At 45.1% G+C, this 72,089-nt stretch overlaps 1 protein-coding gene across 2 annotated transcripts; it reads left to right on the forward strand.

Moving 5' to 3' along the window:
• Positions 1-37,454: 37,454 nt before the first annotated feature.
• Positions 37,455-41,841, forward strand: TSPYL5 (TSPY like 5). 2 transcript variants are annotated; one of them, XM_080800046.1, is made up of 2 exons: positions 37,455-39,716; positions 40,951-41,841. In XM_080800046.1, the coding sequence occupies exon 1, from the start codon at positions 37,525-37,527 to the stop codon at positions 38,770-38,772; it is 1,248 nt and encodes a 415-aa protein (XP_080656172.1). In that variant the 5' UTR covers positions 37,455-37,524; the 3' UTR covers positions 38,773-39,716; positions 40,951-41,841. The 2 variants fall into 2 exon arrangements, with proteins under 2 accessions (XP_080656172.1, XP_080656173.1); XM_080800047.1 differs by having other exon boundaries at positions 41,135-41,839.
• Positions 41,842-72,089: the final 30,248 nt, after the last annotated feature.

Genomic DNA, 72,089 nt, shown 5'->3' on the forward strand with positions numbered 1-72,089 from the left:
TTAGATAAAATTAAGAAATTCTAGAAAAATATAGAACACCAAAACTGATTCAAGAGGAAATGGAAAATATGAATAGTTCTATAATCAATAAAAATATTCAATCACTAACAAGAAATACCCCTACAAAAAATAATCCAGCTCCAGGCAGTTTTACTAAGTGATCTCAAACATTCACAGAGCAAACAATGTCAGTTTTATAAAAATTATTCCAGAACATATGAGTGCAGCCTAATCTTAATACCAAACTTGGCAAGTATGGTACAAGAAATGCAAATTAATCCGATGTCATTTATGAACATAGGTACATTCTTTTTTTTTTTTTTAAGATTTTATTTATTCATTTGACAGACAGATCACAAGTAGGCAGAGAGAGGCAGGCAGAGAGAGAAGGGAGGAAGCAGGCTCCCAGGTGAGCAGAGAGCCCGATGCGGGGCTCAATCCCAGGACGCTGGGATCATGACCTGAGCCGAAGGCAGCGGCTTTAACCCACTGAGCCACCCAGGCGCCCCGAACATAGGTACATTCTACACAAAAATATTAGCAAACTGAATTCAGCAACATATGAAATTTAATAATACATCATCTGTAAGTTGGAATTATCCCCAAAATGTAAAGTTAGTTTAACATTAGAAAGTTAATTAGTATGATTCACTACATTAATAAATTAAAAGGGAGAAAGATACAATTATCTCAATAGTTACAGAAAAATGGATTGCTAAAACTCAGTGTGTGTTCAGCGAGAAACTCCTAGCAACCAGGAAGAATTCTCAAAAGAAAATAACTTCATTAACTTCAGAAAATCTACAAAAGCACTCCAAATAACCAACATCATAAGTAATAGAGAAGAATTGAAAATATTCCCTTTAGTATCAAGAATAAGACTAAGAGGGCTTACCATCTTACTTCAATTTCATGTTGTAGTAGTGTCCTGACTAGTTCAGTAAGGGGAAGAAATAAGATCAGAATGGAAGGATCCTAAAAGTCATAACAGAATTTAAAATCGTCTCCATAGAGAATCCAAAGGAAACTACAGATAATTATTAGACTCAATAAAAAAGTTTAGCCAAGTGGCTGGATAAACAGCTAAAAAAAAAAATCAAGAAGAGCAAAACAATTGAATTTATATCTCCCAGAAATACATTCAAAAAATGAAATAAAAAAAATCTATCTAAGATCATTGAAAAGTTAGAAGTAACTAGTAATAACATCTCCCCACCTCAGTATACAAAACTTTCATGGGAAATAGAATAAAGATGTATTGAAGAGAGTTAGAAGCCCTAAAAACGGATGTGGATGTGGATGTGGATATGAAGACGCAGACACACATGCACCGGCTTGGGCCTGGTGTCATCCTGGCAATGGCAGGGGGAACAGAATACACAGGTAAGGCCACCGCATAGGTGGCAAGTTTGCAAATAATGCTGAAAACTGGCAGGAAGTCCCGGCAAGTCTCTTGATGTTTTTCCAGGGAGAGACCTGGACAGCAGAGAGACTCGATGACCTTTGGGGGAAAGCCTCAAGAAGTTAAACACCTCGTTTAAACTGTGTTGTTTCAGGCTCCCAACTGTGCTAATCCCAAGATCTTACAGAATATTAGGCAGCATCCAGGCTTTATATCTGGCTGGAGGAAAGTGACTCTCTTCTTTCTAATAGAGAAAGAATTGCGGAATCTTGGAAAACTACAAAATAATTTTGCAAGGGGCACGGTCATGGTAATAACATACCCTTTAGCTTTACGTCTTGCCATAACAAGGCTGAATTACTCAGAGCAAGATTCAAAAGTTGAAGGCTTCGTCTTTATCGTTAATTACTGTCAGAGGAGGCTGCATCAGGCCTCCACTGCTTTCCTTCAAGCCATCCGCTGAAAAGAAATCATACTGCAAATGGAAAGGGGGCTAGCACAAGTACTAACTTAGGGAAACGTGGCCGCTGTCACGGGCAAACACCAGTCTGGTTAAGGTGGGCGTGAAAGTCCTCTTGTGTCCTTGTGTCCCTTCCCTGTGTAGAATTTATCAGCGTGTTCTTACTGTCCATTGAAAATCAATGGGAAAGAAGCCAGGAGCCCAACGCCCATCCAGACTAATCGTCTCAGTGTATATAATCACAGGACTGTCAGCCTTGGTGTCATCACAGCCGGCATAGGTGGTCAATGGCATTTCAAAATGTTACTGTCAAGTCCTGTCTTTCCCCAGCCTCTGTGGCTTGCTTCCATCCACCTTTGAGATGATTTAACCCCCACCAGCATGTGTAGCCCCAAGTGGTTTCTAGGAAAAGAATTGCAGATATGCCTGCCACTACTTACTTCCTTTCCCAAGATAGACATCATCAATGGATCACCACCTTCTTTTCTGCTAAACCCAGGTGGCTGCAGCCTTAGAACCTTTTTCAACTCAGGGCTTCTAACAGCTATCTCCAATGGCCTAGGACTGGTATGCAGGCAGGAATGTATTTGGCTTCTCTACACTTGGACCAACTGGATATAGAAGACCCGAAAGATAGCCAGCCTGGGAATGGCTCCATATGGAGTCGTCCATGCTGCTTAGTCTGTTCTTGATTTTGTGTTCCTTTTCTTATAACTGGCTTTCCTGCATCCACCCATCCACCTCTATACCCATCCACCCACACACCTATCCACCCACCCATCCACCCATCTACCCATCCACCCACCCATCCATCCAACAAATATTGACTGGGTGCCTCCTATAAATCGGATGCTATTCTAAGCCCCAAAGATACAGTACTTACATTTATAATGGAACTTTTATCCTAGTGGTGGAGACAGTTTCTAAACAAATAAATGAAACAGTAATAAATGCCAAGAAGAAGATTAAAGCAGGACAAGCATATCTACATATGTCAAAATGATTAAATCCACAGTGTGAATATGTGCAGTTTACTCTATTTCAATTACGGCTCAATAAACTTGAGTTGGGAGGTAAATTTAGAAGAAAAACAATGGTGGCTGACATGAAAAGGGAGCAATATTTCAGACATTATGGCAATGACACTCCCTCTCAAGCAGCAGTACGTGAGCAGAGTCTGTGTGAAGTAAAGGAATGGCACAGGAAGTTATCCAGGAAGGAACATTCCAGGCTGTGAGGGACTGGTAGAAAATACTGGTAGGAAATAAGGGCTTGATAGGAAATCATTTGGTTAATATTCCTCTCATTTTTAGGGTCAGTTTTAGAGAGGTTATATGACTTGTCTAAGTAACGGATAAACCCCCCAAATGCCAGGGTTCTAACATGACAGAGATGCATTTATTGTGCATTGGAAAACCAAAGCAGGTGTTTCTGACTGGCCAGAACTTTCTTCCTAGCAGGGATCCAGAGGCCAAGCTCTGGCCTCTTAGACTTTTACCTCTCCATACCAAGGTCAGTTCAAAGGCACGGAAAAACGGGGGCGGGGCTGGGGGTGGGGAAGTTAATCTACCAGCTGGGCTCCCCTTCCGCTCATGCTCAGGGTGCATTAGCAGGAATACTGTCCTGTAGCACATAACTGTGATGGTGTGGAAGAAGAGAATTGGGGTGGAATCAGCCAGCGGTTTCCTCCACGGCTACTTAGTGGCCAGATTAGGATTCAAAGCCACATCTCCAGGCCTCCATAGTCCACACTCATTATCACTGCCCTCTTTTGTCTCCCCGTGTGAGCTGGTCCTTTGCCATCCTCTGAAGGCCTGGCTCCTGTCCCCGCAGCTTAGGTTGGATTCTGTCTGCCATAACTTTTGTCTGTTTCCGAGTGTTCTCTGCTCCCAGCCTTCTTTTCCCTGCGTTTTGGTCATGCTGACGCATGTGTGCTGCCTCCCCCATCGTCTGGGCTCAGTCCTCCACATGAGGTGTTCTGCCTGCTACATGGTGGGGCCTGCGCCCAGAGTCCCTCTGTCCAGCATTGGCTGCACCCCACTGGGCAGGCTTCTCCTAATAGAGCTTGGCTTTGTGGCAATTAAGGAGCTATTTTCAGTGTTAACTACAGACACTACGGCTGGAAAACCAATGGTTTTAGCATACATAACCAGCTGACTATTTCAGTTAAAGGAAAGATGCTTTAACTACTTTTTAGAGAATAAAAAAGAGACAACCTGAACACTGAAAAAAACCTGAAAGTCACCGGAACCACCACGTGTGGAGACTCAGGCCTCCATGAGTGAATGGAGTTTCAGAACACAAGCACATGTGTATCTAGGGCCAGAAGGGGCCTGGGGTGTGGGGTGAAGGGCTTAGATCGCCCAGGCCATGCCCAGAAAGCTGCTCCAGGTACATCTATCACCGATGGGAGGCTGAGAATCCCATCTTTTGTATAAAAGAGAAAACACATTAACACATAATAACACATTTATAGAGGGTTTAGAAGTTCAATGCCTTTTCTGCTAAATTCATATTTTATTTTTTTTAAGATTTTATTTATTTATTTGACAGAGAGAGGTCACAAGTAGGCAGAGGAAGGCAGAGAGAGAGGAGGAAGCAGGCTCCCCACTGAGCAGAGAGCCCGATGCGGGGCTCGATCCCAGGACCCTGAGACCATGACCTGAGCCGAAGGCAGAGGCTTAACCCACTGAGCCACCCAGGTGCCCCTAAATTCACATTTTATATCTAGTTATTTTATCTTCATAATCTTAGCAGAGCACATTTCTTAATACACATTTGTTAAATGAAGAATGACTTACGGATGAAGGAATAGGACAGAAAACAAGGTCTCCCCATTCTTAGCACGTGTGAGTAGCTGAATCTATGAGCAACAAATAAGAAGATAATATATCATCACGATATAACAAACCTCATAATAGGGTTGATTTGCTTTTGCTATGTATAGGTGGGATTAGGTGACTAATAAGGTATAAATGTTAAGCAATTCCAGAGGTGGGGTCCAGGGACCTAGCCCCCACCCCCCACGTCCTCTCTGCCTTATTGGGTCCGGGGACTCTGATCTTTCACACTCAGACTAGTTTCTGGGAAGACACTCCCATCCCTTCGCACAAGATCTTTTAGAGAATGTCCTAGAAAGGAACGGACCTGACAAAAGAAAGAGAAAGAGAAGAAAAGAAAGGTAAGGAAAGAAAAAGAAAAGAGAAACAAAAACACAAGGAAAACAGAGAGAAAAAACGAGTCTTGAAAAAGAAAAAAGAAAAGTGATTTCATTCTGGCCCATACAAACAAAAACAAAACCCCCCCAAATGAGTCTTTATTCTTTTAACTCTGGTTCACATGTGCACACGTGCACACACACGCAAGCGGACCTATTTCCGAGGCACTAGACTGCTTCCTGCCCTCGTCCTCCCTCCTTGGAACTTCCTCTTTCCCTGGCAGAGCTCTGGAATGATCTGCCTGTGGTTTATTACCACGTGAGGACTCTAGAAAGAGAGGCCAAATGGAGATGAGAACAAACCTCTCCCTCCCCAAGGTGACGCTCAGGTGGTCCCCTGCGTTTGTGACTCCGCAGGAGACTGCTCGACCTGAGACTGCAGGGACGATTACCCGGTGGTGACAAACGTGCAAATAAGACCCAGAGAGGCAGTGGACTCCTCCCGTCTCTCACACCCCACACCGACACGGGCATCTAGTTTGAAGGCCGTTGGGAGTCTGTCCTCTCCGCCTCACTGCGCTGCTTCCTGCCTTAGATCAGGCTCGCGTGGCCTCATCCTGGGGCGGTGGCCACGGCGGGTGTCCCCTGAGCTTGCCTTCCTGGCCCGTGGCCCGAGAGCGGTGGCCGCTCCTCCTCCCGGGCTCCAGCTCCTGCAGCTTGCACTTGGATCTGGGGTGGCTGCTGAGTTGAGTGAAGGAGACGCGAACCCGAGTAGCTCCAGGAGGGTCTCAGTGAGAGCATCCCGCTTTCCTTCTCTGTCCAGCACACCCTCCGCACTGTCGCCAAAGCAGTCCTCCTGAAATGCAAACCCAGTCGAGCTCTTCTCCTCCTGCCCAGCCTGCCCCGCTCTATACCGTAAAGACCAGACTCCTTATCGTGGTTTATAAGGCCTGTGGGACCTGGATCCCACTACCTCCCTGGTCTAATCTGCCATTCTGTGAGATATGACTTTGCTTCCTACCACTCAAAATTACACAGAACTCTCCCTGAAAGCCTTGTTTCCCGCAAACCCAGGCCTGGTGATGCACTGTGACTCCTGCCTGGAATTTCTTCCTTTCTTTTGTCCATTTGGTGACCATCTAGCCATTCTTGAAGACTCTGTTCAAACAGGCCGCATTGGCGTTTGCAAGCTGTGTCCTCAGGAAGCCCACCTGAGCGTGTGCATGGGTCTCCCGTAAAGCAAGGGCCGCCCTGCATTTTGTTAGCTCCCTCATCTCTCTCCCGGGGCTGGGAGCTCTCTAAGAGTCCTGCGTTGTCCTCCTCCTCCAGATACCCCCAGCACATGCGCAGTGCCGCTGTTTGCTGCCGAGTAAGTTTCGGTGGCTTAGAATCATACGGTGCAGGGTTAACGCGTAGTGAGGACAGTATCGCTTCCTTTCTCTTACGGTCTGATTGTGTTATCCAAAGAAGAGATATTGAAGTCCTGACTGCCAGGACTTCAGAATGTAATTTTTTTTTGCAAAGAAGATTGTCTCAGGGGTAATGAGTTAAGATGGGCCCCTAATCCCATATGACTGGTGTCCTTTCAGAGGAGCAAAGACACAGTGACGGACGCACACAGGACGGTTCAGCACTGGGGGCAGAGACGGCGGCGATGCGTTCATTGGCAGACCAAGCACACCGAGGAGTCTGGGAGCCAGCAGACGCTGGAAGAGGTGAGGAGGGAACTCTCTCTAAAGCTACTGGGGAGAACACGGTCCTGCTGACCCCCTGCTTTCAGATTTCTAGCCTCAGAACTGTGAGACAATGAATTTCTGTTCTTTTAAGACACTTAGTGTGTGATACTTAGGGGAGCCCAGCAAAGCAAGTACACTTTCCATCAGACCAGATGATCGGTCCCGTGCTTTGAAAGATAACTGCTGATTATCTCCCTGTGTCTGCACACGATGGCACAAAGGTCACCATGCAGAGGCACAAGGACCACAAAACTCATGAATCTTCAAGGGCCCCTCACTGATGAGGCTCATTCCAAGGGCATAGGAGGGTTGCCAGCTTTGTGTTCACATGACTGTAAGTTTTTGTAAAATTTTTTGCATGGTATTGTAGCCACAGTAAATGAAGAGCACTGTCTTTTTCCTCTGCTCTAGAGTCAGGCGACTTTGCCATGGCTGGGAACTTTTTGGCATCCTGCTAAGAGTATATAAATTACCTAGGAGATATGTGAGCTTGGTTTAGTGGGATAGATTGATGTGGTTTCCAGTCCCCTGAATGGAGAGGTAAGTTAGCATTAGCTCTCCCACCGTAATGGACTTTCTGCAGTTCTCCTCTCCCTCACTGTGCCGACTCAGCAAAGTCACATAGGGTGCGAGGCTAGAGGCTGTGTCCTGCTCTGCCTGTGTCCTTCTGCACCCAGTCTGAAATTAGGGGGAAGTGAAAAGACACAGTTTCCAAGTGGATCCAGATGCGAGTCTGTGAAGCATTCTTTAAATCACCAGACGTATAAAACTGTAATTGGAGAAATTCTGTGCTCATCTTCGTCTGAATGAAGTTCTCTTCTGTCAGCAATATACTTGAGTAATGTAGCCTGTACCTAGATAAACACGCCTTCCATTCTTTTGTATTATGATGGAAAGTACCACAAAATAGAATTTAGTCTGAATTCTTGTGTTTTAGGACACAGAGCTCTCCGATAGACAGGTCTATAGAGCTGAGCCCATTCTGAATGTGAAGTTGTACGTTTTCTACATGCACAACAGGTCATGTTTTTGTGACTCTAATATATCTTGTTCTGATGAAGTCTGATGCTTGGTGCAGATGAACCTTCATCTGACCCACAGCCTGATGAGACAAAAGACAAGACTTTTCCCTGAACAAAAGTCCTACCCATATTCATCTTTGAATCATTGTGTAGCATAAGAGTAATGTATTGTACAAATTAGGTAGCTCAATACAATAACTTATGAAGCCGAAAGTAACTTTTCTAAACTATTAATAAATAACGTGAAATTAAAAGAAAAACTCTTTTACTAAAAGAAAGACTGAATTTTGTTTTTTCTTTAGAAAAGATTATACAGTTGTAACTGTATGAAGAGTTAATCAGAGCATATGGAGCCCAAAACTGTGTGGGAAGAATGTATTATAGAGATGTGGCAGGCAATTATTTAATAAGAATATGTTATTTATGTACTTTGTGATACTGGTGGTGTTAGTCATCTTTGTTATTATTTGAAATGTGTTTACTTTCTTCTCTCAGCCTAAAGAAATATTCGTTTTTGTGCCAAATTTTATATTCCTCACTTTGTATTCTTTTTCTTAAAGAAGGCCTTCCCCCAAATTATATGTGTTAAACCTATGTAATCTGAAACTGGCCTTGTTAATACATAATCATGATGGACATGATTTGTTCATCAAGTTTTACTGAAAGCCAACAGTGGGCAGGGTGTTGTGGTAGGGGCTTTATGGTATAAAGTGGGAAGAGCCATCGGTTGGAGTTAAGGGTCTGGGGGTCCCAGAGAAAGAGAGAGAGTCATACGAGATTAGGCAAGACCATTCCCCTCTTTAAAAGTTGACTTCTTCTTTAGTGAAATGAGGAGTTTGGGTTAAATAAATTCTAAAGTTCACCTTCGCTTGATTTTGTGAAAATGCATTTCAGAGTCAGCCCAAACTTGAGTATTATTTATAAATAATATTGTCACTACTTAGCTTATATGCTTTCCGGGAATTTATAACCCAGTGAGCTAGGATGGGCCTTTGGTTTGCTGTGACAGGGCAATGTTTGCTGGGAGTTCCGTTCCTTTGTTTCATAGGTTGATTTATATCTTGGGCCAAATGGGCCCCATTTCTGACAGCTGAAGTTTTGAAGTTGTGCCTGAGCATGTTCTCATCAGGGTGGATACTCTTTCTATTCCAGCAGGAATCACTATGTCTAATAGCTAAGTTAACCATCTCGGTCTCATTGATCCTCTGACAAATCCTGCTTGGGGGACCTGGGACAGGACACACTCCTGTCTGGCAGTCTGGGGTGTGATGCCATGACTTTGGTTTCATGGACCCTGACATCTAATAGAACATCCTCTCTGATGTTTTGATTGCTTTGAGGAGATCCTCTAGGATACTGGCCATGATTTCTGTCACAGGGATAATGCTTATTGTCACAGGGGATATTGACATGACAGCTCTACAGTTCTTTTTTGCTAAGGAGCCAGTGTCCATGTAAATGTCAAAAACAAAATTTTCATTCCAGCTAATGTTCATTCTATATTAGAAAAATAGCAATGCGTGCTTCAGCTGACACTTCTTTTTTATTTCCATGCCTAAGTTAACCAATGGCTGTTTTTATTCATTATTCACTTATTGATTTGATTTACATCCCTTCTTTTTCCAACTTAAAGGTTTGAATTAGATTTCTAAATTCAAAAGGGAATCTGGCTGTATCAAAATGGCAGTTTTTGAACCTGGCAAGATCATAATTGTATTTGGGTTTGATTCCGATTTCCAAAGATAACTTAAGGAGGTGTCAACACCCTTAATAAGGTCAGTTACATAAGCAGGTAATTAGTTTGAGAACAGAATGTCAACATTGATAAAAGCTGCTAATTTGGTTACTTTTAAAGAGTTTGAGCTGAGGCAGATACCTTTTAAAAAAGAGCTCTTGTCTGCTATGGCTGTTTTTGAAGATTACATGCTAGTCAGTTAAATGATTCATCCAATAATTCCCTTAATAAATATTTGCAAAGGCACTGGATGAGAAGCTGTTGACCACTTCGCAGAGAGTTCTACAGACTGAGGGTTAGTATGAAGAAGACGGAAGTTATAGGTCAACTTGACCCAGAAAAGGAAACCCCGCCTTTGACGTTCCACTCCAAAGATAGGACATGGATAGTGTTGATCTATGCTGGCTTGGCAGACATTAATGGAGCAACAGGAAAAAATAAAAGGGTTCAACACCAGCATGGTCCTTTGGGGAACCAGAGACATTGACTCTGTTTAATGAAGAAGGTGGTCATTTGGTTGCTGCTGCAGAGGATAACCAACCATAGGACTGTCACAAGAGCAATGGAACAAATAGCACAAACTGTGTGGTCATATGTGAATCTCTTTAGATGGGTAACTATCACTATATAGATGGGTCAAATTATTAACATTAATGCAACCATAGTTCTAAACTATGTGAACTAATTAATTCAATCATTCCATCAGTCAAATGATAGTTTCTATTGGGACTATGCACAAGGCCTCAAAGATGAAGAAACTGTATGGAGGCCAGAGTAAGGAGACAAATAAACCAACAGTACAAGATAGCTTGAAAAGCACAATGACAGGGGTGCCTGGGTGGCTCAGTGGGTTAAAGCCGCTGCCTTCGGCTCAGGTCATGATCCCAGCGTCCTGGGATCGAGCCCCGCATTGCATCGGGCTCTCTGCTCAGCAGGGAGCCTGCTTCCTCCCTTCTCTCTCTGCCTGCCTCTCTGCCTACTTGTGATCTGTCTGTCAAATAAATAAATAAATAAAAATCTTTAAAAAAAAAAAAGAAAAGAAAAGCACAATGACAGAGTACTTGAAAGCCACCTCATTCACTGGTGAGGGAGTGGTGAGTGGGGACACTAGGAGAGAAAGCATGGCTAAGACCATTGATAGCCTACCCACCCATCATTCCCCCCATTCCTCCTCTCCAATGGAACCTTTTGTTTTATATGAGGCAGAACACATTCAGAGAAGAGGGGTTTTCCCCCTAGTCACAGGTACACCATATCGATCCTTCTTCCTTTGCCAAAGATGGCTCTAGGGTAAGCCGGTAACCTAGACCTGCCTAATGGGACCAGTGGGAAAGTCTGCTGGAAAAGATTTTCTTCTCTGAGAAAGAAGATGTAGCGGGGGAAGCTGTCATTTCTTTCTGCCTTTGGATGTGGTTTTGTGTGGATCTGATGTCTGGAGTCAAGGCATGCTGTTTGAGACCATATGGGGAACGCCGAGACAAAGAGAAGGCAGCCTACAGCTCAGACATCATCAGGCTGCGAAATTAACTAGTTCTGGAACTGCCTGCTGTGCGCTTCTTGCTAGGGGGATAAGAAGTCTCTGCATCATACTGCATTAAATCTCTAGTTTGGTATTTTGTTAGTTGAAAAAAATTGATACAAGAGTCTTCCTGAAGGAAGTTCTGAGCTGAGTCTTTAAAGAGTGTATAAGGCTTAACCAGACAAAGAAGTGGGTGAGGCAAGCACAGAAGGGACTGAGCCAGACACAGTAGCACATCGAGGGAACCACAAGTATTTCTGTATGGCTCTGGCAAGAGGTGGGGCTGGAGAGAAATATAGGACCTTGTGTGCCTTGAGAAAAACCTTGAGTGTATCCTGAAATAACCCAGGGGCACTGAAGATGCCTCTTAGATTTGCGTTTTATAGAGATGACTCTGGTGGCCATGGGGTACACATCAGAGGGCTTGGGATGAAACAGAGAGCACGTAGGATAATCCTGATGAGAAATGGAAAGCGTGGTAATGAGGGGGATACGGGGGGGGGTGGCAGCGGCGAGGGGAGGGTTGGGAGATGTTAAGGAGGCAGACTCCACAGGACTTGAAGCCTGATTGAAAGTGGGGCGGAAGACACAGGGAGGTGGAAAGGCCAATTCTTGAGCTTTGGGTGGGTGTTGAGGCAGGTAGACGTTTTTGCCACCGAGATAGGAAATTAATAAGGTGACTCTGAGGCTGGGGGAGTAGTTGGTATGTGTGTGATGGGTTGGAGTTGATAATATATTCAACTTGAACATATACATTTGAGAATTCTGAAGGACACAGAGGTGGGGATTTCTAGCGCATGGTTGTATACGTAGGACTAAACCAAGTGCTCTGAGGAGAGGTCTCTCCTGGAGAGATCCGAGGGGCCTTAGCAGAGAGATGCTGTTGAAACCTTCTAAGTGGGTGTACAGTGTGCAGACTGAGATGAGATGTTTCTCCGAATACACCCACACTTTAGAAGCGAAAAAGTGGGACAAAGGAGGCAAAGAGCCATCCTCCAGAGAAATAGGAGAAGATGGGAACGGAAGCAAAGGGAAGATTATCTCAAGAAAAGAGAAGGGGCAAGAGTGTCAACTTCCAGAGAAATACCAAGTAAGATGGACACGGAGAAAAATCCAGGGGGTTTTACAGAAGGGAACTCATACCCAGGGGAACGGTGGGGGTAGAGATGGGCTTGTGCCTCGGTAGGGGAAGGAATGGAAGGTAAGGAAACAGAGACAGATGTATCAATCATGGGTTCCCAAACTTGGCTGTACCTTGGAATTTGCTGGGTCTTAGTCCCAGGGAGTGTGATTTAATCGGTCTGTGGAGTGTCTAGCCATGAGGGCCATCCAAATTCCCCCAGGTGATTCTATCATGCATCAAAATTAGAGATGCACTGCTAGCAAGGACAATGTGGGAAACTGAGCTGAGTAAGAGGAAGGCTTATGGATTGGAGAAGCAGGCTAGAGGAAGGTTCCTGGTCCCCAGAGAGAAAGAGGCCAATACTAAGACATAAAGGAGACTGAGCTTCATGCTGGGAAGTGGGGGGAGCAGCAGGTCTTCTGTGAAGGGCGATGAGGCTATAAAGACGTGAAAAGGGGTGTGTGCCTTCGAGGAGAGGAGGAAGTCGAGGGAGACCCCTCTTATTCTAGTTTTTCTTGTTGGAGCTTCCCAAGGGCCAAGGAGTTCATTTGTGTGGTGAATTTACTATTGGTTTTCTTTTGTATGTCTGTCCCTCCTACTACACCACAGGCTCATCTGTTTTGCTCACCATTGGATCTCCAGAGGCAGACTTATTATTGCCTGGACTCCAGTAGGTGATCATTAAATATTTGTCGAATGAGTGAGTGGTTTATTTATTTATCTCCCTTGGTGTGCTCAGCGGTGATCACTAGGATTTTAAAAATATGTCGAAAGAAATGAGAAGCCAGAGGCCTGCCACAGGCATCACACGACATTCAACTTCTCACCTGATTCAGCAACACTACAGAGCCTGGGCTCTAAAAATGAAGACCAGTGACCACTGTGCAGCCCAAACCCCATGACTTCCTGTGGACTGACCTTGGGCAGGCTGGTCACCTGGGCAACTCACTGGGGCAGGAAAGGAGAGGTGGAGTGGGAGGTAGCTCTTTAGGATTCGTACAAGGATAACTGCAAATGCATGTCTCACAGAGGCATTTGTTTCCCTTTTTGTTGTAATTTTTTTCTTTTTGCTTTCTTTTTTAAAATTTTTTTTGTTTTTTTGTTTGTTTCCTGAATGGACCAGCCGGCTCATACTATACAAGAAACATAAAGAAGTGAATTAATAAAATTCAGTGTCTCTGTTCCCTTTATGGGGCTAGCATATGCCTTCTTGGTGGTTGTTCGAACTTGTTGGTCTGTCTCCTCCCAATGAAACTAAGTTTCGTCAGAGCTAAGAATTTTGTCCATTTTTTTTTTTTTAAAGTAGGCTCCACACTCAGTGTAGAGCCCAACACAGGGCTTGAACTCGCAACCCTGAGATCAAGATCTGAGCTGAGCTCAATAATCAGATGGTTAATCAACTGAGCCACCAGGTGCACCAAGTTTTGTCTGTTTTATTCTCTGATGTATCGCACCTCCTAAATCAGCATCATCCCACAATAACTATGTATTGAATGAATGGACATTCACACTGTGCTCTGGCTGTTATTCCAGGTGGGTTCTCTGCTCTGAAATCCTGCAGTGTTTCCCCTCCTAATCTAGAACTTAACCATCACCCACTCCATCATGAAGCTAGGTGTGTACACCTTCTCGATATTCTGGACTCCATAAGGAAGGGATTTTGTCTAGTCATCCTTGGGACCTATCATCATCCTGAGCCCATAAGAGAATTTGTTCATTCAAAAAAAAAATTGGCTGAGGGGCGCCTGGCTGGCTCAGTGGGTTAAGCTTCTGCCTTTGGCTCGGGTCATGATCTCAGGGTCCTGGGATCGATCCCCGCATCGGGCTCTCTGCTCGGCAGGGAGCCTGCTTCCCTCTCTCTCTGCCTGCTTGTGATCTCTCTCTCTCTCTCTCAGTCAAATAAATAAATAAAATCTTTTTTAAAAAATTTTTATTTATTTATTTGTCAGAGAGAGAGCGGTAGAGAGAGTGAGCGAGCATAGGCAGAGGCAGAGGGAGAAGCAGGCTCCCTGCCAAGCAAGGAGCCCGATGTGGGACTCGATCCCAGGACGCTGGGATCATGACCTGAGCTGAAGGCAGCTGCTTAACCAACTGAGCCACCCAGGCATCCCATAAATAAAATCTTTTTTAAAAAATTGGCTGAGTATTGCTAGTTCCAGGTACTGTGCTAGGCCCTATTGATACGATGTTAAACAAGATTTGGTTTCTTACCTCAAGGGTTTCCCACCCAGGGAGGAGGCAGATGTACAGGCAAATAATAAGCAAGCCAGTGAGCAGTGCCACTGTGGGGTCTGTACAAGGAACAATAGGAGGGAGCACAGTGGAGCACTTCCGTCCTCATGGGGCCAGGGTGTGGGCCAGGGTTGGAAGGCTGGTCAGGGAAGTCTTGTCAGAGGGGCTACTGCTTGAGTAAGGAGATGAGGGTATGTGGTTGGCAGGCATGGATGTCGAGAGAAAAGGGGAAGGGGAGTGGTGGTATGAGGAGAGAGGTGTCGGGCAGAGAGAAGAGTGTGACCATGAAAACAAGGAGACATGAGAAAGTGCAAGGGGCGGTGTGGCTCAGGGCTGGGGTTGTCTGTCATGACTTGAAAAATAAATCAAAGATTTATTCTCATCACAACCTGGGACTCCAACTTAACTGAAGTTCGGCATAGTAGCGTCCTTTCCGCGCGTGGACGGAGGGAGCCCAGTCCGAGTGCATAGTTCCCAATATGTAAGATCTCTACACTGAAGCCTGGGCTCTGCTTTCTTCATTCTTTGCAATTGATTACGGTGGTTGTGAAGATCTTATTTTTCTCCACTCTAAATCCTGCATCTCTTGTCTGAGACTAATTATATGATTACACCCTTCTTTTAATATTGACCTGGTTTCATGGTATAAGATACTTTCAAATGATAAAACTTGTTTTATTTGAGATAAAAAGGGTAGGAAAAGAAATTGACTACAGTGTCTGTAGAAGGATAAAGGAAATAAACATTTTGGGATAAACAAAGACATTTTAAGTCCCTAACTGTGATCCATTAGGGACATTTCTATCCAAAAGGCAACCCCGTACACAGCAGCGAGCAATGTCTGAGCCGCAAATACAAAATGCTTCAAGGAAAACATTCTTCTTTGAAAATAATCAAACACAAAAGAAAGAGAATTGGAGTTAAATCCCATCCCTAATTTGCGCTACAAACCATGTGACCAAAGTGTAAAATTTATAAACAAAATTATCCTTGGCTTCTTTGACCATCATGACTAGCTTCCTCAATGAGAGGAGGAAGTAGAAGGAAGAGCCATTTCCTCGATGTATCTCCTCTCTGAGTGAGGCTCCTGTTTGATTGGTTTGGCTCTGTTTTTCCTGTGGGCAGAAATGGAGAAGAGGTTGCGGGATGGACAAGTCAAGGCAGAGCCCCCAGACTCCTTCCTCTTTAAACAGAAGAAAAAAACCTAAAAGGTATTTTGACATTTTGTTTTCAATTTTCTAACTTGGCTCAAGTCGCTTGCCTTTCTTCCCAAAGCTACCTACACCAGAGAAACGTATATGCTGTATTTCTTGTCAGAGAGGGAAAAAAAAATATTCAAATGCTTGACAATATGGTGGGCTGGAAGTACATGAACATATGTACTGGGAATTGAAAGACTCCATGAAACTTCCTCTATAATTGTAATATAAATAGTTTCCATTCCATTATTCTGCTATTGTACCTAGAAATCCTGTGTGATTCCTGTCTTTAGGGAAAGATATGTCAACATTTCAGATTATTCTGATTGAATGGTGATGCCCCACTTGGTTGTTAGCTGCTGGACAGCAGAGCTATCTTATGCTTCCAAGAATGCCCCCTTGGCTTACATACACTCTATCCATATGGTAGGTGTTTAATCAGTATTACGTGGAAAGCCAAAACTAAGCACTGTCAACCATTAACATCATAATAGGATTGTTCACTTATAAAATAATTCTCCAACTACAAACACTGAAATCTATGCTTATTCAGAAGAAGGAAAGTTAGGTTGCTTTAGTGGACCTGGAGCAAGAGAGGGTGAAGTGAGATGCTTGCGACCTTGGGCACCGGATTTGTATTAGAAACATAATGTCAACCACACGTGTAATCAAAAAATTCCTAGGAGTCACATTGAAAAAGGTAAAAGAAGCAGGTAAAATCAATTTTCTTATTTTTAACCCAATATATTAAAAAGTATCATTTAAATAAGTAATTAAGATAAGAACTGTTAGTGTGATCTTTTACATTTTTTTGCACGCTAAGTCTTCAAAATTCAGTGTGTATTTTAATCTGATAGCAAGTCTCAGTTCAGAGGAGCTGCATTTCAAGTGTCCAATAGCCACATATGGCTACCATATTGGGCAGCACAGTGCACTGCAGTGGGGGAGCCACAGGGAGCCAGGAGCGGGAAGAAAGTGGCTAGGAACAGGGACTGGGGAGGAGAGCTGGAAAGCAGGAAGGCACCGAGACATAATGTACTTCATAAGTCTGCTGGGCCCTTTCCAGTGTGATGGCAGGAGCTGCACTGCCCAGGCCTGCTTGGCTCAGGCTGGGTTGGAAGGATTTTCAGGGCTGTGTGTAGGTCCGGTTCCTTCAAGTGCTGCTCCTTTGGTGTCTCTGAAGTGAATTCATCCATCCCGAGGTCTCTTAGTTTAATAAATTGAGGACTCGGGCGCCTGGGTGGCTCAGTGGGTTAAGCCTCTGCCTTCCGCTCAGGTCATGTTCCCAGGGTCTGGGGATCAGGCGCTGCATCGAGCTCTCTGCTCGGCAGGGAGCCTGCTTCCCCCTCTCTCTCTGCCTGACCCTCTGCCTACTTGTGATCTCTGTCTGTCAAATAAACAAAAAAAATCCTTAAAAAAAGAAATCTGAAGAGTTTTTAGAACACCAACATTATCACTACTTTCTTCTAGAGAAATGACCATCTTCTAGAGGAACATACTGAAATTACCATCTTCCAGCACGGGCATCCGTGGCTAGAGGATTCCTCCACCACTCTGTATTTGATGTCATGGAGATCCCAGAAGAGACTGTGGGAAACAGGGCAGACACAGAAACTTTCAGTCACTTTGACCAGCATGCCATCCAGCCCAAACGGGGCACTTTTCCATGATCCACCCACGAACCAAAACTCAGTTTGGAGGCATCTTCCTTAAAGTGGTTACATATGGCACTAGTTTGCCGTACTTGGGATGCCTGGGTGGGAGTGAAATCCACACAGAAATGCCATTTGCTTCATTAGAGACTAGATATGGAAATGTTCCTCTTTCTTGTTAAATTTAGAAAGTTACAGCAGTGGCAACCCCAGGTGCCACATCTAATTCAAGGTGTATTTATCTCCCAGGAAATCAATTAAGACTTAAAAATTTTAGGGTTGTTTTTTCTACTATACCCCATATTTAGATTTGGTCATGGCATTTCCTCATGCTGAGAGCAAGAAGTCAGAGATTTTTGGATCTTTCCAGCACGTGCTGTTCAAGAAGATGTTTTCCATCTTTACTCCCATGGGTGGAATAATCCAACCTCAGAGGTGTAGTTCTATGAGAACAATAACCCAAGGCTGCACCTTCTCTTATTTATTTATTTATTTTTTTGTCCTATTTTCCTTCTTTCTAAAAGGTCTCCTCTTCACTGGGTCTTCCCATGGATTTCTTTCCCATCACAGGTATTATCTGCGTCTTCACTTAAAATAATGGTTCCACCTAGAAATCCAACCAGGAATTCTTTTAAAGATTTTTTTATTTGTTTATTTGACAGACAGAGATCACAAGTAGGCAGAGGGTCAGGCAGAGAGAGAGGGGGAAGCAGGCTCCCTGCCAAGCAGAGAGCTCGATGCAGCGCCTGATCCCCAGACCCTGGGAACATGACCTGAGCGGAAGGCAGAGGCTTAACCCACTGAGCCACCCAGGTGCCCTCCAACCAGGAACTCTTTTAAATATTTTGGATGGATCTTCCCCTCTCAAATCTGCCCAAAATTTCTGTAATGAACTGGCAGATTGGCCACAGTGTCCTACCTGTGGTTTCTTCAGTTGCTCTTATTAGGGACTCTCTTCCTAGAGCTGGAAGAGGATGGCTTTCCTAAACTTGAGGTCCCTTAGCAGATGTGGGGAGGGGAGGGGTCATTCCTGCTGGCTCTTGTTTTTAATCTTCTCTTTGGGAGCAACCAGATCTGGGTATGTCTTTCTATTCCCTTTATATCCATCTACCATGTCTCTAAAACCCCAATTGTTTTCCTAAGGAAACATTTCTTTTCCTCCTGCTTACGCAGCCCACCTGCTTTCATTTGTCTTTCATTCTCTTTCTGCTCCTATTTAGATAATAGGGCAGAAGCATATTTTGACAACCAATCCATTCCTCCTTGAGTTTCTGAGCAAACCTGCTTCCGGATATACTATTTCAAGATTAGGCCTTTGAATTGTCTTCCTAACTTTTGGGTTGATAATTTCACTGAACATTTTGGTGTGTGTGTGGTTGGGGGATTGTTTTATTTGTTTTCTTTATCTAAACCCAGGAAGATGGAATATTCTTATGAAACACGGGCTTCTACTCCTCTTGATACGTGCATTCCTGAAATCCACCACCCTTTGGGAAGTCATCGATGTTAGCAACCTTGAACTGCAAAGCGAGGGCCAGAATTTAGGTAATTAACAAACTCAGGACAAACTGGAGGCTAAGAGCTCTACTACCATTATTTCATTTAATTTCCACCATAGCCACTGAGGTAGGTATTAATAACATCCACAATTTACAGAGAAGCAAAGTAAGAATTGGAGAGGTTAAACAACCAATCTGTGTTATACAAGCAGTAGGAGATGGAACTAGGACTGAAATCCAGATCTGATTCTAAAGGCAGTGCTCTCATCATTTGCCCGTTAAAAGGTGGGCCACTGTCCATCGTCCATCCCTACCTTTTCATTTAAATCCATATTCCTCGGACATGAGTCTCAGGAAATTGTTGGCTTCTCTTTCCCTTGATGCTTCCAGAATGCATTTCCCTGCAAATGATGAAGTGGAAAAGGGTAAGAGTGAGTAGATGAATAGGGAGTTCCAGATGGGGTGAGAAATGCTGAAATGATGGGTCGTATCCATAAATCAGCAGGTGTGCATGGCTCTTGGTGACAGTCACCCCATTGCCCACGGCCAAGCTGTCTGCTTTGACTTCGCTGAGTTGCAGTGGAAGCCAAACTGTCTTCTACTGAATGAGTGACCCAACAAGATGGGCTGAAATTCTTAAATCAAGCCACATAAAAATCAAACCCTGGGCATTGCTGCAGAGGAAGACGAAGAGATGTCACATGCCTGTTTCTGAATATCTCAGAGATTATCGTTGCCCGGGAATGGAATTCCAATGACTGGAAAAGCAGAAAGATGATTGCCCTAATGCATTGCCTGTTAATCCTGTTCATCCTTTGCCAAGGAGTTAATGAAGCTAAGGCAGAAGGAATTGTTATTGAACAACCCAACATCTACTATTTAAGCTAAAAGTCAAGCAGAAAAGGAAGGTCCCCAAAGTCATCAAGGATAATGTTTTAAGCTGTAGAGGGAAATCTAAGGCAGGTTGCTGTAAACTTTGATTTTCCACCCTGTTCCTGAGGCAGACAGGCCTGTGGATCTTTGGAAATTTATTACTTTTTCCCGTAAATTTGAACTGTGCAAATTTGAAATTGTGTAAAATGAAAATAATAATAAAGCCTCCCTTTAGGTTTAACATTTGGGATAATATAAATTCCCCTTATTTTGTCATGTTCCTGGCAGGGGATAGATGGTACACCTAAACTGGGTGAAAGGACTGTTCACAGAGGTGTGGCTACGGGGTACAGAAACTGCCAGGAGGGGTACAATCCCTGCTCCAGACCTCCAGGGACAAGGGGAATGAGTGGTTCCTGAACCCTCGGGAGAACAGCTAAATGGGAAGGGGTACCGGATGGGAACTTGGGCCTTTAGGAGAGGGACACAGCTGACCAGTGGTGGCCCAGCAGAGTGGGATCCCTGGGAATTGATACCCTAACCTCTTCCTTCCCTCTTCCTGATTTCTTGCAGTTGCTGCCCATTGGGAGAACCTGGCCAGAAGCCAGAAGTCAAGATTGTATATGTAGATGGACTCTCTGAGGGGAGCAGGGTCATGGACCTGGAGGACCCCACACTAAACCAAAGTCTGAGCCAAGAATCCTATCATTTCAAACCAGCGGTAGGACACATTGTAAATGCGCTTTCTGATATTGCCCGTGGTGGTGCCACTCCAGCTGGTAAACAGCCCTCATACCCGTCGTCCCCCAAACTCTCTATCCATGCTCAGGATGGAACCGTTATCGATTTTGAATTATGAGATGCTTTGAGGAAACATGCCTTCTATTTAATTTAACCTCCCCAGCCCCCTTCTTCTCCAAAACACCATGTTGGTTTGGAGTCTTCCTTTAAGAGATTTTAAGCTGCAAGAAAGAATTCTGGCTCACCTCGCTTCATGCCACTTCTGTGTTCTTGAAATGCCACAAAGTTAAGCATTTCCTAAATACAACTCTCTTTATTTGGAGGTATGGGACATTTTCAGGGCTGTGCAGCCTTCTTTTCTCTTACCCTAGAATTGATCGGTACTCCAAGAAATTAATTTAGAACAGGATTAACAGCTGGGTCTCCCTTGTCACAGTGGTTGCAGAAATTCTGGTTGTTGAGACTATCAGCTCCCTGAGGACAGGGGTTGTGTCTCATTCCACAACTTCTCCCCAGTTTCTGGCAGAATGTGTGGTTCTTAGAAAGTACTCAATAAATATTTCTTGAATAAGTGAACAAAGCGTTTAAAATGATGCATAGATCCATAACCAAATCATACCTATGTCTGACCATATTCCCTAAGTCTGTATTATTAAAAGATTTCAGAATCACTATAAATGATATAATGAAGGTTGAATGGGTCCCTCCTCCACTGGAGTGCTGGGAACACACAAACTCAAAATTAGCATCCAAGATTAGCCCTTGTGTATGATTCCATCATTATAAGAGTTCTTCAAAGTGCAATTATTGCCAATTAAAAATTTTCCCTAAGACCCAAAGAAAGTCATTTATCCTTTCAGATCCCTGTGAATGCAGAGAACTCGGTATCTTGACCAAACCGAATGTTAAGAGTTTAGTCATCTGCTTTACTTTAAAAATGACAAGGCCGCACCTTCCAGCCATCAAGGTTCAGCCCCAAGTGGCTTGGAAGGAGCCTTTGATTCTCTCCAGGGCAACGGATTCACCTTCTATCACCTGCCACAAGACAGGGATGAGGTGGGAGGGGCTAGAACTATTGAGAAAAGCTTGGCCCTGTGATACTGTTCTTTGCTTAGAAAGCCTGCATTCTGGCATCTCTTAATGATGGCTTAATTTGGGGGTATTTTTGATCCAGGAGATTAAACCAAGCCATCCATTAAGAAGTTAATCCATGCATTTGATTTCCATTAAGAGGGAGAAGAACAGATTTTTTTTTCCGCTCTTTTTTTTTTTGTCCTAATTTTCCCCTTTACTTAAACTTCCTCTCCTCTGCTCAGTGATGTCATTGTAGCTTTTAGTCTCTGGCCCCGGGGCTGTGGGTGTTAGCAGTGCTCTCTGGGCAGCCACTGCTGATTCATCCTGATGAATCATCATCCTGGGCCTCTGGGCTGGGAGAGAATGATGTCACTGTATATCTTCCTCCTCCTCCCTAGCCTCCCCTTTAATACGCTGCATGTTTGAAACAGGCGGGTTCAGCTGAGGCTGCCCAGGAGCCTGGGAACTCACAAAGCTTCCCAAATGCAGGGTGATCCTGGGCAGGGAGCCCTGTGGTTCTTACCAGTGTGGGACTGAACTCCTTCACCCTGCTCACCACGAAGCCATTTATAGACTCAGACAGCTAGAAGGTGACTGACCTGACACCTCCGAGGCAGCCAGACATCCAGCAGTCAAGCTTCCCAGCCCTGCTCAGCCTCTCTGCTTTGAGGTCAATTATTATAAACTATCATTTTTGCAAGGATGCTTAGTTTAACGGTTGCATAATCCATGGCTGTTTCTCAGCAATGATAATTCAGAGCCTCCCGGACAACGGAAATCCCTGGTTTAATCTTTCTTTTTCTCCCTTTCCATTTCATTTTCCCTCTATCCTTCAACGTCTTCTCCACCTCGCTCCTAACTCAACAGTTTCCAGCTGTGTATCGCTTGGCTCTGTTTCCACCCCAGATTTTTCTGTAATGTGCAGCTGGACTCCTTCCATGTCCCAGATGTGCTATTTATTTATGCTGAAGCATCTGGGCCTCAACGCAGTCTTGTCACGGCAACGTGGCAAACTTGCAAAAAAAAAAAAAAAATCGACTGCCAGCTAGTTGGTGGACTGTACCGTCCTGACGGACCCGTGAGGCGTTGCAAAGGAGTTGGAGGTGAGGCCGAAGCAAGGGGCGTGAGCGGGGATGGCAATCCAGGCGAAGCCAGAAGCTCACACTCTCCCATGCTGTGGCTTTTAGATGAGTCTAGTCACACTGGAAGATGAGGGTTTGATTCATTTCAAAGCACGATGGTGTTGCTGGCAAAATCCAAAGAAGCCGTTCTCCTCCATAAGCGAACTGGAAGCAGGATGGCCGGGTGAAAGCAAATGGCTGTCACCCCTAAGTGATGGGGCTGTGAGCATCAGAGATGACAGCCCTGAATTGGGGATTATAGGGCTGTCAGGGATGGGGCGCAGGGCACCGGACTGGGAGTCAGAGTCCTGGTTCTGGTTTCAACTCTCTCCTACTTCTTTTCATGACTCTAGGCAAGACTTTTCACCTGGGAACCTATTCCCTCTTCCACAACATTAAAAGATTGGGTTAAATTGTGAGGCTTCAAGCTTTTTTTAAATTCAAACTAAATCTTAAGTGGGAGTCTTTTATGTATGTGTGCTTAATACTATGGCGCAAGGAGGTGGTAATGACCGAATTCTGGGAAATAGCATAACTGGCAGCTTGTCCAGCACACACTGGGTCCCACAGGGTCCAGAGACCTGGGGGTAGGGGGTCAGAAGTGTGCCTCTCCTCCACTCACGCATCCTCACCTTCACCTTGAGAGTCACATGGCTTAGCCACATGGCTACCCTTCTCAGTGGCTCAGAGAATAAGCCCCTCCACTGACACTCTGTCTTCCTTGTTCCTTCCCTGACCCATTATAACTTCCTCCACCCGCTCCCCCCTGCCCTTCTATAACCCCCTTCTCCTCAGCTTCCTGCTGGATGGCCAGTCGTTCAGCTCCATCCTCTCTGAAGAGTAGGCATGGGACAGAACCATTTATAGCCACAGGAGAAGCAAACCCTTGGCATATGGATCTTCTGGACTACTGAACGGAGCCTCTCCTAGCAGATTTTCTGTGTATTGTATCAAAGGGAGCTCTTCTTTCTCTTCTTCCACCTTGGGTCTCATTACTGAAGGCCCCCTTTCTGCTCCTAGCCCTAGCTTGTGTGGCAAGCCGCAGGAATGAAGATGGGGGTGAGTGTGATGTGTGTCCCTCTGTCTAGCCATTTCTGAGACAACTTTATTGAAACTTAAGGGCTCCTTAAAGCACAGTTTGAGGACCACTGCATAAAATGTAATCATCACTCCTGATCCTTGAGTCCTAAAAACTCAAAGAAGAGTACTTTTCATCTGGGTTAGACTCCTGGGAAGTTTTTGGACTAGAGAGGACTTTTGGAGATTCCCCCACTCTTTTTCATCTGCTGCTTTGAGGGAGGTCTACACCCCCATCTAGCGTCTTACTACTTGGGAGAAATTCCCCCTGAGGAACCACTCACAGCTTCTAGCACCATACAGCTCTCCCCAGGTGACAAAATTTTCTCTCCAGTATGCTGTGTGAGATACTCTAGGCACATGGATGAAGGAACATTTCAGTATCAGAGAACATCCCTCCATACAGTGACTTCTTGTACGTAGACCCAAGAGTCCAGCTGGCCTAGAGATGAGAGCTGTGTCACTAAGGGAGGTCTCAGGGCATCTTGGCTCTGTGGACAAATAATTACTTTTCCTTTCATCCTCAATGAATGGTAGAGGACCATATTTGAAGCTCTTATACATTGTATTATTCTTTCCAAATATTTGCTGTCCTACTTAGTGACAGATGAAGATCTCCTGGCTACAGGGATGTTGAGCTTAGTCACTGATTTGCTTTGACCAATGAAATGTGAGGAGAAATGATATAGGTCACCTACAAGATAACACACAAAGTCCATGTGAAGTTCTATCATCTCACTTTTCTCTCTTCTAACAAAGGGCAATATATGAAAAGTCCAATATCTCACATAGGGGCTGCTTCTTCAGCCTGGGTCTCAGAATGACAGGGATGTGAAAAAGCAACAGACCCAAGATAGACATGTAGTAGATACAGAGTATGAACAAGAAACAGACCTTTGTGTTGTAAGCCTCATTCTAGCTGAATTGTTTCTCATGGGTTAGGGGCCAGAGAGACCTGGATCTGCATTTCAGCTGTATAACCTAAGACAAATCACTAAACCTCTCAAAGCCCCCATTTTTTCATTCATGAAATGGGGATGATAATGGCACTTACCCACTGGGTTGTTGAAAGGATTAAATACAAAAATACAAGTAAATTGCTTATCACAGTACCAGATACTTAAAAAAAACACTTGATACATGTTACCTATGATTATTATAAAACATATTAGGGTGCAGGAATAAAAATATAGGTGTATAGGAAAGAGATGAACAATTATGAAGTAGGATAATTGGTCATAAATCTTCTTTTAACATTTAGTTTTTAAAAATAATACTCAGTATTTATGGCTCTATGTGGGAAGAATAAAGGTCCCCAAAGATGTCCAGAAACTGTCAATGTTACCAAATGTCAATATGTTATACAGCAAAAGGGACTTGGTAAATGTGATTAAGTGAAGGATTTTATTTTTTTATGATTTTTTTAAGATTTTATTTATTTATTTCACAGAGAGAGATCACAAGTCGGCAAAGAGGCAGGCAGAGAGAGAGAGGAAGAAGCAGGCTCCCTGCTGAGCAAAGAGCCCAATGTGGGTCTCGATCCCAGGACTCTGAGATCATGACCCGAGCTGAAGGCAGAGGCTTTAACCCACTGAGACACCCAGGCACCCTCATGTGAAGGATTTTAGAGGTGGAAATTGATCCCAAATAATCCAGGTAGGACTGATACAATCACAAGAGGCTTTTATAAGTAAAAGAGGGAGGCTGAGGAGGCAGTGGGAGAAGAAAATGGGAGGAGGAGTTAAGAGGGACCAATTTCTGGCTGAAAGAACTAAGGAATGCAGACAGCCTCCAGAAGATGGAGAAGCCATTAGGATGGATTCTTCTCCACAGCCTCCATTAGGAACACAGGCCTGGATTTTAGTCCACTGTGACCATTTGGGCTTTTGACCCACAGAACTGTAAAATAATAAATTTATGTTTTGGTAGGCCACTAAAGGTGTGGTAATTTGTTACAGCATCAATACAGGCCCAATTCCTTTTTCTGTTCTTTTAGCATTGCTGCTTCTTGTTAACAGTCTCATTTTCCTGAGCCCAAAATCGTAAAGATTTGGGTAGGATTTTTTTTAGATCAATGCTTGCTGATTCATAGATTAGGCTCCTGACTGTGGCCATCCTTTCTTGCCAATACCCTTCCCCATCTCACAGGATCTCACTCTATGAATCCCACATACATAGTTTCAAATCATAAAAGGAATTTTCTATTATAATTTTAAAATGACATGTTATACTTTGTTCACTGTGTGTAGTTTTGGGGGGTGGTTTGTAATCTTTTCCAGTCACTACTAAAGGATAAAATTAAGGCCAGAAGGCCAGATCCTTAGATAAACCCGAATTATGCCAGTATGATTCTTAACATGACTTTTTCCAGAATTCTCTTTTGTCGGATGAATTCTTTCATCACCAAGAGAATGTCATATAAACTCTCTTGATGATGAAAGAATTCACTTACTAGAGTAATACATGAGGCATATGGTAGTAATTTTTTTTTTAACATCATTGGTTGCTGAAATCTTGTTTGATCATAAACAGGGAGAATTGATTGTTATTTGCTTTTAGATACTTTTGTTTTACTTCCTAATTTTTTTCTTTCTTTTTTTTCTTAAATTCCAGTACAGTTAACATACAGTGTTGTATTAGTTTCAGGTGTACAATGTAGTGATTCAACAATTCTCTACATTACTCAGTGATCATCAGGATAAGTGTCCTCCTTAATCCCCATCACCTATTTTGCCCATCCCCCCACCCACCTCCCCTTTGGGAACCATCTGTTTGTTCTCTGCAGTGAAGAGTCTGTTTCTTGGTTTGTCTCTTTTTTTTGTTCATTTGTTTCTTAAATTCCACATATAAGTAAAACCATATAGTATTTGTCTTTCTCTGACTTATTTTGCATAGCAAAATACTCCTAGCTCCATCCACATTGTTGCAAATGGCAAGAATCCACTCTTTTTTATGGCTGAATAATATTCCATTGTCTATATACCACATCTTTCTCATCATTCATCCATCCATGGACACTTGGGTTGCTTCCATAGTTTGGCTATTGTAAATAATGCTGCAATAAACATAGGGGTGCATGTATCCATTTGAATTAGTGTTTTTGTGTCTTGGGGATAAATATCTGATAGTGTGATTACTAGACTGTAGGGCAGTGCTATTTTTACTTTTTTAGGAACCTCCCTTCTGTTTCCCTTTTTATTAGCTTCAGTGATGGCAGACAAGAGACGGGAAGAATACTTGTCATCCTTTTCCCACAGGCACTTTTCAAAAATTTCAGCTCACCCCTCTACAGTGGGTAGGCTGTGCAGGTAGGTCAGGGGTCTCCCTCATGCTTGCAAACATTCTGCAGGAAGCATGCTCAGTGTGCTATCATTTGCAGGACTATCTCTGCTTCAGGGGTTCTTGGCTCATTCACCACTCCTGCCTGTGGTGGGAGAATGAGTCACGTGGGAAGTGTAAATTTCCTGATCCCTCCAACTACAGTTCATAGGTCTAGCCACAACATGGTAAATATTCTACTTCTGTTTTAAATAAAACAATAATTCTGTGCTCAGTCTGCTATTTTTTTTTTTTTTTTTTTTTTTTTTTGTCTTCTCATTGGCTCTCCATTCACAGAGTCCAGGCTGGGCGCAGACAATTTTCCAGAAATCTCCTCAACCACAACATGCTGACTAGCTTTAGTTATTTTCTACTATTAAAATAGGGTTGCAGTATGAGAGAGTTACCCTCTATAAATCCCAGTGCCAGAAAATAAGCTTTTGAGCTTTCTTGATATCTCGACTTGTACTTCTACATGTCCCACTATCACTTTAGAAGTCATAGCTGTGAGCCACCCCACCTCCCATCTCCAAACTCCCCTTCTCTCTGATATCTGGTCCTAGAGAGGGTGGTCTGGCTGCTCTCCAGTGACCAGCATCTCCCTCTTGGAGTGTGTATAGAATCTAATTCGTAGAGTATACTCATTCTCCTCATGTTAGATTTCTGCTATTACATTTCACCCTGGATCCTGCAGTGGAAAACTTCCTGCCACATAATGGACTTTCATTCACTATTTTTGTCTAAATAGGGTTATACCCATTTTAAGATAGATATTATATGAATTAGTATCGGAATCATACCCACGACCAGATGGAATTGGCTTTTCCTGGGGAAGACAAAGTGTTAGGTTTTCTTGTTTTAGTTATGAAAATGCCAGCTTGAGCAATGAACTGGCTGGTGTCCTAATTGTCTTAATGCGTGAATCAGAGAGGCCATATGGCCCACCTGATCAATTGTGTGGCAATGAAGAAGGGGAGGAAAAAAAGGATCCAGAGGGGCATAGTTAGTCACTCAAGTCTACCATTTATGTCAGAAGTGTGTTAGTTGCCCAGTGAAGATTTGTAGATGCAGCTGCCAGGGGAAGTGAGCAGCATGGATGTGTCTCTGAGACGGACTTGCAAAGCCTTCATGTTGTAAGAAGATGAAAATATTTTGGGAGTTTAAATTACATGTGTTAAGAAATCAGAGGGAGCATGGGGTTCTATGCATGAAAAAATAAAGCCAATTAAAAATAATGATCACTCTCCTGGAAGCTCAAAATGCAAAAAAAAAAAAAAAAAAAAAAAAAAAAAAACTTGCTGGACAAGAATCTAAGCCCTCACGTGTGTCTGTCTTGAGTAGCAGCTGTCCCCTAGTTGCCATCAACTCTTGGTTTGCCTTAATGACGCAGGGTAGAGTCTGACCTTCGATCATGTGACCATTCTTTATTTTCAAAGATTTCTTTTGAGTGACAGCCATGAAAATCTCTCTTCTTTGGAGGAATTCAAATAATTTCCAGATACTCATTCATGATTTCATTTAAAAACTTAGTTTAAAGAAGTAAGGATATAGAGTAGGGGTTCAAAAGTGGAGTCTATAAGCAGAATTATTTTGTTTGGTTCTCACAGGATCTTTAAGAAATTTCACACACGCACAAAAAATTGCAGATTTCTCCATGGCTGTAGTCAGCTGGAGTCAGGAGCTGGCAACTGCTGGGCTGTGAAGGGTGTGATCCACTCTTTAGTTCCCTACGGGCCTGCTTCATTCTCTTACACCACCTTCCTGGTCCTACACCTGAACCCTGATACCTGAATAACCACCTCTCACACTATGGGGAAATGAGGTACAAAGTCACTCTGGGAAGCAAACACAGCTTATGTCCCCAACGACTCAGCTTTGTGTGTGAATGGGAGAGGATGCGAAGCGGGGAAAATAGTTTTTAAAAGCAACTGGAGTGGTTTCTCTAAACACACCGATGTGTTGGGGGAGCAAAGGAAGGAAAGTGATGGAGTTGGAGACATCAGTGACGGAAGGGAAGGGGAGGGCATGGCTCTTGGGAAGGCTTTGTGCCCACTTGGTAGCTGGAGACAGAGTGAAATTCACCAGTCCATTCCTCACGTGATGCCATAACCCACAGACAACACCCAGGCTCCAAGCACAATGTCAGCTGGAGAAGGTCCCATGTGCAGGGGCTAATTTCTGGAGATATGTCCACTTTCTCCTCTAAATTTTACAAATTCTATTTCCTTGAATGAAGTCACTATTGCTTTGGACCTGAACCACTGCAGAACTGCTTTTACTAAGTGGCTCTCTGTCCTGCTTGCCAGTCTACGTGACTGGTGCTACAGGACATGCCCGTGGTGCTGGACTCAGCATCAGCATGGTCCTGGGGCTTTCACTCCTAATATTGGATTTCTGGATTCAGTATTGGGAATACACGTGTTTTCTCTGAGAACCTGATTTTTTTGTTTTGTTGCTGTTTTGTGTGTGTGTGTGTTTAAACATTGCAAACATCATAAAGGTTATACCACATCTGATTCCTCTCTTTGCACTGGTGGGTTAAAGGCCACAATCAAATCCATGGCCAGCCTCCATCAAGTACAGAGGACATAGTGGGAAGGGACACATATGGATACTTCATTCTGTTTTTTTTCTTTTTTCTTAATTTCCTGGACTTTAATTTTCCTTTGTTCTTTTTCTTAACTATTAATTTTTAAGTGTTTTTTAAAATGTCTTATTGCTATCAGATATTACACAAATACAGAATGAATAACCAAAGTGGGCATTCCAGAAGGCAAGGAGTATCTTTGGTTAAATTAACTCAGGTAAAAGAAAATGGAACAATGAAACCCCATGCTTATGGGTACTAGTTGATTGCAACATATAATTGAACATTTTAACCACACAATGCTTGCCCATTAATTTAAAATTCAATTTAATTCTATCTTTGTTCATTTTCCCCAAGTCTTTGATGTAAATTCCTAGTTTCATCAAGATTTATGACTTGTTTGATAAAATAGGGAGGGTGGGTCTTCTAATTGGTTTCTCTCACTATAGTTACTGGTGTCTGAGATGTGCTGGGTGATATGAGAGGATTCTCTGTCCTACCCCCACCCCAGGGACCCTACCTCCAGGCAGGCTCTGGTCATCCTCCGTAAAGATCCTGGCCTTCTTCAATCTCAGAACCTAGTGTAAACCATGCAGGATCTTAGTTTATATGAAGTGGAGGGAATTCCAATTTCTGTGTTTCATGTTACCCTTTGTCGATGACTTTTTTTCTGGGATATGCCAAGATTCGTATCCAAGTCCTGTTGGGATATTTTCCTCCCAGTTTATCTCCAAAGTGAAAATCTACCAACCTCACTTCCTTTTCTAGAACATTTCTCTACTATTAATGTGTTGTAGGAAAAGAAGGAGTAAGGATATTAAGAGTGAGTCTGTATGTCTATATAGGAGAGGGGATAATGAAGATTTAAAAAATTATGGGTGTGATATGAACAAAACATTCCTGAGTGCACAAAAAGAGAGAGACCTTGCATCCTGCTGTTCTCTGCACTGGACAGCATGGGCTGGTGTTGACTGAGGACAGCTTGTTTGGGTTTGGAAATTGAGGGTGGTTTGGTACAGGAATGGCTGTGGGGTGATTCCAGGAGAAAGCACTGTGCAGCTTACATACAAGGCATATAAGGCAAGTTTGGCATTTGCAACTCATGGAGCTTCTTTTCTGGTTGGAAACAAAGGCTTATCTATGTAGCCCAACTAGGGAAAAGTTCAAGAGCATGATAAATTACTACCTCACATATTAAAAGTAAAGACTGCAATAAATGGGGTCAATAAATGGGGTGCACTCACAGTTCTAAATTCAACCCATAACCAATTAATGAGAGACTTTCTTGGAGAGCACTTAGTTTTGCTTTAGGTGCCCTCCTTAAATTGTAGTGAAAATGCTCATATTTGGGATTGGAGTTTCATGGATTTCATAATTTACATAATTACAACCATGTCTTATGAGCCCTTCTTTTCATACCTCCTGTTATTTTCTAAATATCAATGCCACTTATTTTCTAAGGAGTTTTAAAATACTATCTCTTAGGTTTCTCCAGCTTTGGAGCTGCATGACGAAACCCATTAGATCCTGGGTCTGGACTAGTTAACACTACTGAAGTGAGTATGACTGTTCATGGTTCCAGCAACTTATAAAGTTCAGATAACTTAACATGGCAATTCAAGTGACTTGGTAACTTAACATTTAAAATTCCTGTTTCGTAGGTAAATACTTAATTGTGCAGGATGTTCCCTGTTGGTTTTCTCATCTTTCCAGGGCTAAGACTTCTCCATTCTGTCATTGATGGAGGAGGGTCTGGTGTGAATCTCATCTTTATGCTGAGGCTTAGCTGGACCTGCCTGTTCTTTGAAATCTGCCTCTACTCCCATTGTGTCCACTGAGGAAGTGTGCCCCTTATGGTCTCTAGTCACCGAGTCCTTTACTCTACACCTTCTTTGCCAACAATACAAGCCCATTCAAATTCCCCAAATGCTCTTAACTAACCTCCACGCCTCTGTCTACTAAACATGGGGAAATGTATGGTTGCTCTTGCAATCTATCCTGGGGCTGTGAGATATTGAGAGTAGGGTGGCTGGAGGATAGGACAGGCCATTTCAGAAATGCTTTTGGCAACACTTAACCTTGGGAAAATAAAAAAGAAACCTGTGGGGCACTTGGGTGGCTCAGTAGGTTAAGCCTCTGCCTTCAGTTCAGGCCATGACCCCGGGGTCCTGGGACTGAGCTCCACATGGGGTTCGCTGCTCAGCGGGGAGCATGCTTCTCTCTCTCCCTCTGCCCCTCCCATGCTCATGCTCTCTCTCTCGAATAAATAAGATTTGTTTTAAAGGGGGGGGGGCACGGAAACCTTGTATATAATAAAGTCAGGAGGCCAGAAGGGGAACTCTTATGCCCTACCACTTGTTGACAATTGCAACCATAACAGTAAGAATCATACCTTGCTGGTCCATACTACTTTAGCTGCTTTATCACCCCAGCAGGAGGAAGAAGGTTTTCTTCTTGCCCAGCAACTACCCAGACAATGAGAAACGCTACAACTCAGCCAGTGAAAAGCCACCATACTTCAAACTCTCAGTTTACTCCAATGGACTTTTGTTTGTAACAGCCCTTCCCAATTCCCCCTTTCCTATATGGAAGAGCCTTCCTCTCCTTTGTTCTCTGAACTTGCCTATAGTTTTTTTTTTTTTTTTAAAGATTTTATCCATTTATCTGACAGATAGAGATTGCAAGTAGGCAGTGAGGCAGGCAGAGAGAGAGGAGGAAGCAGGCTCCCTGCTGAGCAGAGAGCCTGATGTGGGGCTCGATCCCAGAACCCCGGGATCATGACCTGAGCCGAAGGCAGAGGCTTTAACCCACTGAGCCACCCAGGTGCCCCTGAACTTGCCTATAGTTTTGCTATAACTTGCATGTTCTGATTAACAATTCTTTGTCATTCCTGAATAAATCCTTTTCTTTTTCCTTGTAAAATAACTGATGGTTTTATTTTGAAAGTTAACACTCTGTACATACTTTTCTCCTCTCTTGGCTGCCCTGTGATGAAAGAAGCCCTCAGAGGATTTCTTGTCTGGGTTTCAGTTTTCAATTTGGGAGCTAGTCCTCCCCATTCTCAGATGTCTGTCTTTTCCAGGAGGATGGTCTCTACCAACTTCCCAAGAGTTTTGATGCTTGGAAGGGTAATTGTGTGAATCCTTTTCTTGAGAGATCCTGCACTGGCTTTATACTCTCTATATGTTCTCCAAGATCCTTAAACCCAGATCAGAAAACATTCTTATTGCTTGTGTGGTGGAGAAATGGCTTATACATCATCATATGTTTTTCCTCCTTATGTTTTATGTTATAAACTCTATGCACTTAGTGCTCCAGGATTTGCCTTTGAAGAGCTAATTTTTTTCCTCTTTTTTAATACCATTGTATCTTCACCTCTCAAGAGACTATTTTGAAATTCAAAGTGAAGAATTTGACTTGCTGAATTCAGCTCTTGCTAGGTTCTTCAGTACTTTTCTCTCTCTAGGATAAAAGCCTTAGCCTAAAGATCTAATTTTAATGGTGGAAATGTTGTAGGGTAAAAAAGAAATGCCAAGAAGTAAGAATACATCTGTCAATATTTTAAAATATTTTACAGCTACTTATATGATATGAATTGAATGACTTAGGTGGTCTAGTAAAAAATTTTCCTCTTTGGGGAGGAATTGGAAAGAATCTAGGCACATGTCTAAAGATATTAACTTTAAATGGTTTTTGAAATTTACCATAAGAGGCAGATTTTTCTCTCCCTCTTGGCTTTGAATATTCCTTATGTCACCCTCTTCTTTTTCCTGATCCTCCATAACCTGGGAGGGTTAGCTGGCAAAATTCCATACAGTAAGTAAGACTTACTGCCATTTAAGAGCTTCATACTATCTCCTCAGGGAAAGACAAAACCCTGTGGCTAAAAATGCCAAGTCTGGGATCTTAAAGTTCTACCAGAGAAACTGTGGGGAATGTTAGTCTCTTGGTGGGGAATAGGTTGGATCACTGGAATGTCTTTTTCCCAGCTTGTTAATGTCTATGATTCAAGGAAAACAAACCTTAAAAAGAACGCAGAAAGTACAATTTTTAGAGAACAGAGGTGAACACTAGTTACTTTAACATTTTGAAAAACATTTTTATGAATTTTTCATAAACACTGCAACTGATGACATAATCATCACATTCAAAAGAATCAATGCTTATATTATCATGGATTTAAGTCCCTAATTGGGAAGAGGCCAAAATTCCCAGATTTCTGAGTTCATGATAGTAAACTTGTATTTCTTTCAAAATATTCACAGAATGCTCATGACAAATGCAGTGCAAATGGAGATGTTTTATTCCCAACATGGATGGTTGAAATGAAACTCTGTTGTTTGAGTATCAGCACACCAGTATACACTCCATTGAAAAAGGATTCTTGACTAACTGACATATGTATGTATTATGTTTACTTCTGTAAGAATGTGTATGTATATGCATGTGTATCTAAAACTTTATATATACACATAATTTTTCAACATTGAAAGGTATTTTTACCCACTAGAAAGAGTTTGATATTTCAATCTCTTGAATGATAATTTTACATCATGGACTAGTGTTTAAGAGTGTGGGTGCTGGACTTTGATTGTCCAGCTAAAGTCATTAATTAGTTATGTGACCTTGGGCAAGGTACTTTTCATATAGCAGTAACCTCATCTCTAAGACGGCAGCCATAACTGTATTTGCCCCATGAAGTGGTTGTAGGGATTAAGTAAATTAGAACATGGCACTGTATAAAGTACAAAATAAATGTGAACTTTCAGTAATATTATTGGTATATGCAAGGCCCGTGCTAGCTGCTTTGGGGGATAAAAGAGACAGTCCTTACCCTTATATGGCTTACTATCTAGTGGGGAACTCAAGCTATGGTCTTATATAAAGTTAAATATTCATACCTGAGAAGAAAATCAACTGTTCAGTTCAGCTGCATGGACCAACCTCTTAAATATAGAAGCCATAAGGGCTGGTGACCTGGACCAGAGGAATATCTTTATAGAAAATGTTATTAGTCTTAGTCTCACATTTGTTTCCCTTCACCTGATGTTTATCTCTCTGACATGATGAAAACAGGCTCAAGGCGCATTGTATAATATACACCGTTTGCAGTGACCCCGCCTATGTCAATCTTGCAGGGGTTTAACCGTGGGCCAGGCGAGCAGTCCATGACGCAGCTGCTGATGCTGGATTAAGGCTCTTGACAACAGAGGCTGGTTGAGCTGAGAGTGCTCTGAGAAGCGGGCCAGCCCACCAATTTCTGTTTGCAGAGGAACACTGACTGCTTCAGTGGATTTTTAAGGTTGTGTTGTTGTTTTTTTTTCCCTGAGATTTACAGACAATTCCAGACTGTGGTTATCCAGTTTAAGAGGTCATTCTGTACAAGGACAGGCATGAAACTGCATGTCTAACTGCCAGATAAATATTACAGTTAACAACTTCTCTGTGAGATCAAAGACAGGACTGCTCCCTGTGGTCTGGGATGTTCATGGAAGGCCTTGGGAAGAAGTGGTTATGAAAGGGCCTTCAACAAAAATTTAAGGTAATCTTTGGATTAATCCCCTTTCAATCAAATATTAATTCCCCTAATTTAATTTTTTATAAATAGGAATGCATTTATTTATTTATTTATTTTTAATTTTAAGTAGGTCCCAAGCCCAATGTGGGGCCTGAGATCAAGTCATATGCTCTACCAACTGAGCCAACAAGGCGCACCATCCCCTAACTTAATTTTAAAATTTATCCCTCTAGATTTTCCCCTACATCCTGTCTCTGACTGGTGCTCATTTCAAAAGATAATTCTGTGTCTAAGTTATGAGTTTAACAAGTTTTCATATGTTGATCTGAGTATACAACCTTCACCTATAAAATTGCTTCTGTGGGGAAAACAGGTATTCTGAATTTCAGACAATCAATTTACAAACCCATTTTTTAAAACTCTACTTTGTTGGTTCTTTCACTCAACAATTAAGGAGGAGTGCTTTTCATTAGTATCAAACACTGGTTGGCCCATATGAACAAAAGATACCTACTCTCATGGAGTTGACATTCTGGAGAGGAGATACAGTTAAACAATACACAGAATTAAGAATTGGGATAGTGTGTTGGAAGGCAGTAAGTGCTAAGGGATAACAAAAAAGTAGCGCAGGGTAAGAGGGATGGGATGGGTGGCAATTTTAAATAGGATGGTCACTGTGAGGGTTACACTTAAGCAAAGTGTGAAGGGAGCCAGCCAAGATGACCAACCCCAAGTGGGGCTAGAGTATTTAAGGCAGAAGGAAGAGCCAGTGCAAAGGCCCTGAAGCAGGAGCTTACCTAGTGAGTCTGAAGAATAGCTAAGAGACCAATATAGTTGGAAGAGGATGGGAGAGACTAGATGATGAGGTCAAAGAGGTAAGTGGCAGGAGGGAACTTGCTAGATCATAGAGAGCCTCGCAGGACTATAGAAGTTTTGAGAAAGTCAGTGGTCACTTGCATTGGGCGGGCTTAAAGCAAGTCCTGCGTGTATCAAAATAATTTCTCTTTTCCCCAGTGTCCTATACTTCAACTTTAATGTAGATACAAATAAACTGAGATCTTGCTAAAATCCAAATTCTGGTTTGGTAGGTTTGGGGCGGGGCCTGAAATTCGCCATTTTTAACAAGGTTCCAGGTGATGCCAGGCTGCTGGTCTATAGCCACACACTGACAAGTAAGAGTAAAGAGGTGCTGAGTTCCCAGGGCCTCTGGAACTTACCTCTCCATTAGCTACCCAGGGCTTTCTTGTTCCTCGTGAGCCTGAAAGGAAAACCTTAAAAGGTTTTTGTTCACTCTCCTCTTGGTCATGGTCTCACCACTGGTCTCACCATGTCAAGGTCCTATCACTTGGCTAGTAAGAGCATGGTCTAGAACTCCCTCCAGGAACAAGAGATAGGTTGTCTGGCTGTTTCCACGCAGGATCTAAGAAGTTTCTAGGGCCTCCTCGCTGCCACTATGGAGGCTCTGACCACATTCCTATCTTACTCCAATTACAAAAGTTCTGACTTGTGGCCTTCACTCCTGGTCCTATATACCTTGAGTGAAAGACCAGCCCTGTAAACTAGGCTTGAGGCAGCTTAGAGGATGTGGGTTACCGCTCCTAGGTAGAAGAGAGAATACCCTGCAAGGCTGGCCTTCTGCGAAGCAGGCCTGGGAGGACTAGCTACTTGTGAATATAAAGCAAGGTCAAGAGCCAGATAGGCCTGGGTTTGAACTGTGCTTCTGTCCCTTACTGTGTAATATCAGGAATACTCCTTGGGGTCCTGGAGCCACAGTTCTCTCATCTGGAAAGTGCAAACACCACCACCACTTCCCTCATTTATCGAGAGGATGCATATACAGCATGGAGTCAGGTACCTGGTTCATACTGATGCTCACAAAATACTGGTTATTATTTTTATAATCATTGGTAACATCTCACCACCTATCAAATCGCTTTGTGGCCTGGCCCGACGGTACCCACCTTTACATTCTCTGGAGCTCAGGCAGGGGGCAAACCCCTCAGCAAAGGCTTTCAAAGAGAAAACAGAGGGGCCAACGGCAGTTTGCTCGTGGCAAATGTCACTAGAGGTAATCAAGGAACGGAAGATGTTTAGTTTAGAAAGGAGATGATGGGGAGGGGGATAGGGATGGACGTGATGGCTGTCGTCATATTGTCATGTGTGAGTGACCAGACGTCCTCTACGAGACCCAGCGGGCACGCTGCGACCCACTGGAAGCAACGAAAGGAAACCACACCCGCCTCCAACAGACAAAGCGAGGCACGGTGCGATGGAGGAGGGGGTGTCTGGGAGGGTCGGCTCCTGCGCAGCTGCGGCTGCGGAGCCAATCGCCGCGCGCAGCCCGTCCTCGCGCGACGGTACAGTCGTACAGCCGTGACGTCGACGGTTGCCATGGAGAGGCCCGCTCGCTGGGGACCGCGAGCTGGCGCCAGGGGCGGCGGGGTCGGAGCGTGGCTTTGAAGCCGCTTCCGCTACCACCATGAGCGGCCGAAGTCGGGGTAGAAAGTCTTCCCGCGCCAAAAGCCGGGGCAAAGGCCGCGGCAAGGCCCGAGCCCGCGCTGCTCCTGCCGACGCCCCCCGCGACCCGGACCCGCCACAGTGCCAGAGGCTCGGGGAGGAAACCCAGGCGGCACAGGTGCAGGCTGGCGCGGGTTGGGGTGGCCTGGAAACCGCTGCGCCCGCGCCGTCCCGTCGGCCCGGGGAGGACGCTGCCTGCCGGCTCCCCCTGGACTGTGGCCTCGCGCTCCGGGCCCGAGCTGCGGGGGATCGCGGGCAGGCCGCGACTGGGTTGGCCCCAGGGAAGGCCACATCCCTCTCGGAGCGCCTAGCAACAGACACTGTCTTCGTGGGAACCGTGGGAACCGTGGGAAGGCCGAAAAATGGCCCCCGCGTTGGAAATCGGCGTGGCCCTGCCGGGAAGAAGGCCCCAGAAACCTGTAGCACGGCGGGGAGGGGGCCTCAGGCCATAGCCGGTGGGAAGCTGAAGAAGGGGGCCACAGGCGAGAATGTCTCCATCCCTGTGGTAGAGGAAAAGAAGGTGGAGAAGGATGCAGGGTCAGGGCCCCTGGCGACAGATGGCAGCATGGATACGCTGGAGACCGTCCAGCTGAAGCTGGAGACCATGAACGCCCAGGCAGACAGGGCCTACCTTCGGCTTTCGAGGAAGTTTGGGCAGTTGCGGCTGCATCACTTAGAGCGCAGGAACCTCCTCATCCAGAATATCCCGGGCTTCTGGGGGCAAGCTTTTCAGAACCACCCCCAGCTATCATCCTTTCTGAACAACCAAGATAAAGAGGTTCTCAGCTACCTGAACAGCTTGGAAGTGGAAGAGCTTGGCCTTGCCAGACTGGGCTACAAAATCAAGTTCTACTTTGGGCGCAACCCCTATTTCCAAAATAAGGTGCTCATCAAGGAATATGGGTGTGGGCCTTCGGGTCAGGTGGTGTCTCGTTCTACTCCAATCCAGTGGCTCCCAGGGCATGATCTCCAGTCCTTAAGCCAGGGGAACCCCGACAACAGCCGTAGCTTCTTTGGGTGGTTTTCAAACCACAGCTCCATTGAGTCTGACAAGATTGTGGAGATAATCAACGAAGAACTGTGGCCCAATCCCCTGCAGTACTACCTTATGAGTGAAGGGGCCCGTGCGGAGAAAGGAAAGGAAGGCAGGCAAGGTCCAGCAAGGCAGCCAGTGGAGACCCCAGAGCCTGGGGCAAACAAGTCCAACTGATCCCGCACTGGCCTCCCTACTACCTCCCATTGGACCTGTGCCTAGCTAACCACACGTGTTTGGCTGTCTGCCTTCTCTTCATATTGGCCTCTGCACTGTATTCCCTTTGGACTTCAGCTACAAGAATATGGTATCTATGATCATGTTCTTTTGCCTCCTCGTGGCCTTCTTGCTTTTTCACATTAGTGTTACATGTTAAATGATCTCACCCCTACTGTTTATATGTTCAGCGCACATGCTTCAAGTGTGTGCTGCCTTTGTCTACATTGCCTGGACCATGATCTTGGCTCTGGCCCTTCCTAGCTGTCTTTAACATGGACACTCATGAGTCATCCTCCAAGAGGACCAGTGCATCCTCAAGCTCTGCTACTTCAGGGCCAGTGACTTGCTGAGCTTTGTGTTCATGCTGGCCCTGCGTGCCATCTAGGGCAAGTTTTTCTGTTGCCACTGCAGAATGAAGCTAGTGCACATGGTATTGGCCATCAGCCGAAACTAATTGTTCCAAAGCCCTGGGGTCACCAGCCTAGTTGCCATCACCTGCTGGATCTCTGACTTTGGCCAGGGGCCTCTGCTGCCCTGCTGGATATGCAGAATAGCACTTGACTGCTAGGCATGGATGAGGTTAAGGGTGAGAAGGACTATGCCGCGTGTTCTATACCATCATGTGTCTCTTCCTGCCTCTGGGCCCTTCTACTGTTGAACATTCGTCAAGGTCTATACCGTGCCCTGTCACTGTCAGGCCACTGAGACTTGTCTACGTTGCTACTGGCCCCAGTTGACCTCTGGGTCGGCGAGGACCTCAAGAACTGCCTGTGGACCCAGGCCCCCTGCCAGTGCATGAGACACACACCTACCCTCCCCAGCCTTCCAGGAACCCTGCTGCCCGTCATACTGATGGGCGGGTGTGTGGATGTGTGCTGACTCTCATCGTTCCGTGGCTCCAGGTGAGGGTGGGGAATGGCCCCACATGTAACCTAGGTACCTTTGTCAACTCCACTTATCCCTTCCTAGCACAGGACCAGAGTGCTATAGCGGGGTTGCTGGGGAAGTGGTATTTCTTATCTGTGGGCCTGTGTCTGCTTCATCTTACACCTCTATACCTTACTTGCCCTTCCTTCACTCTCTCTCTTCCTTCTTTCCTCCCTTCCTTTCCTGTCCTTTTTTCCTCCACTTCTCCCTCCCCTTTTTGTTGCAATATTACCACAGCTCAGAAAGAGAAAACAACTGAGAAACCAGGGTTTTCTGCATACAGCTAGAGAGACAGGTGGGACTTGCTGTGCACACTCACGCACTGGGAAGACAGAGGGTAGAGGAAGCCAGAAGGCCAAGTTGGTCTGTGGTCAGACCTTGGCTCTGACTCCTGGGTTCAGTATAATTCTCATGTTGAAAATTCTTTTCATGGCTACACATGTGTTAGAATTATAAGCCCTAAGGCAGCAGTGTTGTGGACTAGTGTTTACTCCTGTTCCAACCTTTTTTTTTTTTGGTGCCCCTTAAGACCCAGTTAGCTCATACTGTTTCCTCCTCTGTGGTAGCCTCTGGCCGTCTGGCCCTCATTCCCCAGCTTTCTACTCTCAGCAGTCCTTTGCTCTCTTTATTTCTACCTTTAAATACCCTAAGGATACGCTTCCATCTTGGGGCATGGGGACAGGGTGGGCAGAATCCATTCTGGATCTCCAGGGCTCATTTCCAGTGAGTATAAAAGCTGAGCTGGGCCCGCTTTCTCCTTTGCATCCCTAAGGGTGGAGGGGTAGGACTGTAACTACACATTCCCTCCCCCAATCTCCTTTTCCTTATGGGAGACCTTGTTCTGAGTTCTGCAAGATCTGGGGAGGCCTTGACTCAAATTTGTAGAGAGGGATTGCCAGGTGGGGGACTTGGAGCAAAAACACAGGGCAGGAATGAGCCTGGTGTGGAGGGGCCTGGAGATGCAGGTAGAAATGGCTTGCAAAGCCTCAGGGAAAGTATACCTCTCTCTCAGTGAGGGCAAGGACCAGAAGGGACATTCCCCAGAGTGAGGAGGGGAGAATTAAGGGGTCACGGGCCAATACAGTGCCTAGGTGAGGGTTGCTCACGGTTTTGTCCAATCATTAGTTCATCATTAGTGGATTTTATAAATCACAGAAACAAATCCAAAGCAGAATAATGTTACTTTGGATGCTTTCTCTTTTGTTCTAGGTGTGGCCTTGCGTATGTGGAAGATTGATGCTATATGCTGCTTATTTTGCCATAAGTAAAATCTTACCACTTCCCCCATTTTTGCCTAATGGGACAATGTAGCTGTATAGGTCTGCTTTTTTCTTTCTTTCTTTCTTTTTTTTTTTTTTTTTAACTTTTTGCTCTTTATTATGGACATTTTCAGACAAGCACAGAAATGGAGAGGATGGTACCTGGACCCTGTGTACCCGTCACCTATCTACATCAATTATGATCAACCTGGTATCTTCCTCTCCCCACCTGTATTGTTGATGGAAAATCCGACACTGTGCCAATTCAACCTTGACTACTTTGGGAGATCAGGACTCTCTTTTGGTGGTGATAGTGGTGGGGGGCACTATCATGATCACATCAGGTCTGCTTTTTGCTCTGAATGTTAACTAATGAAGTTCCAGAAATGGGCCTTAGAAGTGAAAGTCTTCAGGATAAATAGGGAGTCTCAAAAAGAGATGAAAAGATGCTCCCGTTCCCCTGTATCCATGAAAGGAGAGAGAGAGAGAGCGAGAGAGACTGTTCTGTTGTAAATCTTTCAAAGACTGATGGAATAAGGTGCTTACCTGAGACCCTTCACCAGAATATCAGTCTTTTTTGCCCATGAAAGATGGAGGCGTGTGTGACTGTTAGAAATATCATCAGCTTGTCCTGGTTTCATAATATAACTGGTCTTGGAAGTATAATTTGGAAATTGTTTCTGTGTTCTGTGAAAATAACCTCCCAAAAGCAATCAGTTACTGGTTGTCTTGGTAATTTGACACCCTGGTAATAATGCAATTATTCCTTTGTTCCCAAACAGTATAAATAGTTGTAAGCTTGCATGCATTATGGAAAAATAAAAGCCTGTATCTCTGTTATATTTTTTATTTTAAAAAAAGAATTGGAAGGTGGAGCTGAGACTGTGTAGTTGAGGGGATGTATACATTGGCCTCGAAGAGTGATTCCTAGCTCTCAGGCCCTGGTGTGACTAACTACAGAACAATGATTCTCATGCCCTTAGCAGAGATTGAGACTCTGTGGTTCGTTCTGGGAGGAAGCCAGGTCATTCTTGTTTTTAACGAGTTTTCCAGGTGATTTTAGTGGAAATCCAGTGTTTCTCAAATTTTGAATTTTGAATTGTGTGAGGAATCCTGTGAAACTATGAATTCTGATTCAGTAGTCCAGGGTGGAACCTGAGATTGTGCATTTCTAACAAAATTTCAGGTGATGCCAGTGCTGGTGGTTTGTGAACTGTACTTCGAGTAGCAGAGCAAGTGACGTTCAAGTCCCATTCAGACTAGAGTAACAGTGCTCAGCCATGGTTGCACTTTAGAACGATTGGGGAAACTTAAATATAGAGCCGGAGCTCTGCACAAATGCCAACTAAATCAGAATGTGGGAAGGGGTTGGTCCAGGTGTAGGTGTTTTAGAAACATCCCACGGGATTCTGTTGTCTAGCCACGGTTGAAAACTAGGGTCTCTGATGCTGTTCATAACGCATCTATAAGAAGGTTAATTCTATTCATCAGGGGAAGCAGCCACAGACAACAAAAGGCCGGGAAAAGCTGCCCAGCAGAAAACAGTTGGAAAAAATTAGAAGTGGGTTATTAAATGCCCCCCCCCAAAAATTGGTTTATGTGATAAAGGGCATGATTCAATAAATGTGCAGTGTTCAGAGCATAGTAGGTGTTCAAATATTAAACGAATGTATGAGTTTAAATCACAGTTTATAGTCAAATGCCTCAGGGCTAGTCTGGTAATTAAATTTGCAAAAAAGCAGGCCAGATTTGTTTCATGAGGGTATATGTATGCATTCGTTTGTTAGGGCTGCCGCCCTGAAGGAACCCCGATGGGCTGACTTAAATAACAGAAATTGACTTGCTCCGTTTTGGAGTCTAGAAGTGTCGGATCAAGTTGTGAGCAGGGTTAGTTTCCTCTGAAGGCCTCTCTCCCGGCTTGTTGTGGTCCTCTCTGTCTACACACGGCCTTCCCTCTGTGTGAGCCTGGGAGCGGTGGGCAGAGGTGGAGGTGGTGTGTGGCTGTTCTGCAGAGCTAGATTGTTTACCTGGGGGCGCAGGCCTAGTGCAGCTGCATCTTCGAAGGGCAGTGGGAGGAATCAGGATTTTTATGCAGAATCTCCCAATTTTGAATGCTTTCAACTAAAAAACAAATTTTTTTAAACACCCATTAGTGATATGTGGAGTGCGTGCGAAAGGGTATGGAGAGCAGCCTCTATCTGATGCTCAAGCATCTTGGGATTCATGCAGAGGCCTCTGGGGTTATGCGTTGGAAGGGACTTTCTGCCCAATTCAGCTCACGCACTCGTGTCTTCAGAGGTGCGAAGCCTTCACTCCCCCGGCCCCCCTTTCATGCCCCTCTCTTTGGTTCTTTGGAGATCTTCTCTGATCTGGGGTTCACTACCTCCCCATGGGCTCATTCATTCATTGCCTCCTGTATGTGCCATTCTCGGTTGTAGACATGAGAAACATAGCTATGAACAAATAGAACTTTGAATTCTGCCCCCCTTCTAGGTTTCCCAGATTTTGCCTGGGATTGTCAGTCAATTTCTTTTTTCCCTTTTCCTGCATAGGGCCGCCGAGTGTTTTAGGTCCATATGGGAGCTAAAGGAAGCCTCTTCTTGCTATCTGACTTCTAAGAATTCACAGGGCAGTTAGGTTTTTAATAACCCAGAAAGTGAGGGCTTTTTGCAGTAATTCTTGTTAGACTGAATCCCTCACCCTTTCCTCAACTTTGAGTTTTATTACAAAAGGCCTCCTTCTGGTTTCTAAATTTGTTACTGGGTGGGCTTTTTTGGGAATATGAGGAGTTTGATTATGCCATGGGTGAGGGAGGAGACAAAACTAGCCTTACTACTCATAGCTTATGGCAAGTTTTTATCAGCTTGGGACTGTCTCTCCTTACACTTTGGGCTTCCTGCCTCTGGTCTACACCAGTTTGCAACAAAGCAGGGAGGCACACTGATGTGGGGTGGCCTCACCTAGGGAGGAAACTTTGCCCTTATTTGTCCCTTTGGAAATTGTGGAAACTCCTCCTGCCCTCTCACCCCTTGAGATCTGGGCCTTGGTGAACCACTATTACTGATGGGTCGCTCATACCCCTCAGGGGTTGGGGCAGCAAAAAAAATAAATAAAAACAAACAAACAAACAAGAGAATCCAGGCTATTAAGTCTATGGTTTTTATCTCTCTCTGTCCTTAGCATCTTCATTTCTGCTTTTGGAATCTTCTGCAGCCATATTTCACCATTCGGGGTCCCAACTCACTTCTGCTAATCCATTTTCACCCGAAACTCTGACTTCGTGCTTGTGGACCCCAGATCCACATTCTCTGGTCAGGTGTTCGGTTACATACTCTACAAGGCTCCAACCTTGAATTCCTTCTCTCCCTGCCTCCTGTCAACCTGGTTCTCAGCTGAGCCTTGAGAAATACGACAAAATAGCCCCCATCTGTGTTTCACTTGATGGTTCACAAAGCACAGTCTCTTACATCATCTCAATTGTAACAACTGTCTGATAAGATGGCTCAAAGAGGTTAAATGACTTGACCAAAACCACAGAAGTATTAGTAAGCAGTAGAGCCAGAACCCAAACTCAGGTCTGCCAAATCCAGACTTCATCCATACTTGGAATGGTAAACTGGAGGCCCAAGCAGATAGATAGATACCTGGTACTATGAATCTAGGCACTTCTTACCACAGAACCTAAGTAATTAAGCCTTCGCATAGTGCATCAGAACCCTCAGCACAGCACTCTGGTCAGTCACAGCCAGTTGCAGTTGGCATGTGGGTGTGAACCTTCTTGACCATCCAAATGAGAGCCTGCCAGTAGAGCTCAGGTAGCTGCAGGGCTGGCTGAGGTTGGGGGACCCAGAACAGCGGCTGAGGCTTCCTTTAACTGCTTTGTTCTAAGGTTAGGCTCGGCTTAAAGTTTCAATACCTGAAGATGAATGATTTGGAAAAAAGGAGATAATTTTTCTCCTGTAACAAGAAGTCTGGTGATAGGAAGTTACAGGCTTGCTTCAATGGCTCCATGATATGAGGGCTCTGGTCCACTCTGGCACTTCCTCTTCTCTTGGCTTTCTCCTCATGATTCCCCAGCCTCACTTAAAGGTGGGCAGGAAGGAGGAGAGGGAGATCTTTTCACATGTCTCTGTCCTTTTCAGGGATGAAAATCTTTGCCAACAGTCCCTGCTGGATCTTAGGAGACGTGAGTTAGGTTCCTTGGGCCAGAAATGGGTCACACTCTCACACTCTATTTCAGGGAAGCATAGTGCTGCCATCAGGGAGTAAGGAGAGCTCAAGTGGTTGGAACGGATGGGAGATGTTAGTCACCTCTAAGTTCATCCTTTCTGGAGCTGTGTGGTTATGCCACTGACACGCATATCACATAATAGTTGGAAGCACCATGTATGCACGCTGCCCCTGCCCCAGCTCCCCTGGGCACCTCTTCTGACAAGAAGGCTCTACCAGTGCTTGGTGTTCCATGTCTCATCTCCTCCATTACACGGTAAGTGCTCCTCCCGCCACGCAATGCCTTTCTGGCTTTCCTGTCTCCCATAGCGCCTCACTCAGGGTTCACTCAACATCTGATGCCTGTGGTCGATAAATGCTACTAGGGCAAATGCAGTAAGTCAGTAATCTTTCTAAAATGTAAATTTGATTATGTCAGTCACCTGTTCAAAACCTTGAGGAGTAAGGTCCAAAATCCTAAGAAGAATATTTTCTACTTCAAACTTTTTTGTTATGAAGAATATCAATATACATAAAAGTTGACAAACCACAATGATTACCCGTATACTTTTTAAGTTCAATGATTTTTAACCTTGTGCCATATTTTTTGTTTCTCTCTCTCTTTATATATATATGTTTTGGTGAACAATTTGAAAATATGTTGTTTGACCCTTCACCCCTAAATACTCAGCATCCATCTCATAAAAAAGGATTTTCTCCTGCATAAACCTAAGACTATTATCACACTGCAGAACACAGTTCCTAAATGCCACCTAGTATCCAGTCCATATTTAGATTTCACCACTGTTCCCAAGATTATCTTACAGTATGAGATTTAAAATCAAGATTGAATAATGTTCAGGCATTCATCTAGCGATCTCTTCGATCTTGTTTGAACAAAATTCCCTCACTTTTGTCCCCTCCATAACATCAACTTTCTCAAGAAGTCGGGTCAGTTGTCTTACAGGATATCCCCAATTCCAGATTTTTCTGATTGTATCTTCCTGGTGTCAGTTAACTTTTTCCTCTGTCTCCCGTATTTCTTATAAGCCGAGGATGCAGATGGAATGCCTTTGGCAAGAGTACATAGATAACGCAGGTACTTCACAGTGCATCACTTCAGAAGGCGAAGTGACAGCTGGTCCCACTGTCGTGCTGTTTGTTTGCTCTCTTGGTTAAGATGGTGATCACCATATTTCTCTCTCCCAGTTTAGCAGGAAATCTCTGAAGTTACTGTAAGGATACTGTTCCCTTAAACTTTCATCCCAAGGTTTTAGCAGCCATTGATGACGTTTGCCCAAACCTGTTATTTCACTATGGGTTATGAAATAGTGACTTTCTAATCTTGGCATTTCCTTTACATGTGTTATCTTGTATTTTACTGTAAGGAAGACTTTACTCCCATCATCTAGCGATGAACTCTACTTCCTTCTGAAAGGCAGTGTAAATGCTTCGTTTATTCCTTTTATTATCTATTTTCAGAATCAGAAGTTGGTGTAAAATTGTCTCTAATGGTTTCAAATAAGGGCATGTTTTTCTTTTCTCTTTACTTTCACTGTGGACTTCTGGGGTTTTATTTATTTAATGTTTTATAATCAATGACAGCCATTTTTTCTTTTGGATACTCAACTGACCTGCATTTTGCCACTAACTTTTACCAGACTCTTTTGTCCTTGTCCCTGATTTTCTCCCATTGTCCCCCTGTGCTGTGAGGCAGCCACTGTGAATCAGTGTGAATCATTTCCGGGTCTCTGGATGCCCACTGTGCTCTTTGACACACTGAATTGTTTGCACAAGCTGTTTGTGTAGGAAGAAAACCCTTGCAGCCCTTCTCAGATATGGCTCAGATATTCTTGTACTGGGTTGTAGCTTTTAATCTGAGTTATTCCTTCCCTCTTCTTTATGTCCACAATATTTTGTCCACACTTCAATTTACGATCTCTAATGTAGTGACTTGCTATTGTCTGTTTATCAGAGACAGTGAGATCCTTGAGGCCACAGAGTAATAATGAGAAGTAGTATGTCTTAGTCATTTTTGTATTCTTACAGTTCAGGGACTTATACATAGTAGGTGCTCATTAACCAGTTGAATGAGTGAGCAAATGAATGGTCCCTAAAGATTCCTTAAGGTGTCAGTGGCAAACTACAGAGAGGCTGGAAGTGCCCAGAAGCAGAGGTTGGGAATAATTTCAGGTGAAGGGAAGCATGAACCGAATACAAATGGGTTAAATGGTGGTGGGGGGTGCGGACTATCACCAGTACAAAGCCTCAGGCAAGAATCTTAGTGGTACCGAATTACTCTGGCAGCATATTGGAAAGCAAGCAGGAAAATGGAAGTGAGCAGGGAAGCAAAAGAATAATGTTGGAAATGTACCACGTGTGGTGGGCTTTAGTGATGTCCCACACATGATGCTCATCAAAAGCAAGAAAAGGCGAAGCTGATTTGATTCTGCCAGTGACCTTTTCTCACTTTTTTTTTTTGAAGATATAAAAAAATTGTTTTGACAGAGAAAGAGTGCACAGCTGGAGCAGGATAAGCAGGTTTGCCGCTGAGCAGGAAGCCCAATGTGGGGCTCGATCCCTGGATTCTGAGATCATGACCTGAGTTGAAGACAGAGGCCTAACCCACTGAGCCACCCAGGCGCCCTTCTTACTCTTTATATATGGATATATACACATAGTGTGGGCTCTCCTAAGAGGTTCCATGAATTTAAAGGACTTCAAAAGATTAGGTTAGAACAAAGACAATCACTAAAAGAGTGATAACACTGAAAAGCAAGCTGGACAAGTTAAACTGGCAAAATGGAACCCAGTAAAGGATCTAGCAGAACATTAGCTTGAGCTTCAATAGGAGATAGCCTCAAGTCCCGGACTGTTGGGAAAACAGTCATCAAAGCCCACTGCTGCTTTGCCTGGTGGTGTGGCACCAGACGCTTTATGAGAAAATTCAGAACACTTAGGGGGAGAAAGGTACAAGACAAGGCCTTTGAAACCTCATAACATTCTGGAGATCGTGATCACAGAGCAGACTGTTCCTCAGGAAGTGAGGTTGTAGGACCTTGCTGTGTGATGGAGAGAACTCTTCTGTTCTGTCCCGAGGACCCATCTTTCCATCAGTGCCACCATTGGCTTATGGAGCATTTATTCATGCAGCTAGCATTGATGTGAAGAACACTGTGCTCCTACACATTTTCCCATCATTCTCAGCAAGAGGTCTTCTCTGACTCCTTGATAAAATTCCCACCCCTCCTGTTAACTCTAATCATTCTCACAGTTCCCTTGTCCTTCGTGGGATTTGTCACAATTTGTGACTATGGTTGTGTCTTTGAGATTGTTTCTTCTTCTCTACTATAAACCCTTAAGGATCTTTGTTCATTCTTGAATCCCAGGTACATACACATGGACAAATACTTTGATCTGGTGGAAGTGTTGGTCTTATGCGCCATGGCCTATTAAGAGGGCAGATTGGATGGGCCATATCTTGGAGTTGTCCCGTGGCAGAAGCTGTTTCTTCCTAACTGTGCATTGAGACTTGGAGAATCCATTTTGTAGAGCACATACCACGTGCTGGGCACAGGGGTAGGCACATTTAAACACATCATCACAACAATTCTATTATTATCCTCATTTTCCATATGAGATGAAAGAGCCCAAGAGAGTTAAGATAACTTGTTTAATGTTATGTCAGTTGTAATTCCTGGGGCTGGGAGGGGAGCACCTTGGCCACTGTTCTGTCCTACCTCTAAGGCTGGGACTTGCAGTTTGAGTTGGTGAGTTGGACAAACATTGTCTCCTGTCTTCAGAGCTTGAAGTCTTCGGGGAGTAGTTATCACTGTCCAGGGAGTGGAAGTGTGTGTGTGTGTGTGTGTGTGTGTGTGTGTGTATGGTGGGGGCCACATCTGCGTGTGTGCCCAGGGAGGGTGTAAGAGTGGCCAACAAGGCAGCTTTGGAATAAGCCCACAGAGTGGTAGCCTGCATGCTGCTTGTCCATAGGCCCACAGTGCCCAGAGGCTGCCAGGGCTCGTGTGCTTGCTCGGATCACTGCCCACTCAGCAGAGGAGTCAGCATTTTAAACACTCCTAGCTGTGGGTAGCTTGTGGGAAACAGACTCTCTCGGCTTGAAGCAGCTCAGAAGGAGTAGGCCTCTATTAAGGCCCTGAGCAGATGGTAAGGCAGGGACGCTGAGTCACAGGAGGCACCAGGCTCAACAAAAGGCCATCGCAACTACTAACTGAGGGGATTTGTTTGTGTAGAGGCAACACAGGCCTGCGGGTCATAAGCTGTTCTTTGAGCTTCAGCCTCCCACACAGACAGCTGTCTCTATCTCTGCTCTCGTCTCCAACTAGGAAAGATGGTGACAAGTCATTCTTTCTTGACATTCCACAGGGGTGTTTCCCTTTTCCCGAAAAGCTCACTGACCCTTCTGCTCCACACAGGGACTGTGGGGAGAGAAAGAAAGCAAGGCAGCTAACACTTACTGAGCACCTCCTACATGCTAAACTGTGACACATGGAACATTTTCACCATCTTTTGTTTTTTTTCTTTTTACAGTAATGAGCTTATGAAGTGTCCATTTTTATCTGCATTTTACCGTTAATAATACTGACACTCTGAAAGTTAAGAAACTTGCTCAGGTTTTCTCAGCCAGAATTCTTTGGCTCCAGAACTTCTGTCCTTTCCATTGGACCATAGTTCTCCCTCCCAGAAGAAGAAGGCGGACATGGTTGCTTTGAGCTGCAAGTAACAAAAACCCTGCCTAATGGGGACCTAGAGTGTAGGGGCAGTTACTGTTGCCGTAATAAAGAATTTGGAAGCAAGGGGTCCCATGGTTAGTTTAGCTGTTCAGTTATTTTATCAAGTCCCCAGACTCTTTCTGTCTTTCCAGTCCTTCTCTTCTAACATCTTGGCATACACTCGGCAAGGACTTTTTGTCCTCAAACTTGTCTCATGGTCTCAGTTCCAGCTGCTTCAGTTCCAGACATCACATTCTCAGAGACAGTGTCCAAAATAGGGAAGCGGCAAAACCGGAAAAAAGGAGCTTCTCCAGTACAACACTCTCTTTTTACCAGGGAAGAAAATATTTCCTGAAGTCTCTAGTGCACTTTCCTTTACATCTCATTGGCCAGACATGAGGGGTGTGTGTGTGTGTGTGTGTGTGTGTGTGTGTGTGTATCCCCACTTAGACCTGTTCCTGGCAAAGGGGGACATTACTGCCATGACTCACTCAGATTAACCATAACCAGGACTAGTTCCTCAGGGTTGGCCACTTTGCCTGCAAGGAAGAAGGGAACTTGGCTGTGGGGTAGGCACTTGCCGCATGATAGTAAGGCCAAGGGCTCCTCAGGCTCCATGACTGCTATAGCCAGGACAAAATACCTGGGATAACTGAAGACACTTACTAAGTATTCACAGGTTTAGAACAGCAGGCCTGTTTTGTTCCCTTTCTGATCTCAGGTGTTAGTTAGACACCGTGGTGGGTTGAAAGAAGATAGGATATAGGCTTGCGCATACTTTATAATCTAACTAGGGGAGGAGGGAAATAACAATGAACAATTAAATAAAAGCATGAAACGAAAGCTTCACAAAAGCCAGCATAGGATCAAATGGTCTCAGGGTCAGAGGGCAATTCAGCAGATTCTTCTCGAAAGTGTTTTGTGAGTTTCTTTGTTATACTCATAACTGGATGGAAGCATTGTAAACTCTTTTCAGCCAGTGGGATTTATTTGTGTATCCTCTGCTGGTTTTTGTTGTTTCCTTCCAAAGAAAATGCCTAAATTTTTCAATGATTTGAGGATATTCTGGGCCAAGGAAATTATTTTTAGGTGTTGAATATGATATTGCTGGCCACCCAGAAAAAATATTTGGTGCTTCAGCAAGAGATGTGAACCAGTCATAAACTTATGTACGAGTTCTGGTAGCTTCACTGTGTAAAGTTGACATTTTATGATTTTTTTTTCCTTTTGTGGAGGGTTCCCTGTGGAACTAAGCAGTATTCAAATTAAGCATGAACATTCATTTCAACTGTTACATTAGAGGCATTTGAATAATGCTTAGCAAAATGCCACAACAGCCAAAACTTTAATCTGCCTCTGATTAAAGGCAATCTTCTCAAAAAAAAAAAAAAAAGGCAATCTTCTCAATCTGGCCTCAGTTCCTAGAGTATTCCTTTGAACAAATTAGACACAAACACATATTTTGCTGATAATTGTGTGCTAATTCTATAATAAATTGGTTGGGAGTAGTTATCAGTTGAAACTCCAAATCCCCAAACGGTGACTCAGTATGTGGACCCTCATTCCTCTAGAGTTCCAGCTGGGTGACTTTCCCCACAGGCACTTTGCTAAGATCACCATTTGGGAGCCGCCCCCCAACCTCCCACCCTTTTTATTTTTGGGCTTTTGTTATATGATCCTCTCAGAGAAGCGTACCTTAATTTTTCCAGCCTCTTCTTGATTGGGGACTGGAATCATGCCCAGTAGTCATTTTGCAGGCTCCCTTTTCAGGGACTGTTCTAGTAAGGATGGGCTCTACGTGCTTTTCTACCTCACTCCACCCTGTTGCCTATCTTAAATGCTCCTCTGCCCTAGTTGAGCTAAAGCCATGGTGATCCACGCCAGTCTGAAGAATGCCAAACAGTCTCATCTATGCCTCGTTCTCTGAGTACTCCAGTAGCTTCTGGGCCAGTGAGCAATTGGGGAAAGTGTTGTAGCTTTCTTGGCTAAAGAAAAAGGGTAAGACTCAGATTGTAAACAGGCTTATCTTATGGCTGCCTTCCGGGCTGCTGTGGACGTCTTCAAAACCAAAACTGGAACTTCAGTGGACCCAAGAAAGAACAGTAGTGATGGGCTGTGGTCTAAGCAAGGCTGACTGGAGTCACTGGCTTTGGGTACTTGGTGATGACATCATATGTTTCAGTATGGTTAATTGCTAAATGTTTACCAAAGTAAGGTTGGGGGCCTAGAGAGTTGGGGGAAAGATGTATAATGGGAGGTTGTAGAGTACAGTAGTTAAGACTTGGAATCAGGCATGTCCGGGTTCATATCCAAACTCAGATAGTTACTAATTAGTATGTGCCACTTTGGTAGGTATTTAGCTTCTCTAAGCTCCGTTTGTTTTTGTTTTTTAATCTGTAAAATAGAGACAAAAGTTCTGAGTTAGATGGCAGTCAAAAAATAAGACTCAAAAGAATTAAAGAAATTGTTTTAGTATGTACAACTGAAAAGTCCACAGGCAATCTGGGCTTCAGATAGAGCTTGATCCAGGGACTCAAACGATCTCTTTTTTCAGCTTTCAACTTTTCTTTCCTCTGTATTAACCTCATTCTCAGGCAGGTTTTTCCCCTCCTAGTGGCAAGCTGGCTGTTTGATGCTCTAGACCCAAAAATATTACCCTTTCAGCAACCTTAATGAAGAAAAAGGTATTTCTTCCTTTCTAGTTCTCCCCTCCTCTGCCTCAAAAAAAAAAAAAAAAAAAGTCCTACAATTGCCTCTTTCGGTTCATTGGTCATTATGTACACTTGAACCACTTGCCAAGAACTGGGTTACTGCCCAGCCCTAGAACCCGGAATGGGATCAGTCCCACCCAAGCTCCAAGGACTGACAATGGAGAAGGGATGATTTTTTTTTTTCCCAGATGAAAATAGTGGTACCAGTACCAGAGAAAGGGGGATGGATGCTGGGCAGGCAAAGCCAATAGATGCCCACAGAATGGCAGTTCATTCCCCAGTCATCCTTATTAATAAGAAAGTGGGAAGGGCAGGAACAAAAAAAACTTATTATGAAGATCAAGTGCCAACAACTCCTTATCTTGCCTGTCTTCACAGTTTGACAGTCTTTACACTATAGAAATTTGGTCACAGCTTGAATGTGACCTATAAACCCAGGCAGGATTTACCTTAGGACAAAGAGCCCGACAGAACTGGAAGGAACTTATGATAACATGGGGAAGATTGTTCCCGTGAAATGTTGCACAGAAACTTATTACAAGGACATCAGTCGGAGAAAGAGATGAGCTCTATTTGGTGATGGTAGTGGGTTCTGTGTCCTTCCTTCTAGGCTGGGCTGTGGTGAGTAAGGAGGCCCGTGAGAGAACTAAGACAATTTTAGATGAATTGCTCAAAATATGAAACTAAGAGAAAAGGAGGCAGGACATAGAAGGGGCAGGAGCTATTTAGGTTGTGGTAGGTGAGCGTCTAGATAATTTCACCCTGGAGTCCAAGTTGCTGGGCCTGGGAGCCAAGCAGGGAAAACACTTCCTCCTTTAGCAATCAGATGGAATGTAGGGGGGATGCTTCTTAGCCTTGGGCCAGAGTGGGAAGCAGGGAAGCTTTGCTCTGAGGATGAGGATTTGGGGTAGAGGAAGCAGAGACCACCCAGGTGGGGAGCCTTTCCTGTCCCAAGGCGGGAGACCCAGGAGACTGCATGGAATCTCTCAGACCTTCGAACACCTCTGTTTCCTTCATCTGTGCTCCAGCTTCGTGCTGTACTGGAGCCAGCTGTGTGAGGACAGGCGTGGGAGGGTAGGTGATGAAGTGACGGGGACGATGCGAGGCCAGAGGGGAAAGCCCAGGCCTCAGGACTGAGGCCTTCAGCAGGGAAATCTCTTCTTCCTCATGCTGGGGAGGTGGTTGCTAGGTGTGGACTGGAGAACCGAATTACAGGATGACCCCCGGAAGTCCGTTTAGCCCTCTGGGGGATGTTCAGCCTGCTCCTGGGCTCAGGCAGGGTTTGGGTCCTGTTTCCCTGCCCCGCAGGAGGACCACTATGAGGTCATCCCCTGCCCTCCATCCCTGCCCCTACACACACTTCTAAATCGTGGAGCACCCCAGGCTCCAGCCCAACCTAAAGAAACTATTTGTTCTCTTGAGCTTTATTCTGATTCCATAGCACAGAAGGAAAGAAAGTCCAAAACAAAAAGTAAAACCATTTTAAACAACTGGTGGTTTTGTTTTGGTTATTTTTGGAAGGGTTAATGTTGGGAGGAAGGTGTGGAGGGGGACTTCTTCATCCCTGCAAAATCTAAATCAATGAAAATTTAAAACAGGCTCCCAAAAGGACACTGAAAAATCTCAACCCAGGATAAACTGAAAGCTACATTTTCATCCCCCAAAATGAGGGCTTTCTGATGGAGTTGTTGGCAGCTCCGCTCCACAGCCTGGCCCTGGGCTGCAACATTGTTTATTTGAAGATGAGGACGCAGAGGGGCAGTCCCTCTTGGGGGCTGCGGTCCCCACAGCACAGAGCCCTCCCTGTCTCCTGCTAGTGAGGCCCGCCCTCCCACAGAGCCCTTGCTCTCAGCCCCACTGCTCCAGGGCTCTCGCTGCACATCAGTCCTGGGCATCTGCCATCAGCTCCCTTTGCCTTTGAAGGAAGGTGCTGCTGCTTTCCTTCTGCCTTTCTTCGGGAGGGAGGGCAGGGAGGGCCTGGAGGGGGGTGGTGCGGTTCTTTCTGCCTGCACAGGAGGGGGTACAGCTGTGGGCAGGAAAGGGAGGAAGCCCACCAGAGGCTGCAATGAGGGGTGAAGCCACAGGAGGCGCCCTGGGACCTGTCTGCTGCACCCCATGCCTCTTAACCCTGCGGTGGTGGTCTACAGACTGGCAGCTCAGCCGCTGGATCGTGCTAGGGTCTGGAGAGAAAGCCATGCTTGGCTGTGAGAATGGCAGAGCATGGGTGGGCCCAGGCAGGGTGCTTGTGGGGAGTGGGGAAAGGGACAGGGGTGGTCGGAGTACTGCCTGGGAGCACTGGCCTTGCAACAAGACAGAAGTGGATTTGAATCTTGGCACCAAGACTTACTGGCTCTGCGACAGCAGCTTGAGTTCTCTGAGGCCAATTTCTTGATTTTTAGTACAGTGATAATCATGTTTCTTCTAGATAAAGGCTCAGGACCCCTCATTCCCCACCTCACCTCATCACACACAATGTCAGTTTAAAATTGATGCCTTAGACTCAGACCATAAGCCATGGTTTATGAAAACCCCAGTCCTTCTCCAGAAGTGGGCTTATGTTCTGTGGACGACTCGGCCCCAGCTTCCAACTGGCACCACAGCCCACACTCAGAACTCAGGGGGCCTTCAGTGCTATAAAATCCACACTGAGTGAGCACTTTGTAAGTTTGGTATAACTTACAGGCGATCTGGGACACTGAACAAGCAGCTTCTTTTCTTTTTTCTAGTTCCTTCTCCTCACACCTCTTCACTCTTGTCCTCCAAGATTGCTCAGCGTTCCAGGGTCTTCTCCCTCTATTTGCAGATTTGTCTGCTCCACTCCCTGCTCCCCCTATTGCAAACCCAAACTTTTGTTTTTTTAAAGACTTTATTTATTCATTTGATAGAGAGAGAGAGATCACAAGTAGGCAGAGAGGCAGGCAGAGAGAGAGGGGGAAGAAGACTCCCCCCTGAGCAGAGAGCCTGATGCGGGGCTGGATTCCAGGACCCCAGGACTCTGAGATCATGACTTGAGCCGAAGGCAGAGGCTTAACCCACTGAGCCACCCAGGTGCCTCACAAACCCAAACTTTTAAAAAAAGATTTTATTTATTTGTGGGGAGGGCAGAGGAGGAGGGAGCGGGACAGGCACTCCCCACCGAGCTTGGGGCCTAATGCAGGGCTTGATCCCAGGACCCTGAGATCACGATCTGAGTGGAAGCTTAACTGACTGAGCCACCCGGGTGCCCCCACAAACCCACAGTTTTAAGATTGTTCAACAGATCTAAATGTCTTTGAAAGCAGTGGAACAGCAAAACACCAGTCTACCCTGAAAGACAGCGTATTTCATAGCATTTTCATGAGTTCTAAGTAAAGAGACACAGTTACTATTATCTGTACCCATTGGAAAAAGTTGAATGAGTGTATCTAAGAGTCCAAGAAAAGATACTCACACATTGGTGGAACAAAGAGCAAGTATCGGGGTCCACATATCCTGCTTTATTTTCACAGGGATTTCTAAGTCTCATGGACACTCAAGGAAACTCTGTCAGGACAGACTCTTTCACACACTTACATAGAAACATAGAGTGACTTGCCCAGATTCGCTTACTGGGAAGTGACAAGGGTAGAACTGAAACCCCGATGGGTTGGGACCTGCTGGTGTTAGCCAATATCTAGTTCCCTTGTTTGCCAAAATTGTTCCTTGTAATTGTTAGCTGGGGAGTGTGATCCCAGAAGAAAGGCACCACTTCCCAGCATCCCTTGCAGATAGATGTGATTGTTTGAGGCAATTCTGTTCCTTGGGATCCAGGAACCTTCCTTAAAGTCAGTCGGTGCCCCCTCTTTACTCCCCTCATCCTTACCCCTTCCTCTTTCCTGCCACCTGTCATGTGGCTGTGGCCTGTGTCCCAGGGATGATGGAGCTGTGAGCTGGAAGGAGCCTGGGCTCCCCAGGAGCCTGCAGAGTCGTCTTACTAGCAGTCCAGGACTGGTTTGCTCGGCATTTTTATGGGTGAAAGAATGCTGTTGAAGCCAGCACTGCTCTGGGTTGTGTTTCTCGTAGCTAAGCCCCGTCCCCTCCCAGGGAGTAGATTTGCCAGCTCAGAGCCCAGCCCTGCCCCATCACTGCGGCCTGCAGGGGTAGGGGACCACTGGGGGGAGCCTGGGGGCAGTGTGCACTGAAGACAAGGACACTGAAGCAAGGCCTCCAAGCATTCTGGGTGGTGTCCTGAATGCACCCACACTCTGCCCACTGCCCGGCCTCCACAGAGTTTACCAGGAAGCAGACAGCCCGTCACTTACAGAGTGTGAGGTCGGTCTTGAGCGCTCCCCTCTCCACCGTCTCTGGGTCTCTGGCCCTCTCGACCCTGCCACTGCACACTGTGGGGCCGGTCTGGCCCTCCCCCAGCCTCCACATTCAAGGGGCTACTCCCACAGGCTCACTTTCTCCGTGCTCCTACCCAAGCCTGCTGGGGAAAGGGTCTCCCGGCTTATCATTCTCACAGCGACCAGAATTATAGCCTACGAACCCTGTCAGTGAGAGGTCATGAGTTTGGAGGATACGAAAGTATCCCGGGGCAACTTCCTTGCTGTGTCTAAACCATTTACCATACCGAGAGTGAACCACACTCTCTGCAGTGACATGGGCCTCTGGGCCAGAGGGCTAGGGATTAAGAGGCAGGAGGATTTGGTGAAAGGAGCCCAGGCTTTGGCAGCAGCACTCCTGCGTGTCAGTTCTGGATGTTGGGTGTTGAGAAGCCTCAGGTTCTTTGCAGCAGGTGGGACTTCTGGAAGCAGACACAGAGATGGAACTTGGGGTTCCGGGATGTTTATTGTGGACCAAAACGTGTGTGACCTGGAAGGGGGAAGGAATAGAACTGGACAGGGGAGAGGGTGATCAGCAACGCCCCCTGGGAGGTTCTGGAGCCTATGCTGCCCATCAGAGCTGTCCAGTCCTGGGTCGGAAGGCCTGGGCCTTTGTGTCCCCGCCACTTTCAGCTGTTGTACGTGGGCTTCCCAGAAAGGAAAGGGCATGCCCTTGGATGAAGCAACTCTCTGTAGCAAGGCACGCTGGGAAGGAGCTGGAAGTCCTTGTCCGAAGTGGGGTCTGGGTAGTGCACCTGCTGCTCCACCACATCCTTCATCTGCGAAATGGGTCTAATAACAGCACGAGTTCCGCAGGGCCGAAGCTGGATCATGGGCGTGCACAGCCTCTGTAAATGGACAGCAGCTGTCTCCGTGGGCTCTAGGCACGCCCCCTGCCGGGCACCCCTGGATGTAGGCGCTAGCTCTTCCTGGCGGAGCCTCCCTCGGAGAAGGGCCTGGGTAAAGCCGACACCAGCCCTTTCTGACAGGATACTCCCTGAGAATGTCAGCGTGGGAAATCCAGAACCCTCCAAGTTGAACGCTGTGAAGCCCATCCTTTTATCGTCTCTGCTGCTCCACATTAAATGGCAGTCTGGGTTCAGAGCACGATGGCTTCTGATTAGGACCAGTGACATTAAATATGGAGAAGTCAGGAAAAAGAGGAATGCTAAAGAAAGCAGAGTTTCACTCCATTTGACGATCTCTGAATATACCGAAGGCTTGCATCTCCCCATTCTCAAGCCATGCATAAAAAGGCCCCAGTTTTCCACTTGGTGTCAGGATCTGAGAGGCATTTCAGGTCAGAGTCTGAGGCGGGCTAGAGGATGAGAATCATGACCAGGAAGACGGCCACAGGGATGACTCCCAGGGAGTCACGCCTCCTGGTGGTCACATGCTTGCCTGGTCCTCTGGCATATTGGCTCTTGGCTTGGCCATGTGACTTGTTTTGGCCAATGGGACGTCAGCAAATATAACCCAGCCAAGAGGCTTAGTAAGTGCTTGAGAACTGGGAGTTCCTGAGGTTTAGACTGCCTGCGCTCCTCGACGATGAAAGCTGGAGGGGCTGGGGGAGGGCGGGGATTGAAGGGGGTGGGTGAGGAGGGTGGGGAGGGGGGGGGTGGGGGTAAGGAGAGGTCCTGCCCTCCCAGGCAGCCCTCCCACCAAATGGACCCCTGAAGAAGCCTGTAGAGCCTCCCAGCTGTCCCACAGGATCATGAGAAATAATGAATTGCTGTTATTATAATTTTTAATTGACATTAAATTCACATAACATAAAATTAACCATTTTAAAGAGTGCAATTCAGTGGCATCCCGTATATTCACAGTATTATGCAATCACCACCCCTTTCTAGTTCCAAAGCCCCAAAAGCATCATCCCAAAAGCAAACCCTGTCCCCATCAAGCCGTCCGTGCCCCTTCCCCACCTCCCTCTAGCTCCTGGCAACCACCAATCTGCTTTCTGTCTCTATGGAGACAGACCTTTCCTGACTGGCTTCTTTCATTTAGCATAATGTATTCACCCGTGCGGTGGCAGGTATCAGGACTTCATTTCATTCCCACAAACAGTTGTAAGATACGCTGATGTTCACAGCGGCGCGGTTCGCAGTAGCCCAAAGGTGAAAACAGCCCAAATGTCTATCAGCCAGTGAACGGATAAAGAGAATCTGGTATATACATACAACAGAATATAATTCAGCCAGAGTTACTGTTATTCAGCCGTAAATGACTGTTATTTTAAGCCATTAGGTTTGGGGAAGGTAACAGAAAACAGAGAGTTTTTCAGGTAACTGCGGTAATAAGAGCTGTCAATTCCTACGTGGATTCCGTGCCATGGACCGCGTGAAGCACTCTGCGTGTATTGTGCTCTGATTTTCGCAAGGAACTCTCCCTTTCGGTGTTACTGTCGAGCCCATTCTACCGGTGGGGAAACTGAGAGATTAAATAACTTGCCCAATTTAACCCAAATGATTTGATTCCAGAGCTCATGCTTTATCTACTCATTGTACACAAGCCAGCCCCAAACAAGACCTGCTCCGGTGGCTGGAAGGGCAGGAGCCCACAGCAGTCTGTGGCTTTGCTGTGAAAGAGGGGCGCCTGGGTGGCTCCGTCAGCAAAGGGTCTGCCTTCCACTCAGGTCACGATCTGGAGTCCTGGGATCCAGTCCCGCATCTGGCTCCTTGCCCAGTAGGGAGCTACTGCTTCTCCCTCTGCCTGCTGTTCCCCCTGCTTATGCTCTCTCTCTAGCAAATAAATAAATAAATAACCTTGAAGGGAAAAAAGAAAAGAAAAGAAATACCACTCTCCATTTTCTATACAATTCCTAATGAATATCACTGGGAGAAATGATCAACAGAAATTAAAGTTGATAGTGTTTAAAATCTGCTACAATGTGGAATTCCAGTCTGTGAAGCCTGGTTTGGGAACAACCAAACTTTGTAGAAATAAGGTCTGCAACATAAATGTTCAAGGGCGGAAGTTACAATTCTAATATTTGATATAAACAAATCACCCTGATCAATGGCCAAAGCTTTATTGTAAAATTTGCATGGGAAAGAAGCAATCCCAATGAAAAATAACTTCTGTAAAATTCAATACCAATAAAGGTGGAAAGAATTGTAAAGGCTTTAACTGGGCTATTTAAAAAAATTGATTAAGGAATTAAGTTGACTTAATGGAGTTTGTTCAAGAAAGTAGTTTCAGTACAAAAATGTATCCATGATGAATTAATTGTGGTTTAAATGGTTGTACTCTTAGGAGTCAAAATATTCTCAGGACAGAACCTCTTCCTGAGTCAAAACATCTTTTATTTTTGAGTATAGTTGGCACACGATGTTAAACATTTTTTATCTTTCTTAATGATTCTTTGAAAAGTGTAAAATGCTGTTAAGGTGCCCCTCAATAAAGCTATTTTTAAAGAAAATATAAAATAAAATAAAATGATGTTAAGGTACGAATGTAGGTCATTGTGGGATGCCAAGACAGATTTCTAAGGCCCTTCTGAAAATAAGTGCATCGGTCTTTAGTGAGGCCACCAGATACTGGGGTTACTTACAACGCAAGGTGAGGCGGTAAAGACTTCCCAGGGAGTCAGAAATTCACCCCAGTGCAGGGGAAGTTCAAGCTCTGGTGTCCCTCTTGAGACATGGGTTCTGGGCAGGGAGGGGAGGGGCACAGAGAGAAGCCACTTGAGTAACTCCATGGCCCAATGTTTAGGGAAGGTAGTATGAATTATCCATAGGAGGGAGCCTCAATCCTTGAAAGAGAAGAAAGATCAGCAACTCTCTGGGGTGGGGTCATCTCAGGTAACCATGGAACAGCAGAAGTGTGAACCCAGCAACAATCTCCACCTACGGGGCACCATATGGGAGCAGAAGTTACTTGGGATTCACCAGAAAGAGATTTGGGCTGGCTGGGGTGCGGGGATGTGGGGAAGCAGTGCAGGGCTGTTTATCCTAGAGTCCTTACATCTAGGCCTACAAGCTTTTCAGGTTTCGTAAAAATATTTATCAGCTATAAATATAGCCAGAATATTTCAAAGGTAAAAGAATAAATGAAGAAATGTAGGTAAAATGTAACATTAGGTCATCTAATAATGGATTATGTATAGTTCTCATATAGTTATAATAAATATGAAGTTTGGATCATAAAAAATTTTTTATACACTCAAATTTATGAAAATGAAACATCCTTTCAAAAAGTTACAGCAAAATTAATATATAACATAAATAACAATATTATATATAAAAATTATATATGTGAGTCACTTTCTTCTCTTTCTTTATCTATCTCTCCATGAAAGCTGTGGGTATGTTTTAATGTATCTTACATGATTTAGGGGGAGTCTAGGGCTGACAAAGGTCTTCATATGACATCAGGGGGGGGTGGAGGCATGACTTGAAGGTGAGGTAAAGGTTGTTAGCCTGTTCACAAAATTGAGTGCGGTCTGGAGCCAGTGACCTTGTTAATTAGCCCCAGAGCTTGATTTTTCTCAAGGCTGGTAACAAGAAACAAGGAAACAAGAACTGTATACAATAGTCTCAGAATTTAAGCAGAAAAAATGACCGAGTAGACAGGGAGCAAATAGATTTAGATTTACGTTTAAGAATGTAGATTGTGAGGGCGCCTGGGTGGCTCAGTGGGTTAAGCCTCTGCCTTCAACTCGGGTCATGATCCCAAGGTCCAGGGATGGAGCCCTGCATCAGGTTCTCTGCTCAGCAGGGAGCCTGCCTCTCTGCCTACTTGTGATCTCTCTCTCTCTCTCTGTCAAATAAATAAATAAATAAAAATCTTTAGAAAAAAACAAAACAAGAATGTAGATTGTGGTTCAATGATGTACTAGGTGCCAAGTGAGGTTAAAAATAATCCCAAACCGCAGCTTGGAATCGTCATGGGAATGGAGCCCTTTGGAGCTGTGCAATATGGCAGCCGTACCACATCCCTTGGATTCACAGAAACATGGAGAACAGGTTAGAACTGTAGAGATTGATCGCCTTGCATTCCATTCGTTGGGCTCCTAATCAAGACACAATGGATGCTTAGTTGTCACAAGGAAACAGAAAAAGATACTCTCTGCAGAGAGGAAAGCCCCCAGGCTAACCCCTGAACAAACCAGCACGTCTAATTCCCTCCTGGGAGGACTGAGGAGTGGAGCCTTGGGGATGACTCAGCTCCCTCTCTCTGTGTCTCTCTCTGCCTCTCTCTCTCTGTTCCTAGGGAAGCTGAACAGGTCTGGGCAGCTGGCTGTGGGCTGAGCAGACAGATTGAAATGCAGGGAGCACTAATTTGTTAGGAATCCCTGAAGCTCCTATTGTCACCAGCCATTACTTACAACCTAGAATCTTTCTTTCCAGCGGACCTCTCATTCATGAACACATCCATAAACTTCAGGCATTTGTTTTTTAAGGGGAGAGAGTGTAAGTCAAGGGCTGTTGCAGTGGATCCCGTGGATCCTTGAGCACCACACACTGTCCCTGTTCATCTTGCTGAATGCCAGCAGGGTGGTTTCTGCAGAGAAAACCATTAACGAGGGCAACTTCCCTTTTGGAGAGAACTTGAAAGCCCTCCCGATTCCCAGCCTCGGTGCGGATTCCCTTGAAACAGGAACCTCTCCTTTTGGTGCTTTAGAAACCAAACGGGTAACGGAAACACTTCCCTGGGGGATGTTAAGTAACGGACACTTCACAAACACCACCCTTCCCAAATTCAAGGCAAGCCTGGATGGGATGCATTTGGCCAGCGTGTTCTTACGAGTAATGCTGCATCCACTCATAGGGCACTGGTGGGAATTTGAATAAAAGGTCTTCATCCTCTTTATTTTTCACCCTGTAACTGTTCCTGCCCATTCTAACCTTTCCCACCCCTCTGCCTCTGTTCCTCCTGATTTAGAATCCTAGAATATCAGGTCTGACAAGAACATAAAATTGCCTTATCTTGCCCCTTAGTTTTTTTTCCTCCCTGGGAAAACAAGCCCCCGGGAGGGTGAACAAAATAGCCAATAGTTATTCAGTTTAGCATCACAGCTGTGGCTAATTTGGGCCCCTTGAAGGCAGGGCCATTCCCAAAAGGACTCAGGATTTGTGACCTTTTTTCACTCAGTGAAACTGGGTGAAGACCGTTTGATGACACACTCCAGTGACTCCCGGACTCCTCTGTGGAAATGTGACCATGAGCTCTACACTAACCTCGAGGATACAGATCTACTAAAGCCAAGCTCCAGTGGACACACCATCCTTGCTTTGTGGACCAAACATCATGCTGAAAGTTGTATCTCGCATTTTTTTTTTGGTTAACAGCTACATTTTATGAACACAAAGATACCTGGCTGGTTTAAGGAAATACAAAGGAATCCTTTTGTAAAGTAAGTTAACATTTCTTCCTTTTTTTCAGTTAGTGTTTAACTTGCCTTTATGATAAATCTAGATTTTCACAGTTCATGAGAATCTCTATATTTGGATATTTTCTTAGATCTGAATCAAGTAACCTCTCTGTGTCTTTGTTTTCTCACCAATAACAGAATCGGGATGTTCCTCAGCATCCCCTGACAGCACAGCTGTGAGGTTTTAACTTGCTAGGCTCTCAAGGAGATACTAGTCCTGCCTTAGTACCAATATCGGCAGCAGCTTCCAAACCCCCTGCAGCCTCGCGCTGAAGTTAGCTGGAATGCTTGTCTTCTGCAGCAGTGAGGCTGGGTTGGGGTGTGTGAGAGGGCCTGGCTAGTAATTCTCATGGTAGAGAAACTACTCACAGTTAAAAGAAGCCCAAACAGAGGGTGTGCCCATCCCAATTCAACTTGATTTGTGGCTGGAGCACCTACTATGTACCAGGGCTGTATTGTGCCCAAGGAATGGAGAACTCGGTGGTCAGTCCTTGCCTTCATGGGGGGGGGGGTGGGGGGAGCAAAAAAAAGAGCCCTGAGGGAGCGCCCCTGTCACAGTCCTGCCTGGAGACAATAAAGGGGAACTCCCTACCTTCTTCGGTCCATCCATGGGAACAGAGCTGTTTTCCAGCCAGTATATCTTTGTTGTATTGAGGTGGGCCCCATAGAGTTAGTCAAACACAGCTTGAAGAGTAGGGGAGGCCAGAGACACATAGAGGAGGTGTGGGAAGTCACAATGACTCGAAGCTGGCATGTCGTCACGCTGACATCAACATCCTCCTTTGGAAGAGCTCTGATCAAGCTTTCACTTTGCAGAGAAACACCTTCCCAGATTTCCTCCAGCACTTGAAGCTGCAAGTTCCAAAGGTGAACTCAGGCCTTCACATCCCTCCCTTTGGCCCCCGAGACACCAGTAACCATGATGAATTGCACCTGGCCATGGCAACAGTCTCATTTTTTAGAAAAGCCAATCTGGACCACTTACCATGCTTAAAAGGAGCATTGACAGATAAGCAGCCTTCAGGATGCCATTTCCAAAAATCCATCTCTAACGAGGCATAGCTAACAATATGTGTATGGTGATTATTTATTCCAACAGCCCGTCCCAAGGTGCTGGAATCAGTTGCATGTGAAATTTACTTTGACAAACCATCCCTGATTAGGTAAGCCTTCCGCTGGGCTCCAGACCAAGGAGCTTCCGCTATTGACAGAAGCTTCTGGTCAACTCTTTCCGCAAATGGCAGAATATAGATTGAAGCCATTGTCAGGTCGTCAGGCACACACCATTGCCTGGGACTGCAATCAGAGAAAAAAGGTGTCAAAAAGTGGGAAGTGTAGGAGGCTGGGAGATACAGGGCCAAACACCGTTGCTTCCCCAGGGAGAAGCCAGTTGCTACTTCTATGAGAGAACAAAAAAAAAAGGGGGGCTGTGTGGCGAAGTACAGAAATTCAGGTGGCAGTGGGCATGGTTCCAGGCTTTCTGAGAACCCTCAGCTCAGGGCTTATCTCCCAGCATGTGCCCAGTTTCCCCAGTTTCAACAGGTAGGAAATCATACCCACCCTGGAAATTCTGAAACCTCAGGCTGCTTGCCGTTTATCTGACATTATCTGTTGTGTTTAAGAAAGCCACATGTGGGTCGGGGCGTAATGGGCTCAGTTTCATAGTATGTCAAAAAATGTGACACAAAAATGCATCAACATTGATCCAGGAAAGAGGGCCTGGGGCAAGTGGGTGGTTTACTTTGATTCAAGATAGTAGAGTCTTTCTTAAAAGAACTCATTGCTATCTTATAACTGGAATCTGTTAGGATTAGGGCCAGCTGCTAGAAACCGACAACGAAATAAAAGTGATTTCAGTCAAATAGAGGTTTATTTTCCAGCTGCTAGAAACCGAGAACGAAATAAAAGTGATTTCAGTCAAATAGAGGTTTATTTTCTCTAGCATAAAATGAAACCAGATACCCAGGTTCAGAGTTCATCTATAGGCCTCCAGCTTCTATAGCTCAAGATGGCTTCTGGAGCACCAGCCATTACATCTGTGTTCTGAGAAGGAGAATGAAGGGAGAAGGGAAAAAAGAATGCTTCCCGATAGGATCCATTTTACTTAAAGGAGCCGCACACAGTGACTTCATTTACTTTTATTGGCCAGCCTTAGTTGCAAGGGAAACTGAGCTATATATTGCTTTAGCTGGGCACGTTGCTGCTTAGAATATACGGGGCAGGCAACAGTAGGCTCCTTCATATCCCCCTTTTAGGGGCAGCTTCTGTAGCTTGGGTGAAAAGCATGTTGCTTTATCCCCTAGATGTAACCACATTTGGCTCCTGGCTCCATTGCCTTTTAGCCGTGTGACAGTGAGTAATTCATTTTGATTTCCTGGATCTGTTTCTTTACCCATAAAAATGAAGATATGAATCCCACCTGATGGGGGTGTTGTAAGAAGTCGATGAGACAGTTCATGTAAAGCACTCAGCCCAGCGCCTGACATTTGAACAGCAGGCGTTTGATAAATGTTAGTGCCCTTTCTCTTTCCTGTGAGTTAAATGTATTATTTACCTGTATGGAGGCTTCACCACCAGCTCCTCGACGTGGGCCCAGAGGGCACATCCCCTGGCAGAATGCCCAAGAGGGTGGCAATCAAAGTTTTATCATTGGAACTATGGTGGCAACAGCAATGGTTATTGTGCTAGGTGCTGTACACGCATCATCTCATTGAACCCCTGCCATGACAGATGCCATGTGTCCTCCGCCTAGATCCCTGGGTCTTCTGCCATAATGCTACTGCCAATGGTTTACACCTATGACTCTCAGGAAAGGTTGCCTGGGGATCCTTTGCCCACAGTGCAGAGTGCCTGGAGTTTACCTCCCTTCGTGGCCCTCAATCCCTGAGCAAAACCCTTAGTCCCTTAGCAACAAATGCAGGTGCACAAAAGCCCAGTTTGCTTGTGAGCAGGACAAACCAATGTACAAACATCCTCCCACGTGCCCAGGAGGATCAGGCTGGGAAACCCTCTTTTACTTGGACACTTCCCGGTCCCTGCCTGCTTCCTCAACTAAATAAATCACCTGTACATGAGTCCTCCTTTCTTTTTCTCCTTCTGGGGAGTCTGACCTCAGATACACCCCAAACCTCATGAGGCAGACCTATTAGGAAACCCTTTCCATTTTGCAGAAGGGAAAGTTGAAGTTTAGGCGGATCAAGTAATTTGCCTGAGGTCACACAACTAGGAAGGTTTTAGAATTGTGATTTGAACCCAGGTCTTCCTGGCAGCACCCTGAGATCTTCCCTTCCAGCTGCATATCCTCGAATGGTGGCCCAGAACCCACAGGGGTAAGTACCGAGGATTCTGGCAAGTTAAATTCCTCAGCCAATTTGCTGGTAAGGTAGGGGCTCATTTCCAAGGGATACTGATGAGAATAGCTAAGTTAAATTCTCAATGAAGGGTCAACCAGGGCATCCTGAAACCCTGACTCTTTAAAAAACAAAACGAAACAAATAAAAAAAACTTTTTAAAAAGATTTTATTTATGAGATGTCTGGATAGCTGGGTGGCTCAGTGGGTTAATTGTCTGCCTTAGGCTCAGGTCATGATCCCAGAGTCCTGGGATTGAGTCCCATGTCAGGCTCCCTGCTCAGTGGGAAGTCTGCTTCTCCCTTTCCCTCTGCCTGCCACTCCCCCTGCTTCTACTATCTCTCTGACCAGTGAATTAAAACACACACACATACACACACACAAATTTTATTTATTTGACAGAGAGAGAGAAAACACAAGCAGGGGGAGGGGCAGAGGGAGAACGAGAAGCAGGCTCCCCCATGAGCAGGGAGCCCGACACAGAACCCGACCCCAGACCTGGGGATCATGACCTGAGCCAAAGAAAGACACTTAACCTCTTAACCGCCTGAGACACACAGCCCCCCCTCCCCCACTCCAACCCTGACTCTTCTGGCTGAAGTTTGGTCCTCTTCAGTTTGGGGAGGGAGAGGTGGAGCTGCTGGACAGGACACGGTGGGCATCTGCCTGGCCTGCCGGAGCGGCCAAGTGCAGGCTGGCTGCGGGAGGGGCACGAAGGCCGTGGCACTCACACCGCTCAGCCAGTCCCTGCCACATCCTGTCTCTGGGCCCGCAGCTTGGCTTGCCAGCATCCATTCTGCCCAGAAAATTGGGCTCACTTCTCACTGTATTGTTTCCAAGCCATTTTGGCTTCCTCCCTGAAAGAGCCACACCCTGGGTCTCCCTGTTTCCAAAGAGCTTCGAAAGTCATTCCTTTCCCTCCCTTTGGCTTAAAAAGACTGACAACACCATTTCCATTGAGGGAGATGGGGAAATAGTTAAATTAGCCGTAATAACTCAACAATTATAAAAAGTCCTAATTATCTGAGAATGCCTGATAAAGGTGGGGGGCAGAAGGGAAGAATGCCAAACACACGCCGCACATCCTGGTTTGTGATTTTGCCTAGAAACAAGCTTTCTTTAAAGCTTTTTATAAAAATAAGTTGAACTTTAACAATACCAGCTACCAGCTACTTCTTAAAGAATAAATGAAATAAATTTCTTGCCCGTGAAAATTTTCCAACAAAATTGCCTGGTTGTTAACATTAAATTTTTCCTACTTAATCTTTGTAGCACAATCCAAAAAAAAGAGTCATTTTAAAAAAATACTTGAGGGTTTTATCATGTCCTTCAAGTGCCACTTGAAAATCTTTCCTCTTCAAATTGTGTTCTTCGAAGCAACACTAACTTTGCTTTTCTCTCTTAATTTAGTTATTGGCTACCTCTGCCTTGCTCCTGGGTCAGTGACTTAGTTGACTGAATTTAGAACTCTCCAACATCACTTCCATTGACCTCATGAAATCCTCCATTTTTGGCATGATCTGCAATTTCGTTTTGCCGTCCATTCGCATTGGGTTTGCAAATATGGCCAGATATTGCAGAGGTCAGACCATTAGGAAGGGGCAGCCTTTCGCTTTTAGTGGGAAGGAGTATTAATGAATTGTAAGGAGGTCTGGACCAGTGCCTGATATCATACATACTATACTTTAGCCATGAATATTTTTATGCTCTAAAACCTTTTGCTTTGATTTCAGGCACTTGCATATGACTCCCAGTAACCGGGCCCTCCCTACGTACCTGTACAGGATTTCAACATTTATGAAGCATTTTAACATTTCATGTGACCTTCAGAGCAGCCAGGTGAGGAATATCATTTTCTGGATAACCTTTCTAAGAGCCAGAAAGGTTAAGTGACTTGCCCAAGGTCCCATGGGGGCTTGAGAAACAGAGCTAGGGCTGGCCCCCAGGTCTGTTTTTTTTTCATGCTACCTTTTTCTGGAAGTTTCTGGAATTTCTTCACCTAGGTGCCCAGCAGAGAGACCCTGCATGGAGGCCTGGAATGCACGGACCTCCTGAGTCTCTCTTGGTCCTGTCTGCTTAGCTGGGAGGCCTATGGATGGCAGAATCTGATCGGCACCATTCCTCAGATCTAGTTCCATATCCAGGTTACAAAGCCCTCATGAGTGAAGCACATTTCTAAACTTTGCCCAAACCAGAGTGAGCTCCTCTGCTTGCAGAAGAGTTGCTGTGGGCAGGAAACTCTATCTCTCTGGTCCAGAACTACCATTTGGCTCACCTTGGCAACATCATTTCAATTAGGGTCAACAGCCCTCTTAATTATGCATTAATCCTTAAGCAACGAGGTAAAGCTTCATTCATCAGAATTTTATCTCCTCCATATACCACTAAGAGTCCCTGTGGTCTCCTCCACTCAAATTATCAACAAGAATAAATCCAAGAGTTCAATATGACTGCAGAGCCGTCCATTCATCAGGGCTCATTTTATGAGTCTCCTGCAGCTTGGAGCAGCCAGGAAGTGGGCTGTCCGCTGCCTGCGAAGGCTGAAATGCTGAAATGGTACCATGAGCCACGCAGGCTCGGTGGCCGGTGGGCTCTGAGGCCCTGCCAGGGAGGGATCGGGTGGTCCCGGGGAGATGCCGAGGGGGAAGACGCCATTCTCTTTCTCTAATCGCCTCTAACAGGCAACCATACCTCCTCCCATTTCTTTGCAAGGACGCCACGGAGGAGGTCAAGGACTCCCAAGAAGCAACTAGTTTCTCTCTCTTCCTCTAGAGCACTGGCTCCCACGTGCTGGCCTTGGACCTGGGAGGACAGAGGGTTTAGTGCAGTCACTTGGGACAGCTATGAGTGTGTCCAGCTCTGTACATACGCACCACAATTTTTTTTTAAATGTTTCCAGATGCCTCTGGGATGAAGACAATAAAAATTCACTTAAGAGCTATGGGATTTACAGTAGTTGCATCAATGGCCTTTTGGGGGGGCATCTTCTCAACCTCCAATGGCTTTTTTTTTTTTTTTTCCCCTGAGAACGAAGTTCCTTCTCCCAGTAGAAACTGGCTCTGGCCCCGTGTTGGTACCACGGAGCCCTCTTCTTCCCTGTCACAGCTAACTGGACGTGAGGCTGCGCTTTGCCTTTGCTTAGCTGACCAGAGTCTCCCTTCTAGAATTTGCAGCTGTGATGCAAAAATCGCCTTTGGGTGCAGGTGACTGGCCAGAGGTGTGATGTAACTGGGAGCCATGGAGGTGGCCGCGTCTTCCTGGGTGAGGCAGGGAGCCCTCGTGTGTGGGGTTGAGGGAAGGGCTGGGCACGTTTGGAGAGGAGCACAAAGCCAAGGAGTCCCGCTGCGACCCTGACCACCCTCCAGCTCCCGCTGTTGGCCTCGGAGAGGTGTGGAGTCTCTGGCCACCTCAGGGATCCTTCCAGTACATTAGAACTGCTTAAGGTGACTGACTTCAGCCGAAGAAACTTTGACAAAATAGTGACTTCTGGATATTATATAGATACTAAATATATAGATACCAAATAAAACATTATGTGGGGATTTTTGACATATTATAAAGTTTCCTTACTTGTTCATAAGAATGTTTTAGAAGGATGGTGTTCTCTGGTTTTCCCAGAAAATCTGCAGAAGGAGATGTATCACTCACAGGGCGCATTACACGGAAAGCGCTCAGCTCGGCACCCTTCACAGAGCTCATGCCCAACAAGGACCTGCGACTATTTTCTTTATCACCCACAGAATTTTGACAAGTACTCACAATGGCCAGGTCCAGAAGCACCTTCCAGAAGTCTCTTCTATATCCAGAACGCATACCATTTGAGCGTGTTCCCCTCAGCTTAAAGATCTTTGCAGCCCCTGTGTGCTCCCCTGCTTGTAGGACCAAGGAGAGCATGTGCTGGGGTGGGTTGTGGGGGTGAGGTGGTCTCACAAGCATCACTTGGAGAACACATTGAGTTACAAACTCCCGGACCCCATCCCTGACCCACTGACTGGAAGCTCCAGGGAGGAATGAGAGGAGCTGCATCTCTAACACGTGCCCAGGTGATTCCCATCATCACTGATCTGTGGGGGTTATAAATCTCTGTCTCTAAGTGGACAAACCATAGGTCTGAGGATACGTCATGCGGAAAGTCATATCATGCATTTTAACTTTCAGGGGCATCCAATCACCTGCCTTCTCCCTCCCTAAGAGCACCGAGATTTTCATTGTGTTTTCTTCTTCCCCACAAAACCCAGATGCTTCTGGGAACCTCACTCCCAGGTCTAGGGGCCAATCAGTACACTCTATTTCCTGGTTCAAGTGTGGGCCCATGACCCACGCTGGCCTCATCAAGGGGGATGTCAGGATTGTTGCTTGGAAGGGATGGTATGTTATAAAGATGTAAGGGCTGGAGCCACAGTAGCTATTTTGCCATCCTGAGGGAAACAGCTTTCAGATGACTCTGAGTAGAAAAGATAAAAGAACCCAAGTCCTTACTGACATTATTAAGGTTCCAAACCTCAACTTACCTCTGCACTTTCTATCTGTGCGGGTCACAGGTCCTCAGCTCCACCCCCTTCAATCTCCCAGTGCTTTGTTCTTGCTTCTCATGTCCTACTCAGTTGTGTCTGGGACTCCTCCATTCCTAGACCTTGCATCCCCACTCAAAGGATCTTTATTGTTTTAGTTACTTAGTTGGGTATTTGGAACTTGCAACAAAGCGTTCTACCAGGTATATTTCACAAAGTCTTCTAAGAAACAGTAAGTTTATTTCATGTGTTGGTACAAATGGGTCAAGACGTAAAACCCTCCACTGCTTCCTAAACAAGAGGGAGTGGATTTGAATTTCAGCAAGAGGAATTTGGGTTAGGAAGAAGGAAAACTTTTCTTCTCACGAAGTCTGTGAGGTATTTAAAATGATCATTCAGGGAGGTTTTCAGAGCTTCCTATTGTGCAGATTAAAACAAAAAAGTGAATTTTCTGGTGTAATTTCAATGTTGTCCTGCAGAGCAGTAGATGGATAGATTAATTATCCTCACTTAGGAGCTCTTCTGTTCCATGATTTCATAAAGCCATCCAAACTTTATTCTGGACGAGTTTTCCTGATCTCACTTATGAAATCCATCATCCCAGCTCTCCTAGGGCTCCTCAGATGACACTTCGCAAACATTCCCAGGGGCAGGCCCGCCCAGATCCCTCTCCTAGGCTGCTGGGGGATGAAAGAGTCCCTTCTCTCCCTCATCGTGACCGACCAGATGTGCCACTTGGCCAGCCAGGAATATTTTTATTGCAAAGTATGCTGTTTCCACTGATGACAGTCCCAAAACCGTTAAGACAGAAAGAGAAAAGAGGATCATATTCTGGCTTGTTTGATTTTCTAAAGTG

The sequence above is a fragment of the Martes martes genome (genome assembly GCF_963455335.1).
Source record: "Martes martes genome assembly, chromosome: 4".
In the NCBI taxonomy this organism is placed as follows: Eukaryota; Metazoa; Chordata; class Mammalia; order Carnivora; family Mustelidae; genus Martes; species Martes martes.

Bases quoted from the DNA above. Each gene is read 5' to 3' on its own strand.
- TSPYL5 (XM_080800046.1), top strand. From the start codon at position 37,525: ATGAGCGGCCGAAGTCGGGGTAGAAAGTCTTCCCGCGCCAAAAGCCGG.